The sequence below is a fragment of the Temnothorax nylanderi genome, unplaced genomic scaffold (genome assembly GCF_030848795.1).
Source record: "Temnothorax nylanderi isolate EJ_2023f unplaced genomic scaffold, tnyl_v1.0 TNYL_tig0294_pilon, whole genome shotgun sequence".
Lineage (NCBI taxonomy): Eukaryota > Metazoa > Arthropoda > Insecta > Hymenoptera > Formicidae > Temnothorax > Temnothorax nylanderi.
In genome coordinates, this window is record NW_027249356.1 from 163,292 (window position 1) to 235,380 (window position 72,089).

The following is a 72,089-nucleotide window of genomic DNA, read 5'->3' on the forward strand; positions in this document are numbered from 1 at the left end:
TGGCAAGCCTGCGGACTCCCCGTCCGCATATAGGCCCGTGTGCCTGCTGGACGAGGCGGGCAAGATTTTCGAACGAATCATCGCCGAGCGCCTCGTCCAGCACCTCGAGGGGAGGGAGGGGGTGGTCTTTCGGACGACCAATTTGGCTTCCGTGCGGGCAGATCGACGGTCGACGCCATCAAACGCGTCCTTGCCCGCACGGGGGCCGAGATTGAGGGGGGGAGGGTAGCGATGGGCGTATCCTTCGATGTAAGGAACGCCTTCAACTCCCTCCCCTGGCCGGTGTTGGAGAGGGCGCTCCTAGATTGGGGCGTTCCTCCCTACCTGATGGAGGTCGTCCGGGACTATCTCCTAGAACGAGGTTTGTTGTACACGGACCAGGACGGGATCCTGAGGGTCAGGATCGTGGGCTGTGGGGTCCCCCAGGGGTCAATCCTGGGGCCCCTACTGTGGATTATAGCCTACGACCTGGTCCTCAGGATAGCTCTCCCCGACGGATGCTGGCTCTCAGGGTATGCGGATGACATCTACCTGGGTGTCAGCGGGGAGAGCTGGCGGGAGCTAGTGAGGCTGGCCAACGTGGCAGCAGCATGCGTGGTGCGTTCTATAGAGAGACTGGGCCTAGGGGTGGCCCCACAAAAGACGCAAGCGACATTCTTTTATGATCGCAAGGCGTCGGGGCCACCGCCGGTGGGGCTCAGTCTCCGAATAAGTGGGGTGAAGGTCCCGATCACCCCTCATATGAGGTACCTTGGGATGTGGTTGGACGGCCCAAGGAGCTTCGGCGAACACGTCGCTCGGGTGGCTCCGAGGGCGGAGGCGGTGGCCAACAATTTGGCCCGGCTACTGCCAAATATCGGCGGGGCCGGCGGCGGCGTGCGTCGCCTCTACGTCGCGACGGTCCACTCGGTGCTGCTCTATGCAGCACCGGTATGGTGGGAGAGGGTGGCACGTAGCGCCACCCTCAGCAGACGGATGGCGGCGGCCCAGCGAATTATCGCTAACAGGGCCGCCAGAGCCTACAGGACCGTCTCGCACGTGGGGGCGACCATCCTCGCCGGGATTCCCCCGGTCAACCTGATCGCCGAGTCGTACGCCAAGACGTACGACGACGTTAAAGCGATCAAGGCAAGGCTGGGGGTGCATAAGATCCCGGCGACAATAAGAGGGAAGCTGAGGCTCCAAGCCGCCGAGACCCTCCTCCGGAAGTGGAAGGTTTTCCTTGAGAACCCAACGCTGATGGGGAGGAGGGTTAGAGAGGCCGTCCGGCCGGTACTCGAGGGGTGGGTGGAACGTAAGAAAGGAAGAGGTCTTACGTTCCACGCGTCACAGGTGATAAGCGGTCACGGCTGCTTCGGCCAATACCTGTGGCGCATCGGGAAGGAGCGCACCACGCGCTGCCACTATTGCCCGGAGGAGGCGGACACGGCGCAGCACACGCTGGAGTTTTGCCCAGCGTGGGAAGACGAGCGCCGTGTCCTCCGGGAAACAATGGGAAAGGACCTCTCCCTCCCGGCGATAATCGCGAATTCGGTAGGGGAGGGAGAGGGAGATGCGGAAGCAAGCTGGAGGGCGTTCGTCTCCTTCTGCGACACCGTTATGTCGCGGAAGAAGGCGGACGAGAGAATAAGAAGGGGGGAGATTTCCCCACCTTCAAGCGAGGAAAGCGGGGATGAAACGCCCCGGCCGAGGCCACCGCCTCCGCCGCGGAGGCGATGGCGTGCCATCAGGCCGCGGGACGCCCCAAATGTGGGAAGGGACTAAGGCAACGGCGGGGGATGAGAGCGGCGCCCTCCGACGGGGGTGTCTTCCCTCCATCCCTTCCGTCGGTCCGTCGAGAAGGAGACGGGTGCCAGCAGAGAGAGAGGGAGGCGGGGGAGACGAGGGTCTTCGCTGTGGGCGAGGATTCCTCTTCCCCCTCTGCTCGCGCATTCTGCGCAAAGAAGGAGGCGGGACGAGCCGGGGTCTTTTCTCGGTTCCCCGGCCCCTTGGCCCGCGGGCGGGGAATGGTGGGGGAGGCTAAGCCTCTTCCCGTGCCCTGTCCGCCCGCGGGGGCGGGGGCTTTTGGGGGATCGGGGGGCATGGCCTCGGCTCGAGGCCAGCCAGGTCGACATGTCGGCACGAGACGCGGCACGGTGGGGGGGCTGGGGCGGGATCCCCACGGGGTTCCTGCCACGAGCGCCCCTCCCGGGCCGTGGTGGATGCCGTGGTGCCAAGGCGGCGGTCACTCTTCCCCTCACTCGCCCGAGGGGGCGGGCAAGTGGTCTGGGTCACCGCTCGTCCGCTGCGAAAGCAACCCTCGGAGGGGGGGGTGGTGGATGGGGTTAGCGACCTCCATCCGCCACAAATTAGTGCAGCCCGGTCAGGGCTGGGCGTGGGGAGGCTCACGGAAGGTATGCGCTTGTGATTCCCGGGGCCTTTTCAACAACGCCGAGAGGGTCGCTCGAGGGAGTTTTTAGTGGGTTAAAGTCCCACATAACCGCCCTCCCCGCCCAGGGGGAGAGGGTATCCGTGCGGATTTTCTCCCCCGTGATAAAAAAAAGGCCGTACGCTCTCGGTAAAATTCCGTCACTACAGTACAAACGCTTGTATTCCGAACTCGTTATAAATTCAGACCTCTTCCATCTCGACAACAATTCACGAACACGCGATGTTAGTTTTTTCGTGGGATCTTTCGCAACAATTTTGTATGTTTCGGTATCTTTCAGTAGGTCTTCGATGCTGTCGATGTATTTGTTCCTATCAAGCGCTACCGTAACGTTGCCCTTGTCTGCCCTCGTTAACAAACAAATAAACGAACGGCATAAATTTGCAAACGGACACGGAGAATTTACCAGATTTGTATTTAAATGTTATTGAAAATCTTGCAAAAATATAAACACATTGTCGTTCTCGTTTGTCATATTTTTTCCCCCTCCGTGCACAGCGATGACATTGTAAGAACTGATGTGTCAGTATCGTCTAAACGTCGACGAGACACAGTCCGTTCTTTTGCTTGCACGGACAGCCGTATAAGGAAAATATTTGCGATGTAACTAATGACTGCACTATTGTAAGTAGCGTTACGTTTCTCATAACGAGTCATATATTCATTATATTCAATCCTGGGGTAGTTGTCGCTCTGAGTATCTATACAGGTGTCTTTTCAATAGAACCATGACGAAATATTCTGCAAACGAGTTTCCTGGCGCTCAAACCAGGAAATTACACACTACCCTGGTGGAAATAATTTTACAAATCACGCAAAAATTATGCGAAAACTACAATTTTTTATAATATAATTACAACTTTTCACGCTATTTTCACGTAATTTTTACGTCAAAAGTACGCGATTTGGGCCATGTTTGTAATTCTTCATAAATTTACGTAGAAATTTTTATAAATAACTACAACTTTTTGGATATACGACAAAATAAAATATAAAATTTACTTAAATTCTCTCGTTGAACATTATGTTATTGCTGAAAATCTTGATTACGTGCAAGCTTAATTAAATAAATTTATATTGTACTTAGAAAATTTGCTTACCACCGCTGGATTTGAACCTGAAACCCCTGGTTCTTGAGTCAGTCACCTTCCGCACTGTGCTACAACATTGATTGATGAAGACGTTTCGTATTGTCTATATATGTTACACTTATTGTTAGCAGACGTACGGAAGGTGTCAGCTCTTAATAGGGTCGGCTCATTATATATATATATGGGTGTTTCTACGTAAATAGCGTTTTTTCAGATTGCAAATATCTCAATTTCAAACATACCTAAAAAAAATTTTTTTTTCCTGTTTTTGAGCGAATATAGAAGCAGAAACATACCCTGAAAGCCAGCGTACTACAACATCAAAAACCTGAAAGTAATGGCTTATTCATCAGTGATCTGGTAAAGTGCGGTAATGAGTCGACTTTGCATGTCTAGTAAAATATTGAATTACCTCAACAATGAGTAATTTTGAGAGGAAATGTCAAAAAAATTCCGTTTTTGGGGCCAAAACGGGGCCAAAACGTTTTGGGGCCCTTGGGGCCAAAAAAATATTTTACCGTATTTGATTTTATTTCGCCGTATTTTACCGTATTTGATTTTATTTCGCCGTATTTTACCGTGTTTGATTTTATTTCAACGTCAAACCCATGAATGGCCAGGTGAATGACATGCCAGTAGACTGACATTTCATGGTTGAATTAATCTCACTTTCTCCTGAATTGACGTAAACCAATTTCCATTAAAAATCAAGTTTAGCCTACCGAATATCATCAGAATTTTACCACTAGAAAGAAAAATTTACTGCGATATAATAAAAAAAGATGTGCCAGGCAAATGACGCGTAATTTTATGACATACCTTTTCCCAAGTGAAATACACGATTACGATTGTATCACGCTCAAAACAACCAACCACCAACAATGTAAACAACACACCTGATGTCCAATTCTTGAAATCTCCACACCAGACTCCCATTGAATCGATGCAACATGGCGGAACCGCGGTAAAATTCAAAATGTGCAATTTTACTCCATATGTCCGGACCAAGTTTGAAGTCGGTTTTTTCGGTTCCAAAGGGAGATTTATGTTTAATAATGATGTTAAAATCTTAGTTCTATATTATGATTGAATGAACATGGGGAATTTTCAATTGAGTTTGCAATTGGAGGGAGTAAGTGTAACTGGAATAGAGAATTTTCGACAATAGACAGGCCAGGTAACTGACATTTTTAGGAGTTTCTGCATGTTTCCATTGGATAAGCCACTCCCCAATTAACAGATTATTGTGCGATATTTCAAATACGATGCAGTAGTGAACTTTCACAACGCTTGCTTACCCTCCTCTCAATCCCTTACGGAAAGAAACTACAGCCAGTAAATATTACACTTGTGTAGTTACTACAGGACCACCTGTAGTTATCACAGAAAGGAACACAATAATCTGTAGTTATTACACGCTGTAATTACTTAGTGCGTGAAATCCCTGTAATATGGAATACACGTCTAATCATGAAGAGTGAAATCCACTACACGTGTAATCCACTATATATGTAATATACTACACGTGTGGTAAGTGACTTGTGTAGTAGACTACACGTGTAATCCATTATATGTGTAATATACTACACGTGTGGTAAGTGACTTGTGTAGTAGACTACACATGTAATCTACAAAATGTGTAATACACTACTACACATGTGTATTAAACGTAATGCTACCAGTAATCCATAAAATTTGAAATAGCGAGTCTTATCATATATGGAGGGGTAAAAACCACAGTGGTGTAAGTCAAATTTTTAAAAATATTTTCTCGTGTGCATAGATGCAATTTATATATTGTACAGATTGCATCTATGCACACGAGAAAATATTTTTAAAAATTTGAGTTACACGACTGTGGTTTTTACCCCTCCACCTCCATATATAGTATACTTTTACTTCAATGCAGCTGTATATATATAAATTATTTCTATAAATATTGTTTGAAATTTATTAGATTTAATGTATCACTTTTTAACCACATTTTATTATTTTTTAATTTCATATTTTATAAGTAATTTCATAATGAGCCGGCACTGGTTTCTGATATTCACCCGACTTTAAGAAATATTATATCATATATCCAATTAAAAATTTTATTACTCTTTTTAAACTGAATTTGTTTCTTAAGATGATTTTTGAAAAATTATATATTTGTGCTGGTTATGACATATGTAGACTATATATAACACTTACATCAAATTAAGAAGTAGTCTACCACGTAAGGCAGTTGGCTCACGATCCAGAGGTCCCGAGGTCCCGAGTTCGAATCCCACCAAGGTAAGTGTGTTTTTCAAATACAAGAAAATATTTATAATCATAGACTGCATCTTAAGAAACAAATTTAGTTATAAAAAAGTAATAAAACTAAGAAAAAAATAATTTTTTTTTATGCCGGGTGAATATCGGAAATCAGTGTCCTCTAGTATTAAGAGGACTGCAATCTTGTAGTCCTGTAATCCTGTAATATTTTCCTGTAATCCGAGCGTATAGTACGAAAATATTACAGTATATTACAATACTTCAGTCTGTAATTTTGTGTAATACTTTTATGTAGTTCCTGTAATATAATTTTCTGTAATCCGCTGTAGTTTCTTTCCGTAAGGGATCATGAACATATAACAAGCTTGGACAGTAAAAAACGCTATTTACGTAGAAACACCCATATATATATATATATATATATATTTCTTACAAAATTGATGTCGGTCATCTATTCGATATCGAATCGATGACTTATCGACATCGAATTTGACATTGAAAATCAGCCGATTTCAATCAAATTGTTTTGGCATTAAGTTGCTTCTTTCTAAGTTACTTGTGTTCAAAACTCTAAAAATTTTGTCTAAAATTAAGAGACTATCACCATATAGTATGCAGATAGTCATCGATTCGATGTCGATCGATATCGAACCGATGACTATTGCATACTCTCATATGGTGACAGGCCGATATTCATAGTCGGTTCTTATATTCAAGTCCGTCTTAAGTTGAATCTTAAAATGTCATGAACCAATCGCATAGCCGTATTAAGCCTCTTGCACAATGCCAGGCAACAGGCAATAGGAACAGGAAATAACAAAAAAATCGTTAATTACAACCTAAAAAATTCGAATACTATGATTGGTTGGCAACAGGCAATAGGCACAGAATTTCCAACGTGACGAAAACTCTGTGTCTATTGCCTGTGTCACTGTTTATTCTGTATTTATACATGTATTTATACATGATTTCTGATTTCTATTCCCTGTTCCTATTGCCTGTTGCCTGGCATTGTGCAAGGGGCTTTAGCGTCTTAAGACATAACTTAAGACGGTCTTGAAATAAGATCCGACTATGAATACCGGCCATTAGTCTCTTAATTTTAGACAAAATTTTTAGAGTTTTGAACACAGGTAACTTAGAAAGAAGCAACTCTTGATGCCAAAACAATTTGATTGAAATCAGCTGATTTTTTATGTTAATTTCGATGTCGATGAGTTTCCGGTAAATCGACGTTGAATTGACGTCGATTCGACATCAATCTTCTCACTGGATAAACATACTAAATATGCGACATGTTCGACATTTTTACATCAGGCTATGCTGAAATCTACAACTTTCAATAAGATCTGTTTCTATTCCTGCACTGCTAAACTAGTGCACACTGATGCAGTATAAGTTAGAGTGGGACAAGTATACTTTGTTTATATCTTACATTTAATCATAAAAATATTTTTAGAATATTGTAGAAAGTTGTAAATAGTTGTAATTTTTACAATAATTTGCAACTTCTACAAATTACTAAAATTTTTATAAAAAATTTTGTTAGAACGTTGTAGAAAGTTGTAAATAGTTGTGATTTTTACAATAATCTACAACTTCTACAATTTACTACGTTCTCATAAAAAATATTCGCAGAATGTTGTAGATAGTTATAAATAGTTATGATTTTTACAATAATCTACAACTTCTACGATTTACTACGTCTCATAAAAATGTTCGTAAAAAAGTTGTTACAATTTTCTATTACTTTTTACAACTTACTACAATTTACTACAATTTACTACAATTCACCATGAATTTCTACAATTTTCACAAATTTGTAGAAATTTGTGATTTGTTGTAGAAGATTGTAATTTTTCATAGAAATACGTAAATTGTTGTAAAATTATTTCCACCAGGGTATGATACCTGGGGAGGCTTCGGAGTGTGCATCTGCCTTAACGACTGTTAGGAGTAACTAATCCGCAAAGAGGCTTACGGAAAAGGAAGGTCCCGTGTTTTGACCAAATGAACTTAGTTTTTATGTAATTAATCGTGATGTACTTGTAGACAACGCGCTGAGGATGACTCAAAAAAATGGTCGAAACGTACGTAATATTGTAGTTGACAATTGACATGTAATAATTTTAGCGATTGTAACCACGCTTGGCTCTTACTGCCTAATTAATCGAAATATTTTATATACTGAGCCTCTATACAGTTATTAATATATAACGCTTTGAAAATATAATATTTCTGAAGCAATAATTATTCTATAAAACGGAGAATGTGTAAATGAATTGGACAAACTAAAGAGCCAAATATAACTCTACAAACATATTTTTCATCTTTATAAAATCTGTTATTACATACCTTGAAACCTTCACTCTCTGGCAGTGAAAAGTACCTCACATTCCGTCCTAATATTCGGAACATTGTACGCCATTGCACATAATCTCTCTCTTGTCCTAGGTAACTTATAAGATTCTTGAATACGGAGTATCTAGTTGATCTTCCAGCAAAAAGGCAAATGCATCATCGATAATTTGAGCACGATTGAGAACGTGTATGTTCCTGTATTTCTCAGACTTCAAGTAACGTATGATTCTTTGCAGATTTGTGGTATCGTAATAGACACGACAGTATGCTGTCGAATTATCCATTAAATTTATTATTAGACCTTCTTGTTTGAAATTATCAAGATATATTTCCAAATACTGACATTTTCTTTATTGTAATAAACAAATTTTATGTAATTTACAACTTATAATTGTTACAAAAAATGTATATTAATAATTTACCAATGTTTCGAAGAATATTATAATTATATAAATCTTGAAGCTTCTTTTTAATAAAAAAAAATATATAAGAACTTGAATAATGTAAAACTTTCGTGTTGATAAAGCAAATAAGATAGATATAAAAGAGCGTAAAATTTATTGATTTATACCAGTTTGTTGTAGATTGACGACAATCCAACCTCCTGTATTAATTTGCACTCTAAGAGTTTTATCTGGTTTTAACCAATTATTGGGCATAGTATTGGAAAAATCCGGAAAGCTCTGGTCAGTGTAGGATATGGGTATCCACCATTTATTATTGGCAGGTATAGTTCCGTGAAAACATTTTTGTGTTATTGCCACTTCACCAGTTTCGTAATTTATCGTTACATTCAGCACAGGATAACGATTTTGGATTATCCACGTATCCATCACTTCTTTTATTCTGAATCTTTGATCTCGCATATGAGAGACCCAAGAGGCTTCGTCTTTAGCACTTTGTATGGCGCTCCACAAATCATCGGGAGTGACCGCCATATATTGCCTAAATTTAAAAAATGACATTGTCATTAGCTATAACACATACGCCGTATGTATTTAAATTTACTATTACATAATCAAACGTGAGAATTAATGTACAATTTAATTAATATATAAGTAGAAGAATATGATTTAAAACTAGCTTATTTGTTAGTCAAATTATAATTAAGGAATAAAGTACGGTTTCATCTAATCGAATAGCATTGGATATTGAACGCACAAGTTTATGTTTCTGATGTGACGTTTTATATTTTCCAACGTAAACGCAAGAAACATTATACTTATGATATATAATGTTGCGATATGTGATAACTATAATAGATTACATTATATACATACTACATATAGGGCATTATTTATGAAGTGATCCACCCCAAATTTTCAAAGTTTTCCGATCATGCTGAAATTTGGACAAATTGTAGTCCTATCAGAACTAAAATCATTGCCCAAATTTTTTTATTCCTGTCCAATGGGTTGTCTACTTACAAGGGCTTGGATTTTTATCATTTGGGCCGTCGCGTCGAACTTCAAACGCCGATAAATGCCAGTAAACTACTCCGATTTTAAAAAACAAAGGTGTGATTTTGAAAGGTCTTTTTATGCCCTTTAATGCTATAAAATCAATTTTTTTCTTAAGTCAAAATTTACTTAAGATTTTTGAAGGTAAAGATAAAAAATCGTTTTTTCTCAAATTTAGGCACTTTCGATTTTCTTCTAAAAAATCTCAAAAAAAGTAGGATTCTTCCCCTTTAAAATGATTCCAGACTCAAGATGGGACGATTTTTAGTTTTCGAGATATGGTCCGTTTTAGGACCGAGCGCATCACCCACGGTGCAGTGTGGGCGCTATTACAAGTGCCGCAGATGAATATAGCATTAAATCTATTGAAAATCGTGTGATTCTTGGTAACTTAGTGACTTTTGTAAGAGACCGGCATAGCAATAGTTTATCTTGTCTGTCGCGGAAAGTTCGATTAATATTGATTAACCTACGTTTGCTTTTCAGTTGGTTTTACATTGTTTTTTTTTCGCTTTAATTTTAGGAAAAACCGAGGGGCTATTCATTCTCGAGTCAGTGAAACAACATAGGACGTTATCGACCGATTGCATACGATTAGTGTCCTTAAATTTAGTTAAATAAGGAAAGCGCTCGGCTCGAGCGTTTACGACTAAGATTCGACAGTAGTGCGCGCGTTATTCCTAACGCCAACGTTATTCCCTAACGACTGCAGTCGATTCGCACCGACTCGCTCCTTGTGGACTCTGACTCGCGCCTTATGAGTTCTGCCTCGCTCCTTATTTTCCCGACGACACCGATTCTCTACGCTATCTGATATCCTCCTTCCTTATATTCGCTATTTGTAGCAATATTCTATATACCCAATTGTGTATTTCTAATTATTTATAAAGAAATAAAGTTGAAAAAAGCGACTTTTACAAAAAGAAAAAAATATATATGAGGACAAAAAGATATTTTTTATGATAACTTTATTTTTAAAATGTGTAGGAGCATATAGAGAACAGATAAAGAAATTTTTTAATTTTTTAGAAAATGTAATAAAAAATGTGACAAAATAATTTGATTTATTATGTCAGTGAAAAAAATATTTATGAAAAAATTTTTTAATTTTATAAAAAATGTGATAAAAAATGTTAAAAAAATATAATATTTTTTTAAAGTAGCCTATATTTTTCACAGCATTCTAGGGAGTAACTATACAAAGTCATATACTATGTCAAAGTATGTAGGAATGTATAGAGAACAGACACAGACAGACATTCTATTATATATATATATATATTTAAATATTTATTCCCTACTTGTACATATATGAACTGTTCAGGATATTCTATCCTGCAATAAATATAAACATCACATGTTATAAAAATAATCGTAAAACAATAAGATTTATACCTTTACAAAATTGTAAAACATAAACAATAAATTTGAATTTATATATTTATTCCCTACTTGTACATATATGAACTGTGGACGTTGCACATCAATAGTTATATTTATAATACACCGATATCATCCAGAAATTGAATGTTGGTCCCATTTATCTTTCTACGAAGAATGTGTTCTGTTCGGTGGTGGTGTATCTTTAAAGTTTATCTTTGATTGCATTGTTAATATCGCTACTTAAGCTAAGACCGACTTCGGTAAGTACTGGGGGCGGAACTGTATGTCTGTATTGGTCTATTGAAATATATCCGTGCACAGCCAGTTCTAGTAACATTAAATTGCCGCTGCCGTCCACATTAAACCAGTGACACAATACACCAATAGGCTTCTTGTTTCCGCTGACATTTGCAAAAGTGTTAGAGTATTCGATACTTCTCCAAGTTTTCCCACTCATGTATGCAAAACTAAGTACAAGGCCTATTATATATTTCTCATTATTGTTCTGTTGGAACAAACACCAGTCCCCGACATGTATTTCTGTAGATGTAATTATAGAATTGACTTGCTGGCTTACTGAACAGCGTTTTTTATTTTCGTATTCGCCAGTTCTGACTCTTTGCAAGCGATCACTACTGAGTTTCGAAGACTTCGAATTAAGCAGCCAACAAATTGAAGACTTACGTACAACATGCTCTTTTCCTTGAGAATCTTTAACGACTGTAAAATGACTGTTAGGCTGAATGTCTATTTTATTTTCTGAATAATCTTGTAACTCTAATGTTCCTGTAACATTAGATAGGACGTTTAAATCTTGAAGTATTTCTTCGGATTCAGCAGATGTAACTGCATATTCAGTAGTATTTGTTGTGACTGTAGAGGAGTCTTCACTATCCGAGTCAACTTCATCATAGAAAACGCCGTCATTGTTTGTGTCAAGTGTGGGTAGATTTCGAATTTGTACGTCATCTGCTGTTGTTATGTCTACTTTCATACCTAACATTGATATCATCGCAAAGGCATCTTCTTTCGCACAATGAAGTATATCTTTAATGACGGAGCAATTTGGAAGCGAAGAATTTCTGCCAACTACAACTGTGGGAGTGGATATTATTTTGTCTTGTGCTTCATAGGAAGAATTTAAATGTCTCGTTCTGGGAAATATAAGGTTTTCTCCTTGGCTTTCAAAATCTGTAACGGAAATATCTGCTTGCAACTGTATTCGTTGTATTCGATGGATTGAATCTAGAAGACTGCAATTTACAACAGTAGAGCATGTTGTACTTGTCGACCTCAAATTGCGAAAAAAACTTTCACATTGCTGGCTGCCATATTGCCAAGGTAAGAAGTGTTCGATTGAATTAATTGTCATGCATCTAAAAATCGCGTTCAGTAAGCCATGCGCGTTGAATTCAATACATAAATATGAATTGGCTGTTATGCTATTATTTGTCAATGAGTACTGTGGTTGCGATTTGATCCAGGCTCGCCGCATACGCAAGAAAAAAACGCTATACCATATGTAATAAATTCTGTTTTCGATAGTTTCTGATATTGATAAAAAAGAATGGAGAACGTAATATACTATTTTCAAATAAGCTCTTGTACCTTCGCTGCCCGGGACATAATTTTGCAACAAACGCCAAATTGTAAAATCACACATTCTCAGGACCGAATTGAAATTCATTTTGTCTTTCGACGACAAATCGCTTTGGGTTAAGAGGTGTTTATCCTTTGATACGGTATCTATAAGAATCTGCAAATGTCCAGCGGAAATGAAGAAGTTTCCTAATGGCATTACTATAAAAGCATCTACCAACAATACTATAGCCATCTATAGCTACTGTAGTGACAATACTATACCAACAATTACTATAGAGGCATCAATATTCTAGATTTAAGTTTGGTACCAATGTGTACAGTGTCCTGCGTGCATATAAACGTGGGCAATACATCTGCATGAAATTCTGGGATATGGAAATTGAGACTTATTGGTTCGAAGTTAGGAGTTTCAACACCAAGGTTTGATTTTATTCGCATGGCCTTCATAAGACGCGAATCTCCATCAGAAGAAATACCAACAACTGTTATGCCATGATCCTTAAGATTTTTACTGATATAGTCCCAACGTTTAATGACATGCTCGGTGCGAAACTTATTGTCAGTACCAAATACACAGAGAGAAAAACAAGGGGCGTCACTTTGTAGCGGTTGAACCATTATTGTGTATAAGTAATTAGCTACTGTATTATTTTCAAAATGGTCTTGAATGGCTTTAGCAAAAGTCGCTTTGAAAGAAAATGCAACTGGCATTCCGTGGTCATCGTGCGGTAAAACGAATCCCACCAATTGATTAGTATGTGAATCATATTGAATTCGACCAGTAATGCGCGTTGCATCTTCACTGAGCCAAACTAATGACGTTAAATTCCGGGCGCTCAAAAAATATTGTAATTCTGAAATGCGACAGATACCTTCAATTAACGGAACATAGGATGAATGTATATAGCGACAAACAGTGCTAACAGAAGGCAAAGGTAAATTTGCTGCTAAAGTTTCATAGAGAATGCGACCACCAACTATAAAAATATAAGCTGAAAATTGTTTCAAAACATTCTCATACGAAAATCGGCCCTTCTTATAATCTGTCTTTGCTTCTGCACACCGAACTAACATAGATAGAAATGTCGATTTTGCACCTTCATAAATTTGTTTAGACTTAACAAGATTATCATCACAGTTGCTTAAAATACTGCTTACATTTTCATTCACTTTTATTCGGACATTATCATCTTTTTCGTTTTCATTGTCGAGGCAAGCAGTCCGCAAGCTGCCCCGACATTCTATTACCCCATATACTTGTCTAAGCTAGTGAGGACATTGACAGCCTGACCCAAAATCGTGGTTGGATCTGTTGCGTTTAAAATTTGCATTGTGCCTCCTGCTTGTGGTGCAGTCGAATTGGCGCTGTTGACATTCTCCATCACACCTCCGTGCTCTGTATTATATTACTATTATTACTATATTACTATTATATTTCAATATTCTGTAGTCTTCATTTTTTATGGACCTAACTTAAGATTTACATACCTGAGTTCATAGTAAAATCCTGCCCACTAACACATGACACATGCGGAGGATCAGCTGATGTTTTTATTGTCTCAGCCGATTTTTTTGAATTATTTTTATTTTCAAAATGAAGTGTAAGATGTCTCTTAAAATTTGATAATATCCATCTTGATTTCGCGTTGGGATCTTTCGTCGTTGATACCCTGGCGGAAATATTTCTACAAAATTTAAAAAAAAATAAAAGTGTGCTACAAAAAACTATAAAATATAATTGCCAGAATCTATTAAAATCTACATAAATTTAAGAAGTGTTACAGAATTCTACATAAAAATGCTAGAATTGGAACACTTTTGTAAATTTATGTATTTTTTTATTGGATCTTGATCTATAAATTTTTCGGTGAAACTACGTCAAACTACAACTAATACTGATATTCTACACATTTCTATGTCTATTTGAGTACAGTAGACTACAAGGAAATACTACCCTGGTGGAAATAATTTTACAAATTTTTTATGAATAACTACAACTTTTTGGATATACTACAAACAAAATAAAAAATAAAATTTACTTCTCTCGTTGAACATTATTTTATTGCTGAAAATCTTGATTACGTGCAAGCTTAATTAAATAAATTTATATTGTACTTAGAAAATTTGTTTACCACCGCTGGATTTGAACCTGAAACCCCTGGCTCTTGAGTCAGTCACCTTCCGCACTGTGCTACAACATTGATTGATGAAGACGTTTCGTATTGTCTATATATGTTACACTTATTGTTAGCAGACGTACGGAAGGTGTTAGTTCTTAATAAAGTCGGTTTATTATATATATATTTCTTACAAAATTGATGTCGGTCATCGATTCGATATCGAATCGATGACTTATCGACATCGAATTTGACATAAAAAATCAGCCGATTTCAATCAAATTGTTTTGGCATCAAGTTGCTTCTTTCTAAGTTACTTGTGTTCAAAACTCTAAAAATTTTGTCTAAAATTAAGAGACTATCACCATATAGTATGCAGATAGTCATGTTCAATTTTAAAATGTCATGAACCAATCGCATAGCCGTATTAGCGTCTTAAGATATAACTTAAGACGGTCTTGAAATAAGATCCGACTATGAATAACGGCCATAGTCTTTTAATTTTAGACAAAATTTTTAGAGTTATATTGCTACAACTTGATCTATAAATTACGGGACAAAACTATGTCAAACTACTACTATTAAAAATTTGAGAATCAATAAAATCTTAAAAAATTAAAACATCTGCTTACTCTTGTAGAATACTACAATTATTTATAAATGACTATAGAAATCTACCACAATTTACATATCGTAAAACTATGCAAATTAGAATCTAATCCAGTTTTTAGTTTCTCATAAAATACTACAATTTTGTACGAATAGTAACAAATACCGATTTGTTTGTACAGCTCAAAAATCTATTACAATTATGGCTAATTAAAATTTGTAATTTTTAGTTAAATGTTACAAGTTTTTACACAAATCGTCCAAAATTCATCTATTATATATTAATAACTTCTTAATTCGCAGAAGTCAAAATACTTATGTTTTTATTTTTGTGTAGTCTGTTGAAAGTCCAATAGAAAAATACATAAATGTACAATTTTTTACCTATATATATTTCTGATTCGTGAATGGTTGTAATTTTGCATACAATACTACAAGATCCTACAGAAAACGACAAAATCCTTAAGCCTTTTACAACTCGTGAATTCATAAAAATCTACATAAATTTGCTTTTTGTAGATGTTTATAAGATACTACAAGTTTACATGGAAATTAACAGACCTTCAACCAAACTTTCAACCTTTCCGTGGAAAATTGTAGTATCTTATAAAAATCTAAAAAAGCGAATACATGTAGATTTTCATGGATTCACGATTCGTAAAAGGCTAAGAATTTTGTTGTTTTTTATAGGACCTTGTAGTATTATATGCGAAATTACAATCATTCACGAGTCAGAAATTTAATAAGGTAAAAAATTGTACATTTGTGTATTTTTCTATTGGGTCTTACAGCAAACTATACGAAAATAAAAACATAAGTATTTTAATTTCTGCAAATTAAGGAGTTATTAATAATACATAAATTTTGGAAGATTTGTGTAAAAACATGTAACATTTAACTAAAAAGTACAAATTTTAATTAGCCATAATTGTAATACATTTTTGAGCTGTACAAACAAATCGGTATTTGTTACTATTCGTACAAAATTGTAGTATTTTATGAGAAACTAAAAACTGAATTGGATTCTAAGTTGCACAGTTTTACGATACGTAAATTGTGGTAGATTTCTATAGTCATTTATAAATAATTGTAGTATTCTACAAGTAAACAGATGTTTTAATTTTTTAAGATTTTGTTTCTTCTTAAATTTTTAAAATTTGTAGATCTCTGTACTATTTTTTATTAAATTATAGTTTTTCATGAAATACTACTTGCAATAATTTCTTGATTTGAGAACATTGTAATTTATGGTACTATTTCGTAGATATTTCTACAAAAAAATAATTATTTCTACAAAAAATTAAATATTTCAACAGAAATGTACAAATTTCTATTTTTAGTCAAATTTTGTAGTTATTCATAGAAATTTTTCCGCCAGGGTATAATACTCGAACACACAGGACATTTCATTTTTGCCTCGTATTTTACAGCATTGTCTTTATTTTTAATAATTACGACATCAACTTGTACGTCTTCTTTGATCAATGAAAGATCAGCAGATCCCTTGTTTTCTTTTCCTTTCGCCATGCGAGCTATTTGTTTTTGCAACTTCTTGATCTCAGCTTTTGGATCGAAATGTCTGGAAGAGTCACTTGATGTTGCTGTTTGATTGGTCGACTTACTGATGCCCCAATAGTCCAGAGGTTTACTTTGAACGAATTGTACCAATTGCTTAATTAAAAGTTTGTCGCCAATTACGAATCGGAAGTCTTCAGGATTACGGTCATATATTCCGAAATAATTATTTAAGTCTGTTGTGCTTATGTCAAGGAATTTGATCATAGATGTTCTGGCAAATACTTCCAGTTCTGAGATTATGTCGTCAGTGATTTGTCGAAAAGAAAATGGATTGTTCAAATTATTAAATTGCATAATATTCTTAATGTGATTTGGAACACCCAGGCCCAACTCTGTGTGTATTTTATTCCAGAAGTGCGATCAATAATCCACTTCGTCAGTCTTTTCTTTTGCACTGTTATCACCCATAGCTGTGACCTAAATTTCAGAACAATACTGTACGGGGTCTGAAACAAACAAGTTTAAATGTTTCTACTGTTAATACCAAATAATATGTGTTGAACTGTTGATATTCCAAGTACAAGCTTGAGTCTAGTTGATTTAATTTTTATTTATTTATTTATCAGCTCCACGATTTATAGTCCCCTTATAGAAGCTTGAGTCTCGTTTGTTTAGTTTTTATTTATTTATTTATCTGCTCCTTTATAGAATTCATTTCATGTTTTGATTCTATTCATTTGCGGCTTTTTCCCAGTCGTTCTTTTTTTTATTTTTTATTATTCAGGATTTCTTTTTATTTTCTGCCTTTTTTATTTCCTATTTTCCATTTATTTAGGGTTTCTTCCCATTCGTTTGAGTTTTTCGTTTTTCATTTAAAGGGCTACATACACCTGCAGGCACCGAAAATAGCCCGATATTCAAGACGTTGTTTCTCAAAAAGTATTACAAATATCGCAGCGCGGTTTTTAGCATTATATAATATGTACTTTGAGTAAAAAAAGTGTTGCAAGCGCATTAAAACATATTAAAAATTGCAGAAGATATTCCCGTTGCTTGGCGTCAGAGGTGTTTTCAAAGTCAGTATCAACGATATGTAACAGTTGCAAACACATGTAAAAAAGCACATGTGCTTTGATTGAGCTGACATAGCAACATTGATGTTATGTTACTGATACGTAAATATGGTGCTGGTTTGCTGGGGTGGGCTCATCCTAAAGTTTAGTTTGTAATAACAACACGCCATAGAATTTTCAATCAAGTGAAATTGACAATCACATGCTCGATCAAATGTCTCATATCCCCTTTATGAAGAGTGCGCGTTATCGTGAATCTGTTTTGTATCGAAGCGTTGAGGCCTCTTTTCCGCTATGCTCATTGGTCATCTCGATTCTCGTGTCGCTTGAACGTCGTCTGTTTCGTGTATGTACAGCGTACATACACGTGTCATTACGCGAGGTTATATGTTTTGTTTATTGACAGTTTGAGATTTTATTTTTATGTCATGTAATGTTCATTTTAAATATAAAAAATGCCAAATGACGCGCGCAAAGCGCGCGCTATGTATTGTACTAGTAACTTATAAGGCTGAGTTTCACTAAACTAAGTATTTAATAAATTAAGCATAATCTTATTTATGATATATTTTACGTACGTCAATTATGTAAGAAAATTTAACTTACCTTTTCAAAATAATCAACCACATCCGATCACTGAACACATTACGTTTTTCACGAGGTTTTTCACAACCTCGGAAAACTTTCGAATAACGATATTTTGTGTATTTGCGTTGTCTGTTATGAAAACTATACAGTGGTGCACAATCGTGCCCCGCGCATGCGCGACCATGCGAGGAGAGGTACCCCCTCTACGCGGCTTCTCCTAGCGCTGTTGGCCTGTTTAGTGATTCGACTTTACTGCGTTATGATTCACGTTTAGACGCGCTGACTCGCGCCTTGTGCGGCCTTATGCATTTAGACACGCTGAGACTCGCAAAGATTCGGGCGTGACTGCGTCGTTATGTTACATTATCCTAACGACTTCAACCGATTTTTATCTTATTCGCCTGATTCGTGAAATAGGAATGTTATCTATACAACGTAGCCCTTCCCTTAGGAAAATTTACTTAAAGTTTTTTAAAGTTACTTAAAGTATTTTAAAGTATTATAAAGTATACTAGCCGTAATAATAGTATACTAATAGTATAATAGTAGACTAATAGTATACTGACAGCCGAGCGTAAAGTTTTCTTTAAGTTATTAACCTCAATAAAAACTTTATAAGCAAGTCGCAAATATACTTTAAATTTACTTTTAACAAACGTAATACTTATAAATATACTTTAAATTTACTTTTTATAAAGGTAATACTTAAAGCTGATTTTAACTTATGCGTGTTGTTTCAACAGTATACTTAAAAAGACAAGTTCCCTTTTTCACCACACTTGCACTACACGAGACATTAAGAAATATTATATCATATATCCAATTCAAAATTTTATTACTCTTTTTAAACTGAATTTGTTTCTTAAGATGATTTTTGGAAAATTATATATTTGCGCTGGTTATGACATATGTAGACTATATATAACACTTACATCAAATTAAGAAGTAGTCTACCACGTAAGGCAGTTGGCTCACGATCCAGAGGTCCCGAGTTCGAATCCCACCAAGGTAAAGTGTGTTTTTCAAATACGAGAAAATACTTATAATCATAGACTGCATCTTAAGCAACAAATTTAGTTATAAAATAGTAATAAAATTTCAAAATAAATAATTTTTTTTTATTCCGGGTGAATATCGGAAATCAGTGTCCTCTAGTATTAAGAGGACTGCAATCTTAAGTCTAGTGTCTCATGGTTAGAGGATATTCCTCTAGATTTTAAAATATCTTCTTGAGACCGTATTTCAGAGGAAAATCCTCTAAAATCAAGCGGGAGCCACTAAATGACAGAATATTTTTTTGGGGGTGATTAATAGTAATTGCATGAGTTAACTTAAAGTAACCTTTAAAGTATATTATAGAAATACTTAAAGTTTGGTTCGAAATCACTTCTAGTTTATCAATAGTTTATCAATAGTAATTTCTTTAGTAAACTTTCTAGTTTATTTTAAGTTTTTTTAAGTAAATTTTCCTAAGGGTTATTTGACGCGATTTTATATCGATTGCAAACGTTACAGAACGATTAAAAATCATGACTCGAGAATGAATTGCCCCTCGGGAAAAACGTCATACTCTACAGCTAAAATGCAGATTCCATCTTTCTATTTAATCGAAACAATTTTCCATATAGGAGAATTCAACTTACGGATTTTAATTTTCTAGCGGAGAATAAAAGTTTTTATCATTTTTTATCTCAAAATAATATCACGCATGCGCGTATATGTATATCGTACGAATAAATCGTCAAAAGCAATTAATCAAGATTAATTATATTGATTTGATTATATTGATATCAAGAAAAATAAAAAAAATGTGTAACCAAAAGCTGGCTTATCGGATCTCTTTTGGATCATCGGGCCCCTACCGTAATATATGTTTCTTCTTCCGTCTCGTCTATTTTCACGGAGAAACGAACAAAGTTGAAAGATCGAATCGTACTTATTGCTAGCCGCAGGTAATCTTATCTACACGTAATAGTCCAAAGGTATAAAGATTGAATCAATGTGCAACGTGCGATAACAATTAATTACTCTTAATATATTTCATTTCTCGATGTTTAATGCAGAAGAACGACGTATTATTCATGATAATTGATTAATTAAATTAGCTGGAATCTCATTACCGCGATTTTTTAATCTAACATCAGCGCATGCCGCTCGAAAGTGCATTGTCCGATTTCAGAGAGTCAAACGCATCTTATACGACTTAATAATATAATAAATATATTCTGTCTCATATAACTTATATAATCGTCACTTATTAACCCTTAAATGCCACACCTCTCAAGAATCTCGTAAATGACACATGGGGTCTAAAAGACCCCAGCATGAAAAATGTCTCCTTAATTATTGATTTTTTGATATTTAGTTATGAAAATTATTTTCAATGTTGTTCAAAGCTTAGAAAAGAGAATAAAATGCTTATATTGTTAAAATTTCAATTTCAACATAGTATAAAAAATTAAGATCGCAACAGTTAAAATGTTGGCTCCAAAATCCAAAAAATAAAAAATAATAAATAAATAAATATGAGCTCCATATTTGGCGGGAACATTTGAAAATATATCATTCTAAAGGGTCTGCCCATACAGCACAGGAACCTTTCAGAAATATCTAAGAAATGTTTCATTCGATAGGTTGAAACATCTCATAAATATTTCAAAATGTTTCTGCAACAGCTCTGAGACATCTCTGGAATAGCAAAATGTCCGCGATTCTTGCACTTGAAACCTTTCTGAAACCGTGCTGAAAGGTTACTAAAATATGTCTGAAACTTTTCAGAGATACTTAAAAAAAATGTTTCTGCAACATCTCTGAGACAGCTCTGGAATAGCAAAATGTCCGCGATTTTCGCACTTGAAAACTTTCTGAAAGGTTTCCGAAATATATTGCCGTATTTTTTTTATTCGGGCGGTCACCCATCCGAGTAGTAACCGCACTCAACGTTGCTTGACTTCCATGATCGAACGGGCTAGTGACGATCCTCTGGTTCTGATGCTTCCTTTTAGTTTAGCTTATGCTCGTATCGTATATAGGCATCTTTAGTGTTCAAAAATTTGAAATTATTTATTAACTGGTAAATATTAAAAACAACGCAACAACAATTGATATATTATAAATATTAATCTAAAAGATACGTATATCATTACATAATATAATATAATATTAATAATTAATATCTGAGAAAAGCAAGAAGCCCTACATATATGGAGGGTGTGGTTACATCTCTTAGAACCGTTTTAGGGCTGCAATTAAAAATTTCTAAATTCGTCTATTTACTTCTCCTATATGTGTATAAAGTTTCATTAAAAACTCAACTGAAAAATTTGCAAAATTATATTTATGAAATGTTTCCGAAATAACTTAATTAAAAGTTTTCAAATTTATTGCGTGAGAAAGGTTTCAGAAACAGCTCAACTGAAAGGTTTACAAAATCATTTTATATGAAACGATTCAGAAATAACTTAATTGAAAGTTTTCAAATTTATTGCGTGAGAAAGGTTTCAGAAACAGCTCAACTGAAAGGTTTACAAAATCATTTCATATGAAACGATTCAGAAATAACTTAATTGAAAGTTTTCAAATTTATTGCGTGAGAAAGGTTTCAGAAACAGCTCAACTGAAAGGTTTACAAAATCATTTCATATGAAACGATTCAGAAATAAATCAACTGAAAGTTTTCAAATTTATTGCGTGAGAAAGGTTTTAGAAACAGCTCAACTGAAAGATTTGTAAAATTATTTCATGTGAAACGATTCAGAGATAACTCAACTGAAAGTTTTGAAAAATTATCTTCATGTGAAAGGTTTCAAAAACATTTCCATTGCAACATTTTATATGACATATTGCAAAATTCTTTCAGAGATGTTGCACATGAAATGTGAAAGGTTGAAATGTTTTTGAAACCTTTCTGGAAGCTTTCTGCAACAATCTGTGCTGTATGGGTGGGGTCCGCTGGACCCCGGGTGGCATTTAAGGGTTAATATTATAATATATTCATGGCAATGCATATATTTATTTTTACGATACTCATTCGCAGTTCATAGATAAAATATGTTACAACATAATTTCTCTCCGTCAATCCATAGTTTTTCCTTTTTTAATTAATTGAAGATAATGCGAATTGAACGAAGCGATGAGCAAATTCTGATATCGTATTGCAGCTTATATAATTAATTCTTGATGTATTCTGCTCCCGCTTCGTGTGGATCTAATCTTTTCTGATTTTATTTTCAACTGTGGTATATCATGTACATCTCACAGTTAGCCTAGTAATTCTGGTATGTTTTTTTTTTGCATTGCTATTATCTGCACGCCTCGTTCCTTTCGACGCCTTCGGCGCTTCGGCATACTTACTTCGCCGTTCGTTCCCCGGACAAGTTACTCTTATACGCACTATAGTAAAACGCTAGCTTTTACTTCCTTTCCTTACGGACTCTGTCTTTTAACTGTCGACTTTTCGTTTTATCTTAGCTTATATTTTGTTTTATTCATTTATTTTATTAATTCATTCTAGGATATATATGTGCGTGCTACATATTGTGCTGAAATTTGTTATATTTATCAGAAAAATGAGACTGAGGAGGATTATGCAACTCTGACTTACAACAGTGACTTTTACTCCTGTTGAAATACGCATTGTTTTTTTTCTTCTCTATTCAAATCGCTTTTCGTGACGAATCAAGACATATCTGCAATCAGTCTGCGTGTGAATTAGGATTTATTATTGTGACACCATCTAATTTGCAATTATAGGATCGTATATAGCTCGTAGAAATGTGGATCAATTTCTTCGCAAGCAACGTATACCGCGCGATTATACGTTTGAGTTACAATACGTGAAATAAAAATTTTTTAAAGCTTCTAAAACGCACGGCACAATTACAAACATAAATTAGATTTCATAAATTATGTTGCGAATGGATAACTATCATTTTTTTTTTCGTTCGCGCTTCTTGTCAACGTTAATATGTTCCGTTTCCGTAAACATATATCATGTTGGAATAATTCACGAAAAAGTTCAATAATTCAAATAATGTTCTCAGAGGCTGCGTTCGGAGAGCGCGCTATTAGCGCTATATTGCATCATTCTATCTTTATCGCTCATCAAGTGTAGAACAAGGATAGAATAATTCTATCCTTGTTCTACACTTGATGAGCGATAAAGATAGAATGATGCAATATAGCGCTAATAGCGCGCTCTCCGAACGCAGCCTGAATCTTCGTATTGTGCGAGCTTTTCAATCTGAAGAAAACAATTATGAAAATGTAGGCTTGTTAGACTTCTTTAGAATCATTATATAAAACAGAGGGAAATATGCAATGTGTAAGATAATGGAAATAAGGATTACCTATAAATAATATTAAATTTTGGAGAATCAACAGACATTTTTATTCCATAGAGTAGTAAATACTGTTTCAATAAAGCTTTTTGTTACAATGCGACATTATTATTTTCTATTTTCTATTCAAAGTCAAGCAACGATTTATAATAATTTATGTATTGTTATTAGCAAATAATGTATTACATATAATGTATCTATTACATAATATATATATATATACGGGGTGGGAGAAAAGTATGGAAACCCTGAAAAATCTCGAAAACTATAAGTTTTACAGAAAAATGTTTCAGACAAAAGTTGTTTGGTTTCGAGGGGGCCATAAGATGGTATCATTGGTTTGACCTTGGATGGTTGTTTAAAGCTCACGTAAACGACACCTTTAATTTCTTAAATGGAAACCCCTATTTTTCAATGCATATTCTTGTAGCTAATCTCGAGAGCTTTTCAAAACACTATAATAAAGTATTTTTTCATTAAGAACTTTCGGAATTATGAGGCTTGAAAGTTCTAGTATTTTGACATAAAATACAAAATATCTTGTAAAACATTAAGTTTTCGGTAATGTTACCTTAATACTTTTATGCACATAATAATGAGACGAATCAATTGGTATGAAAAAAAGGCACAGTTCCTTTAAGAAAAAATATGTAATTTGCAACACGCATCTGCATACTTTTTCTTAAAAGCAACTATGTCTTTTTTTCATACCAATTGATTCGTCTCATTATTCTGTGCATAAAAGTATTAAGGTAACATTACCGAAAACTTAATGTTTTACAAGATATTTTGTATTTTATGTCAAAATACTAGAACTTTCAAGCCTCATAATTCCAAAAGTTCTTAATGAAAAAATACTTTATTATAGTGTTTTAAAAAGCTCTCGAGATTAGCTACAAGAATATGCATTGAAAAATAGGGGTTTCCATTTAAGAAATTAAAGGTGTCTTTTACGTGAGCTTTAAACGACCATCCAAGGTCAAACCAATGGTACCATCTTATGGCCCGCTCGAAACCAAACAACTATTGTCTGAAACATTTTTCTGTAAAACTTATAGTTTTCGAGATTTTTCAGGGTTTCCATACTTTTCTCCCACCCTGTATATACAATATATTCACAAATACATAAAAGGTATATGTTTTACGCTGTTATATATTATTTATCATATAGGAGAGACCGGGGCTATGTGTCCACACTTTACACTTTTTTCGAGTTCACTAAAAAACTAATAAAGATATTTGACTAAAATATTAATGGTATAACCTTTCAACCTTGCTATTAAAAAAAAAACATAATTAGAATCATTGATTGTTTAACATTTTAAAGAGGCGAATTTTTTAAGTGGACAAGTCAAGCGTAGACAGATAGCCCCATATGCGGGGCTATCTGTCCACATAATAAAAAACGCATTATTTATATTAATTGTTATACTTATTTATAATATTATTTATTATTAATATATAATACTGAAAAAACTGCCTACTCGTTGGAGTCAGAGAAGTAGCAGGCACTTTGTGTAGATTTTTTGACAAGTTTCTTGCGTAGAGCTGACTTTTCTTTATATACGGTGGCATCAAACTGATTTTGAGTCCGTTGCAAAATCAATGTGATGAGTTTCTTTTGTCCCCTCAATTCTTTAATCTTTTTTTTTATTTGGAGCCTTTACTTTATCTTCGGCAGCGTTTGAAATAGAAAATACTCAATAATTTAAGACAAACTCATATATTTAACTTGACGTGTATTTTTATAATAAAAATTTGGTGACAATTCTTGAATCGCAGAATCAAGACTTGCTCGTAGGTCATTTTTTTACAGTAGCGAGTGAGAGCCCGAACATTTATTCCAAAGTCTAACGCTGTTTTTATGAAAAGATTCTCGCTCAATTTTTATTCTTTTAATCGCTCTAAATATAATTTTATTGGATATGTCTACCTTATCCGTCTTAAGGAAAGTCTTTCTTTTGTAGTTATGCACCATTATCTATTTATAAAAGAACAATTCGTCATTGAAGTGTGGACACATTGCCCCATCAAAAATAGGACAGATAGCCCCGACCACGTTTTTCAGTTTTTAACATGTTGCCAATTTTAGATAATGCGGAATTAAGATTTGACGTTTCTCACACCTGATAACTATTATATATATTAATTGATAATTTTATGAATTGCTTACTTTAATTTGAGTTAAACTACTGTCCCGGGAAAAAATATTCATATCTGATCATAAATGATCATATTAATTTGGACATGTATGGTCAGCTATGGAAATTGGCCAGATCTGAGGATATATGATCTGGTATTATTGATATATGTTAATATCTGATCAGGTATGATCAGGTGCGAACTGACACATCCGTATTTCATCATATATAATCATAGATGATAATATTCGTCCGTACATATAATCCAATCTGGACATATATATTTAAGTAAGTTTCAGAAAATTGTTATATATTTTTAAAAGTTATTTTTTAAGAATGTGCCACTTTATTATAAAAGTAGACTCCACGATACAACTAATACAAAAATTGTGCCGCTTAATAGCGCGAGACAGTGTCGTGTCTTTTGATACCGTTCTTATAACACTGTTTGTCAAATTTTAAATACGAGAAACAGATCCCATCGAATGCCATCTATCGAATACTTTGAGATGCAATATTTGATCTGATCATATATAATCTTATATGACTATATAGGTTCATATTGATTATATGATTTTCAGTTTAAATTATAAGATATGTTTGCAAAATAATACGATTAATATATTTATTTATAAGAACTATAATATATATTATATAATAGTTTTTTTCACGAATTATTACAGGTAAAATTTCACTGTTTACGAAAATATTCAATAAAAATTTAGAAGTTGAACGAACTTACCTTAAGTGAAGTTCGACTATAATTATGCTGTCTCGTCCGGATGGATATATGTGTAGTGCGCCCCCTGCGCAGTTACCAACAGGCGATTTTAAAGACTCTAAAACGCGCGTTTTTCTCGGTCCGCGCGCGAGTCGAGCGTCCCTTCCCCGCCGTAGCGCTTCATACTTTTAAAGCTGCAAATCTGAAATTGGGGATTGGGAGGGTGGGACTATCCATCCGGACGAGACAGCATAATTATAGTCGAACTTCACTTAAGGTAAGTTCGTTCAACTTCTAAATTATGCAACGTCTCGTCCGGATGGATATATGTGTAGATATTTAAAGCCCAGATTTGCACCCGAGATCCTGTTTGCGATACAGAATCCCAATCATGCACTGTGCAATACAGAGAAGATCAATATGTTAACCGGTATTAAGAATGGTTTGGTCTGCAAAAGGTTTAAAGATGAGCAAGGATTGCGGTCTTCCAATCTTCGAAGTCTTGAGACTGGCTGGAATTTTGATGACCAAGGTTTCGGTAATTGTGATGTTTGAAAGTTATATAGCTGCTAGCGTTTGCAACCCTTGAGCAATTGTGAGCGCGAGAAGCGTCACCAACTTTCTAGAGAGGACTTCCAGCGAGAGATCCTCGTGGGGGTATAAAGTAGATCAATAGGTGATTACCTGCGCCGGAATCCCAAATAAAAATGTATCTAGGACGCTGTGGTTTCAGCGCCGCTACCTCTTAAAAAATTCTTCTCACCAACGGGTGTGAGCCTATTTCTTCTGCAGAAAGCAGAAAAAAGGCTTGGCGATACGTTCAGAGTTAATCTCGTCAATTTTTCCCTTTTCCCTGGAGGAATAGAAACTGAAAAATAAATAGAGCCAAATATGAACCCTAAGAAATGATAGGGTGTGTAAGAAGAAAACACACTTTTCCGTTCGTTAAGGTGATTTGACGTCTAGTTATTGAGATATTAAATCTCAAAGTTGGCATTTTTAACATAGATTTTATGGGAAATTGTACCGAAACATACAATTTTCGAGAATTTCACTCACTATTTGTAAAGAAACAAGTTCAAAAAACTGAAAATAACATTATTTGATTGTCTTCTCTAGATAGTTAAATATTTTGATTGTCTTCTCTAGATGGTTAAATATATCGATAACTGTCTTGTTGTTGTCAAAATTTTGTTAAAAATATTAGTCATAATAAAGTTACTTTATATTTCTCCCTCTCTATTTCTCTTTTTGCACGTAATTTCATCAATTTATTGGCCTTTTAAAGATATCAAATTTAAACGACTTCCTTTTAAATTTCGATATCTTTGTCGTCGTAAATAATTACGTTTTTTTTTTTTTTTTTTTTTTTGGACGTATTACAAAATGACTGGTCTCTAATCCGTGAATAAAAAATACGTCGCAGAATTAATCTTTTCTGTTTTTCACTTTACTTTTACACTCCACGTCCAACATACGCAATACTAAATCTTGATAAAATACAAGCAAAAGAGTCTTATTGTTGCTCCACGTTTCCTAATAACGGATCAAATAGGAACTTGCTTGAAAACGTAGTAACGTTTACTGGCACATCTTCTTTTTACGCTAGAAAACGAAAATTACAAATATGTGCATACAATAATACGTAACGAAATATCGCAAGGATATTTATAAATATGCATGGTATGACTTGCATTATATACAGTTGCATTATATAATTGCTATGAACCGTATTAGTCATTGTGTAAAGGTTTTTGGAAAACAAGTATTTTTGGTTCCATGTAGAAAAAATAAAAAAAAATATCTCTGCGTACATATGAAATCTAAACAAAAATAGAATAAAATCTCCGTTTTACTCTTTCTAAATTTTCATTTATCGTTTACTTCGTTTAAATCATCGAACCATTGTTCGTTAATTGATCCATTTTCCGTTTTCCGTATGTTTTTTTTTTTTGTGATTAAACCAATATTAGTAACAGAAGACTGAACAGTGGTCCAAGCTCATCGAAAACATTCCTTTTTTACCTATATTTAGATATGATTATATCTGTATAAATTTGGCAGTGGTATAGGCACATATGTTATCCGCATTTCTGGTACTCTGCTTGATTCTTCTACAGTGTATAATGATAGCAAATCCCTAGATATGTTATAAAACTTTACCTTACTCATTTTTTACAAATATCTAATCACTTCAAAGTGTCTCGCGAATTCATCAGGTATTCAACATATACCATTCGTCAGGATGATCGAACGTGAGCGTTCTCTCTTCACTTCTTTGTCCTATTTTCGACGTTTATAGTTGAAGTCACTCCATTGAGTTCATCTTGGATTTGCTGAAGAGTCTTGCCTTTTGTTTCGGGCAACAGTAATACCGTGAAAAAGATACTAATGATGCAGAAATCTTCGGATATCCAGAAGATCACGTACTTGCCATTGAACGCTTCTTCAAGATTGATGGAGAACTTGGCTATGATAAAGTTCAAAACTTTGCTAAAGAAAACAGTTATAGTAGAAGTTCTAGCCTTGATGTTCGAAGCGAACATCTCACCCATCAATGCCCACGGAATCGGATTCCAGCCTACGCTGTACGTGGCAATGTAGACGATAAGCGTGAACATCGGCAACCAGGATATCTGCTCTATCATTCTAGCACTTGTTAGGTATAAGACAAAACGACGTTGACGTGTAATAAGGCCAAAAATTCAATCAAAGTTGATGAATTGTCGCGTTTCTTGACGGCCTTTCGATCAGCTGTACGCGACGTGAATATGTGGCAGCGCCGTGCCGTTGGCACTGGCATGATAGCTGTTTACAGCAAAGAGATGCAATGTCACGACATTTCTCTTGTACGAATGTCAACTAAAGTCAAATCTTGAACTGTTTACATTTATCAGTGGATAAATTAATACATAATCAAATGAAAAGTTACATTATATAACCAGTAATTATACAAATGTCTAAATTATATCCATAAAAAATTGTTTTCCTTAAAATCAAATTTAGGCCTTATATTGACTCATATAGTACTTTGCATCTCCTTGTCTGATAAATGAATGGAGGGTTCAAACTCCTAATGAGGTGGATGGTGCTTAAAGGGTAGCTTATAATCTGTAACCGCTTGAAGATTCACTGGATCGGATGTATTTTCCGTCCATTTGGATCAATAAACCGGATAGTCTGCCGGCTCTGGTTACCTGATTTTATTCTAACACCTTCTGGAGCGGGACCTGTAGCGGTGTGACGACTGGCTACTGCTGCTCGTGGGTACTTAATTCGCTGCTGAGTCTCCTTCGAGAGCGTCAAGGAAGCATTGACAATGTCCTTGGAGGACTTTCCCTCGAGACTGTTCTTAATTTGCTTACTGAAAGAATTACTAATTAATAAATTATCTGCCGAAACGGTATCGGTTGTGGTCTTGGCCAAAGTATTAAAGTCCGGCTTGATATGAGCCCGTCTAGACAAGGGACGGCGATAGTATAAATCTGCTATATTCTTTACTCCATTGTTGAGTTTACCGACTGCAGCACAAACCTCGACGATGAGGGACCTTTGCGTCTCTCGTCTGAGAAGGTCCGACAATGCCTCTCCGAAAGCAAGGAGGGCGAAGCCGACCTGATCCTGGTTGATACAACAGTACTCGTCTCTCTTGCCTATAGCCCTATTTTTTAAAGCCGATTTGCACTCTGGGTTTAGCTTAGGAGCCTTGATGAAGGCTAATTCCTCCGAGGAAGAGTGCTTCTTTAAGTAGAGCTTCTCGCTAATCCGCGGGAAGGCTCTTCCAAACCAGCTCACGCCACTGCTGAACGACAAGGTCGTTCCAGGAATATCTGCTGTTTGACATACGGCAGCGAAAAACTCTCTAGTTAGGGTATCCGCCGAATTCTCAGCTGCAGCGGGCTCCGCCAAAACTATTGTCTAGCTCGGGGAGGGAACGTGGGCAAGCCATCATCTGAATGGTTATTTACCCCGCTACAGCCGAAGAAAAGGTATTCCGATTAATCGGAAAAGGTTGTGTCGACTCCTCTGTCTGTGCCACAGAACTGGGATGAGCGTACACACCTGTAACGTGCGGATCCCTTGGCCTAACCTGTCTAGCAGGACTTGCCATTTCTGCCACCTGAGAGGCAGATCTCGCAGTTCCGTGAAGTTGGCACCCGACTTTAACAAAATGAATATTTAAAAAAAGGAAATTGTAGCATTTTCTTTGTAGTTGTTTGTAGTAACAATAATTTCGTTTGTAGTTTTATCGATTTTGCAAAAACAAAGATTTTTAAAAATCACTCTTGCCTAAAATTGAGATATTTGAAATTCGCTCGCGCCATGTGTTTTAGAATCGTTTGTAGTTGTTTGTAGTAACAATAATATCGTTTGTAGATTTATCCATTTGGAAATAACAAAAAATTTTAAAAATCACTCTTACTCAAAATTGAGATATTTGAAATTCGCTCGCGCCATGTGTTTTAGAATCGTTTGTAGTTGTTTGTAGTAACAATAATTTCGTTTGTAGTTTTATCCATTTGGAAATAACGAAAAATTAAAAAAATCACTCTTACTCAAAATTGAGATATTTGAAATTCGTTCGCGCCATGTGTTTTAGAATCGTTTGTAGTTGTTTGTAGTAACAATAATTTCGTTTGTAGTTGAATAATATAAAAGTTACAACGTATTTGCAATATACAAATAACGTATCTTTCTCAATTTTAAAGATATCTCGAATCCGCTTGCGCTATGTGTTTTAGAATCCTTTGTAGTTGTTTGTAGTAACAATAATATCGTTTGTAGTTTTATCCATAAAAAAAAAACAAATATTTAAAAAAATTACTCTTACCCTAAATTGAGATATCTCACATCAAAATATTTTTCGTGTACTTCTTAATGTATCCGAACGTTTTCCGAAGAGTTCTGTTCATAAACATTTGTCTATTTTTCAAATAATTATCGGAAATCGGCTAGCGTGTCTCACTCATGTAGTCGTAATTGCGGCAATAAAAATTATTTAAAAATTAAATAATTCTAATCAGCAGAACTATTTGGAAAACGTTAGGACACATTCAGAACTACACGAGAAATATTTTAGAACACCCAGAATTTCAGAAATCGGCCAGCGTCTCATTTGTTCTTCGAAAAACGTTTGTTCGGATACATTCAGAACTATACGAGAATTATTTTAGAACTCAGAATGTAGAATATAGAGTCTAGTGCTCTGATTTTATTCCGTTTTTCGAATAAACGTTTAAACGCGAAACGTTTATCCATTTACATTTTCTTCCAGAAGAACGTTTACTTGTAAAAAACGTCTACACGTTTAAACGTTTAGTAAACGTTTACTAAACGTTTAACCGTTTATCTTAACATTTAAATGTATATTAGAGTCTGGTAAACGTTTAAACGTTTATCAGAGAGAGGCCCTAGATTTAAAACATGTGTATTCGGAAAAACGTTTCTAATAAACGGATATGTTAATTAAACGTTTAATAGCGAGCTCAAATATAGACCAGCGTCCCCGTAAAGATTTTTTTAGGGGATAAAAATTATTTGTTTCGTTGTATTTCGTTTGTAGTTGAATAATTTAAAAGTTGCAATGTATTTGTAATAAACAAATTACGTATCTTTGTCAATTTTAAAGATATCTCGAATCCGCTTGCGCCATGTGTTTTAGAATCGTTTGTAGTTGTTTGTAGTAACAACAAATTCGTTTGTAGTGGAATAATTTAAAAGTTACAATGTATTTGTAATAAACAAATAACGTATCTCTGTCAATTTTAAAGATATCTTGAATCCGCTTGCGCCATGTTTTTTAGAATCTTTTGTAGTTGTTTGTAGTAACAATAATTTCGTTTGTAGTTTTATCCATTTTGCAAAAACAAAAATTTTTAAAAATCACTCTTCCCCAAAATTTAGATATTTGAAATTCGTTCGCGCCATGTGTTTTACAATCGTTTGTAGTTGTTTGTAGTAACAATAATTTCGTTTGTAGTTTTATCCATTTCGAAATAACGAAAAATTTTAAAAATCACTTACTCAAAATTGAGATATTTGATATTCGCTCGCGCCATGTGTTTTAGAATCGTTTGTAGTTGTTTGTAGTAACAACAATATCGTTTGTAGTTGAATAATTTAAAAGTTGCAATGTATTTGTAATAAACAAATTACGTATCTTTGTCAATTTTAAAGATATCTCGAATCCGCTTGCGCCATGTGTTTTAGAATCGTTTGTAGTTGTCTGACAAGTTTGTAGTTGTTTAACAACTACAAACGATTCTAAAACACATGGCGCAAGCGGATTCGAGATATCTTTAAAATTGACAAAGATACGTAATTTGTTTATTACAAATACGTTGCAACTTTTAAATTATTCAACTACAAACGATATTGTTGTTACTACAAACAACTACAAACGATTCTAAAACACATGGCGCAAGCGGATTTCAGATATCTCAATTTTGGGTAAAAGTGATTTAAAAATTTTTTGTTATTTCGAAATGGATAAAACCTACAAACGAAATTATTGTTACTACAAACAACTACAAACGATTCTAAAACACATGGCGCGAGCGAATTTCAAATATCTCAATTTTGAGTAAGAGTGATTTTTAAATTTTTCGTTATTTCGAAATGGATAAAACTACAAACGAAATTATTGTTACTACAAACAACTACAAACGATTCTAAAACACATGGCGCAAGCGGATTTCAGATATCTCAATTTTGGGTAAAAGTGATTAAAAAAATTTTTTTGTTATTTCGAAATGGATAAAACTACAAACGAAATTATTGTTACTACAAACAACTACAAACAATTCTAAAACACACGGCGCAAGCGGATTTCAGATATCTCAATTTTGGGTAAGTGATTTTTTAAATTTTTCATTATTTCCAAATGGATAAAACTACAAACGGAATTATTGTTACTACAAACAACTACAAACGATTCTAAAAAACATGGCGCAAGCGGATTCGAGATATCTTTAAAATTGACAGAGATACGTTATTTGTTTATTACAAATACATTGTAACTTTTAAATTATTCCATTACAAACGAAATTGTTGTTACTACAAACAACTACAAACAATTCTAAAACACATGGCGCAAGCGGATTCGAGATATCTTTAAAATTGACAAAGATACGTAATTTGTTTATTACAAATACATTGCAACTTTTAAATTATTCAACTACAAACGATATTGTTGTTACTACAAACAACTACAAACGATTCTAAAACACATGGCGCGAGCGAATATCAAATATCTCAATTTTGAGTAAGTGATTTTTAAAATTTTTCGTTATTTCGAAATGGATAAAACTACAAACGAAATTATTGTTACTACAAACAACTACAAACGATTGTAAAACACATGGCGCGAACGAATTTCAAATATCTAAATTTTGGGGAAGAGTGATTTTTAAAAATTTTTGTTTTTGCAAAATGGATAAAACTGCAAACGAAATTATTGTTACTACAAACAACTACAAACGATTCTAAAAAACATGGCGCAAGCGGATTCGAGATATCTTTAAAATTGACAGAGATACGTTATTTGTTTATTACAAATACATTGTAACTTTTAAATTATTCCACTACAAACGAATTTGTTGTTACTACAAACAACTACAAACGATTCTAAAACACATGGCGCAAGCGGATTCGAGATATCTTTAAAATTGACAAAGATACGTAATTTGTTTATTACAAATACATTGCAACTTTTAAATTATTCAACTACAAACGAAATACAACGAAACAAATAATTTTTATCCCCTAAAAAAATCTTTACGGGGACGCTGGTCTATATTTGAGCTCGCTATTAAACGTTTAATTAACATATCCGTTTATTAGAAACGTTTTTCCGAATACACATGTTTTAAATCTAGGGCCTCTCTCTGATAAACGTTTAAACGTTTACCAGACTCTAATATACATTTAAATGTTAAGATAAACGGTTAAACGTTTAGTAAACGTTTACTAAACGTTTAAACGTGTAGACGTTTTTTACAAGTAAACGTTCTTCTGGAAGAAAATGTAAATGGATAAACGTTTCGCGTTTAAACGTTTATTCGAAAAACGGAATAAAATCAGAGCACTAGACTCTATATTCTACAGTCTGAGTTCTAAAATAATTCTCGTATAGTTCTGAATGTATCCGAACAAACGTTTTTCGAAGAACAAATGAGACGCTGGCCGATTTCTGAAATTCTGGGTGTTCTAAAATATTTCTCGTGTAGTTCTGAATGTGTCCTAACGTTTTCCAAATAGTTCTGCTGATTAGAATTATTTAATTTTTAAATAATTTTTATTGCCGCAATTACGACTACATGAGTGAGACACGCTAGCCGATTTCCGATAATTATTTGAAAAATAGACAAATGTTTATGAACAGAACTCTTCGGAAAACGTTCGGATACATTAAGAAGTACACGAAAAATATTTTGATGTGAGATATCTCAATTTAGGGTAAGAGTAATTTTTTTAAATATTTGTTTTTTTTTATGGATAAAACTACAAACGATATTATTGTTACTACAAACAACTACAAAGGATTCTAAAACACATAGCGCAAGCGGATTCGAGATATCTTTAAAATTGAGAAAGATACGTTATTTGTATATTGCAAATACGTTGTAACTTTTATATTATTCAACTACAAACGAAATTATTGTTACTACAAACAACTACAAACGATTCTAAAACACATGGCGCGAACGAATTTCAAATATCTCAATTTTGAGTAAGAGTGATTTTTTTAATTTTTCGTTATTTCCAAATGGATAAAACTACAAACGAAATTATTGTTACTACAAACAACTACAAACGATTCTAAAACACATGGCGCGAGCGAATTTCAAATATCTCAATTTTGAGTAAGAGTGATTTTTAAAATTTTTTGTTATTTCCAAATGGATAAATCTACAAACGATATTATTGTTACTACAAACAACTACAAACGATTCTAAAACACATGGCGCGAGCGAATTTCAAATATCTCAATTTTAGGCAAGAGTGATTTTTAAAAATCTTTGTTTTTGCAAAATCGATAAAACTACAAACGAAATTATTGTTACTACAAACAACTACAAAGAAAATGCTACAATTTCCTTTTTTTAAATATTCATTTTGTTAAAGTCGGGTGCCAACTTCACGGAACTAGATCTCGCTCGACCAGGGCTGTCCTCTCTAATGATGTCGTCAGAATTTTTCTCTCCCATCCGACTCTCGGTCAGTGTGACATGCGAGAGCAGAGGACACGGTCGGCGATAAAGAGGCGACATGTGGATATCTAACCTCTCTCCTCGATAATACCTCGATCAGCTGCGATAACTAGTTTTCCAGATCCTCGATGCGATCACGATGACTGGACGACGATGACTTCTTCCTCTTCCTTGATTTATGTGTAGATTTGTCCATTTATACTCGATAAATGACGGAAATCTAGCAAGGATAATAATCACGCTGTTGATAATCGCAAAACAGGAAAAACAATGCAGCGCTACGGCGGGGAAGGGACGCTCGACTCGCGCGCGGACCGAGAAAAACGCGCGTTTTAGAGTCTTTAAAATCGCCTGTTGGTAACTGCGCAGGGGGCGCATTACACATATATCCATTCGGACGAGACGTTGCATAATTAATATGTATACAGTATATCGCGTCTTTTATACAGTGCCATATCGGTTATATATGGTCACATATAATTATATCTGATAATACATGGTCGAACATACTTTATATATGACCATGTGAGGCCAGATACGATTATGTATAGTGTCATATCTGGCTACACATAATAATATGTCTGACCATATATGAACTTATATGATCAGATCTTGTGTCATACACATAATAATATGTCTGACCATATATGAACTTATATGATCATATCTTGTGTCATGTATAATGTACGATCTGATCATATATGGTGATAGATAACCATATATGATTATATATGCTCTATATATGCGGGCATGTAAAACTTATATCTGTTCGTATCTCATTTACCCACTCGGCATGTAATATTTCAGAAACATTTCTGCAAAATTCCATTTGAAATATTACACCTTTCATCAATATTTCAGAAATATTTCACGACCGTTTCTGCAACATTTCTGCAATGTTTCAATCGGCACAATTATTTCAAATGCAACTTTGCTGAAAGATTTCGGCAATATTTCTGAAATATTTCTGAAATATATCTACGAAATATTGCAGAAACACTTCAGAGATATTTCAAATACATTTTACACTGAGAAAAATGTTTTGTATTAGCAAACAAAATTTTGTTATTGACGCAAAAACTATTTGTTGATATGTGAAAAATGAAATATTTTGTTACCGGAACAAAAAAAATATATTAAGCCATGTGCGTATAGCCGCCGCGCATTTGTCCGAAGAAATCCGCTCTCTCAGCCGGTCACCCATCCAAGTACACGGAAAAAAAGGCTTTGTTGAATTTACCAAGTTTTTCTTGGTTACATATATATTGGTAACTACAACCTTTGACTTGGTTGCCGTAACCATGTACACTTAATTTCTTTCACGATTCAAATTTAGTAGGAACTATTGGTGCTTATAATCAACACAATTAGTTTAGGTAACCAAGAAATTGTATTCTGATTGGTCACCCAGAAATTAGTTCTCACAAACCAGCTACCGTAGCTGACCGTAGCTAGTTTAACCAAGTTCTTGGTGAATTAAGCCATGGCAGCATGGCTGCACTGCAGTCGAAGACTGAACGTGCTGACATTACGCGGATGTCGTTCGACCTGTCGTTGCGTCGTCGTTGACGATTTTTCTCATCGGCGTCGTGTGCGGGTATAGGTCGCGGTGAAACGCGAACGGTATCTTGGAGAACGGAAGCGCGGCGGGAATCGCCGGCGGACCCGCGAAGTCCTTCACCAACCTAATCTAACCTTCAACGCGCGGCGGCCAGCGGAGAATCTACGTCCCGGATTCCCGGCGACGCTCGCGAGCCCCGAGGGGCTCGTCGACGTTTTCCAGCGCGCCGTCATCGTTACCGTCATCATCATTGTCGTGGTTACCGTCCCGCGATCGCCGGTTGCATCGCCGCAATCGAAGACTTTTGACACGAGTGCTTCCCTTTCTTCCGTTCGTCTGCGACGACGGCGGCGATGGTGACGATGACGATGACGACGACGACGACGAAGATTCGCGCGGTCGGCACCGACCGCGCGAATCTTCGTCGTCGTCGTCGTCATCGTCATCGTCACCATCGCCGCCGTCGTCGCAGACGAACGGAAGAAAGGGAAATCACCGATGTGTGTTACCAATTTCTTTTGGATGGTCCAACCAAGTACTATGGTTGCTCCAACTACGGCAGTATAACCAAGTACTATGGTTGCTCCAACTATGGCAGTATAAACAAGTGCCGTTGGTATATGTGACCAAGATATCAGCTGGCGCATATATAATCAAGGCACTTGGTCGAGGCGACCATTTTTTTTATTATCTCAACCAAGCCTTTTTTTCCGTGTAGTATACCGGCGCCTTGTTGCTTGACATCGATGATCGAACAGGGTAGTGGTGATCCTCTGACTCTGACGCTTCTCTCTTTCTTATACTTGCTTATTTTGGTGAGCATAAAGCTATCGCATAACAATATTAACAATACAGATATACAAATAAATTTTTTTGCCAGTCAGCGTCGAATATTATTTTATATTAAATATTATTAAATATTTATATTTTATATTAAAAATGCCATATGACAAAATTTGGAATATCAGAAAATTCTTAATAAAAGAAACAAAATGCAATAAAATGCAATAATTATATAATAATAAATTTAATTTTTTATAAGTTCTAAAGTCTGTCAGCAACTTTTCGGAATATTATATACAAATCCACTGTTGTATGTGAAACATTCAAAAATATAACGCGTGCAATGTAAACGTAATAATAGTTTATCATTTATTAGAGAAATGTTTCTGAACCATTACATCTGCAATATTTCTTCTGCAATATTGTAGAAATTCACTGCCTGCAATTCAATTTTTCATTACCTACGCAATTTTTCAGAAATTTTTCAGAAATATTTTAAATGCAATGTTGCGTTTGATATGTTACAGAAATATTATTCGTACAATGCAAACGTAATATTACTTTTATAATGTTTCAGAAATATTTCTGAAATATTGCATCTGCTACATTTTTTTGCAATATTACAGAAACTTACAAATATTGTAAACAACTTTCTGAAAGATTTCAGAAATATTGTTAATGCAATATTATAAAAAACATGATGCAGGTACATTTCTGAAATATTTCAGATGCATAGTTACAAATGAAATGTTAACGAAATATTTCTGCACCATTTCCGAATATTTCAATATTTCAGCAACATAACATGCCGAGTGGGTATATATGTTAATATACTGTCAGATATGAATATTTTTTCCCGGGATCATGTATAATGTACGATCTGATCATATATGGCGATAGATAACCATATATGATTATATATGCTCTATTGGGATTTTCACTCGTGACGTAGCCGTGACGTCACAAGGCCAAGATGGCTGGCCCATTCCTGAAAATTGTACACAAACATACGGTCTGAGGTGGTTTATCGTGCCTTTTAAACGCGTGTGATAAAAATATGTACTTAAATATAAAAGAAATATGTGCATTTGCACAGTGCACCCCTTCCTCAAGGAATTTCATGGAAGGAGAAAATTTTGTTGTGCTGTGGACTTTTATTAACATGCGGGATAACCTCTCAAGATGATGACAAATGGCATTTAACTGCATATTGCCTTCAAATGTCAGATGTTAAAGGTGCACCTCACGAAATAAACATAGTGATATTGAAATCAGGGAAAATATCATCCGCAAAATGTAGTTGCAAAGCAGGGATGAGTGCAAAATGCAAACACACGGTTGCAATTTTGCTATATTGTAATCGGTAAGTACATATAAAAGTTATTAATGTATATTAATTGTGACGTCACGGCTACGTCACGAGTGAAAATCCCAATATATGGGCATGTAAAACTTATATCTGTTCATATCTCATTTATATATGTTAATATACTGTCAGATATGAATATTTTTCCCGGGATCATGTATAATGTACGATCTGATCATATATGGCGATAGATAACCATATATGATTATATATGCTCTATTGGGATTTTCACTCGTGACGTAGCCGTGACGTCACAAGGCCAAGATGGCTGGCCCATTCCTGAAAATTGTACACAAACATACGGTCTGAGGTGGTTTATCGTGCTTTTAAACGCGTGTGATAAAAATATGTACTTAAATATAAAAGAAATATGTGCATTTGCACAGTGCACCCCTTCCTCAAGGAATTTCATGGAAGGAGAAAATTTTGTTGTGCTGTGGACTTTTATTAACATGCGGGATAACCTCTCAAGATGATGACAAATGGCATTTAACTGCATATTGCCTTCAAATGTCAGATGTTAAAGGTGCACCTCACGAAATAAACATAGTGATATTGAAATCAGGGAAAATATCATCCGCAAAATGTAGTTGCAAAGCAGGGATGAGTGCAAAATGCAAACACACGGTTGCAATTTTGCTATATTGTAATCGGTAAGTACATATAAAAGTTATTAATGTATATTAATTGTGACGTCACGGCTACGTCACGAGTGAAAATCCCAATATATGGGCATGTAAAACTTATATCTGTTCATATCTCATTTATATATGTTAATATACTGTCAGATATGAATATTTTTTCCCGGTATCTCATGTATAATATGTACGGATCTGATCATATATGGCGATAGATAACCATATGATTATATATATGGGGATGTAAAACTTATATCTGTTCAATCTCATTTATATATGTTCATATACTGTCAGATATAAATATTTTTTCCCGGAAATTTTATATCATTATATCCCAAAATCTGGTCATATATAGACAGATCTGATCATGTTTCATATCATTTCCGGCCTTAATGAACATATACAATCATTATTCAGCATCGCGTCTTGTCATATATGATCATATACAGTGCCGTATACAGTTATGTATGGCCACATATAAATAGATATGCTTTATATATGGGCATGTAAAACTTATATCTGTTCATATCTCATTTATATATGTTAATATACTGTCAGATATGAATATTTTTTCCCGGGACAGCAAATTTTTCGAACGTCGAAAAATGTTAATAATTCTTTTCGCTTTTTAGGCCAGTCATATTAGACATCGAATCGTCCAATTAATCTTCCCAGATTGCAACCACCATGAATCGCTTTGATTTGAGGTGTTATAGTGGGATTTATTTTGCTTCGCAAAATTAACGTGGAATAAAAAGTTATTAACAATATTATCAACAAAAAACGCGATTTTTTAAATTTTTTCTCAAATATCTCGAAAACTAAGCAAAATAGGGTAACTAACTATACGTACCTTTTTTGTATAGAGCGTAAAATTATCTGCAATAATGATCTGAACAACATTGATCGTCAAGTCAGTCGTTTAGCTTGCACGCGCCGTCAAAGTCCGAGACTCGGATCCCAAAAACCCTCAATTTCATCGTTTTCTTGATGTTGCGCCGGTGATTTTTTTCCGTCATTTAAAATAGAATAAAAAATCACACATTATCTGAGAACTACAAAGAATACTTTTCATGGTGCAACCAATTTTTTAAAACCTTTTTCTTTAGTTTGTAGCTCTATGTAAGCAAAAAATTTTGATTTTTTTGGATTAGTCTTAGTTTTTCGCTATTTTCAGGCCTTAGAATTCATTTGAGACGAATTTTATCATATGCATCTTGTCGTGGACAAAATTTGCAACAAAAAAGGACCCTTGTATTTTTTTCGTACGACGAACGTTGATTTTTTTATTGACGCGCAAAGTTAAGCGTTATCTGACTGCGCAATATTGGATAACTTTGCGCGCCAATAAAAAAATCAGCGTTCATCGTACGAAAAAAAAACAAGGGTCCTTTTTTGTTGCAAATTTCGTCCACAACAAGATGCATACGATAAAATTCGTCTCAAATAAATTCTAAGGCCTGAAAACAGCGAAAAACTAAAACTATTCAAAAAAATCAAAATTTTTTGCTTACATAGCTACAAACTAAAGAAAAAGGGTCTAAAAAATTGGTTGCACCATGAAAAGTATTCTTTGTAGTTCTCAGATGATGTGTGATTTTTTATTCTATTTTAAATGACGGAAAAAAATCACCGGCGCAACATCAAGAAAACGATAAAATTGAGGGTTTTTGGGATCCGAGTCTCGGACTTTGACGGCGCGTGCAAGCTAAACGACTGACTTGACGATCAATGTTGTTCAGATCATTATTGTAGATAATTTTACGCTCTATACAAAAAAGTATAGTTATATAGTTACCCTATTTTGCTTAGTTTTCGAGATATTTGAGAAAAAATTTAAAAAATCGCGTTTTTTGTTGATAATATTGTTAATAACTTTTTATTCCGTGACAATTTTGCGAAGCAAAATAAATCCCACTTATAGCACCTCAAATCAAAGCGATTCATGGTGGTTGCAACCTGGGAAGATTAATTAGACAATTCGATGTGTAATATGACTGACCTATTTCATTTAACGTATATAGCGTCAGCAAAAGGCATCGCAAGAAAACAAACAACATTTAAATATCTTACGTAGGGCATTTTTCAATTACTTTGTTACAATGGTAGAGACATCTGTCTCTTAAAACTTGAGATAGCAGTGCTGTGGACATGCACATAGCCCCCGTAGACAGATAGCCCCGGTCTCCCCTATATAGAATATTTAAGAAATATTAAAAAATGTACAGAAGTAAATACGGAACGCATATCTTTATTTTATTTTAAAAATTTATTGAAGCTAAAACATTTTAGTAAACAGTTTATACGAATTATTTATTTAAATTGTTTGTTATTATATAATAATTTTTTATAGTAATGAACTTGTCAATGACAAAAAATCTTCTATAGAGAGGCCATCGTCTAATCTGTCCCACGCGTTCAGAAGAGCACGATTTTTTATAATCCAACTATAATCTTGTTAAAGGCTTTCTATTCCTGCCTTTAAAGTCGTTAGATCTCGACGAGTTGTCACCTGCAATTCTCCTAATTTTTCTGTAAATAAGAAATTAAAGCAAATGGTATATATAATAATATTTTACGTAATAATTATTATATAATATGTAGAGAAAAGTCCCCTATTATGAGATAGAATCCTAATATAAGATGGCGGAGTTTTTTCATGGTGGGATCAACAGATGAAGCCTATATAGGGCCTTTTAGCTTAACATATCTCATATTAGGATCCTGTCTCATAATAGGGGACTTTCCTCTATACATATTAGTTATTCCTCACAATTTATATTAATGTACAAAACTTACTTATAAACATCCATGGGTTATGGTTATCTGTAAATTTATGATTTAATGTCCTGTGGTATCATTCTATTTAATTATTTGTCCGTTTAAGCTTCCGATACATTGAAAATCGGGTTGGTGCTACTCGTTTTATCCAAAAACGGTCGTAATAGCGAAAATAACGTTAAAATCGACGTCTCATACATACCGACATGTCTAATTTAATATTATGAAAAGCTGTCACAATATCTTTTTCACATCAGGTAATAACGCCAAAGCCATTAGCTTTGTAAGTATTTCCTCTGATTGCTTCGAATTTGCTTTTTTTTTCCTATGAACTTTCTAATATTTTTACATAACGTCTATAAAATATTATAAAGATTTAAATAAATAATTAAAAATATTTAATATATGAATTGTTATTGTATGCATAATATTTTTAATATATACGTTAAAATTAATCTATAAATTATATATACGTAAAAGGGAGGGAGGGACGGGAGGGAGGGAGGAGGGAGGGAGGGAAGGGAGGGAGGGAGGGAGGGAGGAGGGAGGAGGGAGGAGGGAGGGAGGGAGGGAGGGAGGAGGGAGGGAGGAAGGGAGGGAGGGAGGGAGGGAGTGAGGGAGGGAGGGAGGGAGGGAGGGAGGGAGGGAGGGAGGGAGGGAGGAGGAGAGGAGGGAGGAGGAGGAGAGGAGAGGAGAGGAGAGAGAGATGAGAGAGAGAGAGAGAGGGAGAGGAGAGAGGGAGAGAGAGGAGAGAGAGAGAGAGAGAGAGAGGAGAGAGAGAGAGAGAGAGAGAGAGAGAGAGGAGAGAGAGAGAGACGAGAGAGAGAGAGAGAGGAGAGAGAGAGAGAGAGAGAGAGAGAGAGAGAGAGAGAGAGAGAGAGAGAGAGAGAGATAGTATCGCTATTTATTACGCGCTCCAGGATAGGATCCTCTCAAGCGCAGAAATTAAAATGAAAATATAAAACTACGAAAATACAAAAATACAAAAATACAAAAATAACACTGTTACGTCCTGCGAACTAAACGATTTCCCTTTTTCGCGGAAACTCCTATGCGCCTAGGATAGGCCTTAAGATTACGATAAGTAAACTGAGCACGAACGGTTATCGATTGGCGAGTGAGCCTTGATCCCCTCACATTCCTTTTTTTTTACGATCAAACTGCCTGTTTGCTTGAGGAACTAAAAGCGACCTCCCAGACGGATTCTATCAGTTGTCTGGCCCACCCGGCGACATGACGCGCGAAAGGGGCCTTAGTCGCAGATAAAATTGGTAAAGATCTTTATTGCATCGAGCGAGGTTTGCTCGTACGATGTTTCCGACAAACAGAAACAAAGCCTAACACGTGTTCTAAAATACACATGGTGGAAGTTTCTGTTTGCACTTAAGATCGAGAGGTATGGATCGTCTGCTAACATAAAAACAGGGTCGCGAGATAAATAAGGACCCCTAATAAAAGGAAAATCGGGAATAGTCGAAAACAAATGCGTCATGCGACACTGGGAGAAGCGATGAGTTGCACCCCCGATAAGACAGTGGGGCCTTACGAGGGGACTCACCAATAGAAAACCGGAAAAATCGATAACCGTCTCTAGCTTTCTAGGATAGGCGAAAACTTAAGATCTGGCTCTTGGGTGAGAAACGTCTCGCCCAATAGAAAACCCTCTAGATAAAAATTAGAAGAATCCCACCAACCAAAAGTCCCAAAAATAAAAACCAGACACACCCCACATAAAATCCACCCCTTCTATTCCTTACATTTTCCTATATAAACCCTGACATTGCGGCACTCCCTCTCCAAAGCTTCCGAGTCTCTTCAAGCCTCCCAAGCTTAGTCTCGTATTTTTCCTCAGCTTTACAATCGTGATCTCTTCCGCTTTTGAGTCGCGATTCAACACTTATCGTTAGAGTCAGTGCAACACACCTGACCTCACCCAACTGATTCCGTCTCTTCCCTCAACCAAGGGTCATTTCGACGCGCAGTCATCAAATTGTCAAACGGTGTCATCAAACTCATCAAGTAGTAAGTCCTGTACACACACACGTATATATCAACTCCCCTTTTTCTTTATATATGCACCCGTTAGGGAAGTCTCTCAGTACAACCCTTCCATCCCTCTTACTACCCCTGTTCCGAATTAGCCGATTTATCGGTCGATTCCGAATAATCTCCATTGCTTTGAGTTAACTGGCTCGGTGGATTCGGGGTATGTTGCTTTGGGTTAGCTGGCTCGGTGGACGCGGGGTATGTTGCTCTGAGTTAACTGACTCGTCGGTGGACTCGGGGTACACTGCTTTGGGTTAGCTGGGTCGGTGGATCCGAGGTATATTGCTTTGAGTTAGCTGACTCGTTGGCGGACTCGAACTACTCCTTAGATTAATCTCCAAAACCTGAGGTGACTTCCCCGCACTTGACGGATTTAAATATTAACAATCCGCTAATTTGTAGTGGATTCGCCCGGTCCCACTCATAAAAAGTCGCGAAACGCCGCCAAACACGAGAGACGTCGCCAAACCAAACGGGCGCGAAAGGAAGTCGAAAATCAAGGGTCAGGATTCCCTCGGGAACAGGATAACACAGATCCTCCGCGTCTCGCCACTCCACCCCCCCTACCAAGCTTCTCAGAGGAACTCTGTTCCTCACAGCAGTGTCCCCCCGTCATACCATCTCGCCCTATTATCCTACCGTCTCGCCTCGTTCCCGCACCTTATCGCCCCGTTTGCCGCGTCCCCCCTTTCCGCATACTCCCCGTTAGACCCAATCCCCCTCCTCCGGTCGAACACAGGGTACCATCCCCGACCCCCTCGACCGCCTCCACCATCGACATCGATGAACCCTCCCGAAATAGTCACCTTAGATTAACCCTTACCTATTTCTTTTTATGTTAATTTAGTCTAAATACACTCACACACACACACACACACACACACACACACACACACAAATGACATACACTCCGTTTGCGTTTATCTCAACTGTTTGATTCTCTACTCAATGTCAGTAACAAGTATTTGTAATAAATGTTTAATTTGTTTTTAAGTTTTAATTAAATGTTCCTTTATTTTAAATAAGACCTAACCCAGTACCATCATCCTCTCGAAATCGCACGAGGTCCGATCCTGAGTTAAAGGGATTAAATTCCCTGACTCGAAAGAGGACCGACGATCGCACCGCTCACGGAAGACGTCCTAGCGTCCTTACGGACGTTGACTCTTCCTGAGCCATAAAAGTGCGTTCGGGCTTGCGCCACGCGCCTCAGAGCATGTACCTGCGAGCGATATTCTTAAGCTTCTAGTTGCGTCCTTCCTTACCCCGACCCCTCTGCCTTCGCTTCCCAGTTTTTTTTTCTTATTAATCCCGGGGTTGGACGTAACAACACAAAGTAATTTTAAAAAACAAAAAATCGATGCCCCCATGTATTATGCAGTATCCATGTGTAAGCCAGTATACGTGTGTTAGTGCCCGTGTACGCGCGTGTGTGAGAGTGTGTGTATGTACGGACTCATGTATTCCCTCTTAGCAAATAGTTGTATAGCATTCTCTTGAAAGCATTTAGTGACTCAGAATTACGGATGTTACACGGAAGGCTATTCCAAAGTTTGGCCGAATAATACCTAAATGACCTTTTATAAAATTCAGTTCGACACAGAGGCAAAGATAAGGTGTCGTTTTGTGCCCTGGTATCTCGCTGAGTCCTGTCACCTCTAAATTCGAATCTGTTGTATAAGACGCCAGGGACCCTAGAGCGCAGAAGGGTAAAGGTCAAATTGCCAATGAAATAATCTCGTCGTAAATTCAGCTTAAGCCACCCAAGCTTGCTGAAATAGTATTGGGGGTGATATGCTCATCCCATCTCGCCTGATATATAAACCGGACGCAGGCATTGAAAACCCGTTGAAGCCTCAAATTTTGCTCACCCGAGATATCCGTGAAAACAGAGCAGCAATAATCAAAGAAAGGAACTATTAAAGCAGAGACTAACCGCACTCGCAGTGGAAACGGCAGTAGGTGCTTGCACTGTTTAATTTGATGCAATGAGGCATTTACTCTTGAGATCGTCCTGGACACTTGTTTCTCCCATGAGAGTGTGCTGGCAATTGTAAGACCAAGGCAGACCACAGAATCACTGTACGGTATCACAGTGTTGCTGACCAGGATGTTTGGAAGTTCGCCACTGTAGGCCATGTTAACGTATCTTGCTGTTCCCATAATCATTGCTGTAGTCTTTTTAGGATTCAGAGCCAATTTATTCTTGGTGGCCCATTCTACAATCCTCAAAATGTCCTGATTAATCTGATGAATAGCTGTCCTCAAGTGCCCAGGTTCCACATGCAAGTATATAAGAAGATCATCCGCATAAAAATTGTAGGAACAAAAACTCAAGACCGATTTAAAATCCAGCAAATAAAGGATGAATAAGAGAGGCCCCAGTACAGATCCTTGAGGCACACCGGCAGATATTGTTTTCGCAGATGATTTGTTCCGCGAGACCGAATCGCGGACTGCCTGTTTCCTGCCATCCAAGTATGCACAAATCCAACGAAGAGCAGAGCAGGAAAAGCCCGCATTTCTTAGTTTGTCTATCAAAATCCTATGACAAACATTGTCAAAAGCCTTGGTAAAATCGAAAAATACGGCTATGGTGACCCTTCTTGAATCCGCTGCCTGTCTCACATCATCCAGGAATCTAATTAAAGCTGTAAAGAGAGCTGTAAAGAGAGAGAGAGAGAGAGAGAGAGAGAGAGAGAGAGAGAGAGAGAGAGAGAGAGAGAGAGAGAGAGAGAGAGAGAGAGAGAGAGAGAGAGAGAGAGAGAGAGAGAGAGAGAGAGAGAGAGAGAGAGAGAGAGAGAGAGAGAATTGATACCTGTGAATAATGAAAATAACATCCTTTCACTTCAGCGGATATGATAAGACCGTTAAAAAAGCTTTTTGAAGAGCAAATTTAAAATCGGTCATTACTGTTCGTGGACGCAATGACGTGCTAATTTATTGAATACATATTCTAATATTGGTTTATAATCTGTATATTTCCTTCGTTCCATGATAACCCACGCAAAAGGTATTTCCTAGAATAGAAAAATATGTTAAAAAAATAATAATTTCTATGTTTATAATCATTGTTACAACTTTTTAAATAGATATTATATTAATAAATTTTAAATAACTTACATGATTAAATTTTCGAGCCATTATAATGTAAAAAATTGTCGTGTTTTATTAACAGTTGTATTTTTATTTTTATTTTCTAATAAAATAGAAGCAGTTTTAAACGTAGCGTCTGCAGCAAATATTTCTTCAGTAGTGCCCGTTTTGCATAAAGTCCGAATAAAAGCTCGATCAAATATTACCAAATGCGTTTTGCTACGATCTTCGAATTTTACAGTTTTAATACTTAGAAAATATTTTTTGTTATTTATTAAGTGTTTCCATTCTTTACTTTTTAACGTTTGCGAAATCTTGCAATGATACAGGACATACAAGTCTTACATGTTTTCTCCATCGTACTATTGATCTTTTTACGCTTTGAAACAGTACTAAAGGAGATACAATTTTCTATCTAAAAATATGGTTGTATTAGAAAAGAGCGTTTAATAAGAAAAAATAATTTAATTATATTAAAAGATGTTAAAAAACTTGGGTGTGTGTGTGTGTGTGTGTGTGTGTGTGTGTGTGTGTGTGTGTGTGTGTGTGTGTGTGTGTGTGTGCGCGCGTGTGTGTGTGTGTGTGTGTGTGTGTGTGTGTGTGTGTGCGCGCGCGTGTGTGTGTGTGCGCTATGCACTTACTCCTTGCTCACATCTTCATATATATCTTTTATATTTCGGAAATCGTTCTGAACGTTGTGTTTTAAAGTTTTTTTGAATAACCGTATATCTTTTGCATGGTTATCAGCTGGATGATCGTGTCTCTTTGTTTGTCGAAATCTATTATTTTTTAACTTTCTTCGTCCACCACATCTTTTCCTTTTCTCTTTACATGACAGATATCTATATTTAATTATTAAAAAACGAATTACACATTTTAAATTTTTTTTAAAGGTCGAATAATGCAATATTAAAGTAAAACGAAATGTTATACATACATGGTGGTTGCTCGTTTTCCATGATAAATTTTTTCGCAAGACGAATATTCATTAAATTCATGTCCACTCACAAGGAAACCTCGCAAACTCGAAAATCCTGATTTTAATAAAACTTCCCACACATGTAGGAGGGATAAAATGATGAATTTAGAAATTTTTTGCCCAAAAACGGTTTTAAGGGGTGAAACCACCCCTCATATGTAGAGCGGCTTTTACTTTTCTCGATATATTTAAAAAAATATTTAAGATTTCAAAAAATGTTTCTTATAACAGTTGTATGGTAAAAACATATCTTTATTTAATCACATTAATAAAATTTAAAAAAAAATGTTTTTTCTAATTTTTAGTCAAAATTTTGTTTAAAAAATAATTTTTAAAAAATATTATATTAATGTTGTTGAATAGAGATTTTATTATTAAACTGTTATAAGAAACATTTTTTGAAAGCTTAAATATTTTTTTTAGAATTTAATGAATTTAATGAATTTAATGAATATTCGTTCGTTTGCGAAAAAATTTATCATGGAAAACGAGCAACCACCATGTATGTATAACATTTCGTTTTACTTTAATATTGCATTATTTGATCTTCAAAAAAAATTTAAAATGTGTAATTCGTTTTTTAATCATTAAATAAAGATATCTGTCATGTAAAGAGAAAAGGAAAAGATGTGGTGGACGAAGAAAGTTAAAAAATAATAGATTTCGACAAACAAAGAGACACGATCATCCAGCTGATAACCATGCAAAAGATATACGGTTATTCAAAAAAACTTTAAAACACAACGTTCAGAACGATTTCCGAAATATAAAAGATGTAAACGCGCGCGCGCGCGTTTTTTTACATCTTTTAATATAATTAAATTATTTTTTCTTATTAAACGCTCTTTTCTAATACAACCATATTTTCAATGTATCGGAAGCTTAAACGGACAAACATTAAATAATTTAATAAAACGATACCACAGGACATTAAATCATAAATTTACAGATAACCATGACCTATGGATGTTTGTAAGCCAGTTTTGTATATTAATATAAATTATTATATATACCACACATTTGCTTTAATGTTTTATTTACAGAAAAATTAGAAGAATTGCAGGCGACAACTTGTCGAGATCTGACGACTTTAAAAACAGGAAAGCCTTAACAAGATTATATAGTTGGATTATAAAAAATCATGCTCTTGTGAACGCGTGGGACAGATTAGACGATGGCCTCTCTATAGAAGATTTTTTGTCATTGACAAGTTCATTACTATCAAAAATTATTTGATAATAACAAACAATTTGAATAAATAATTCGTATAAACTGTTTGCTAAAATGTTTTTGCTTCAATAAATTTTTAAAATAAAATAAAGATATGCGTTCCGTATTTACTTCTGTACATTTTTTAATATTTCTTAAATATTCTATATATATGATAAATAATATATAACAGCGTAAAACATATACCCTTTATGTATATGTATATATACAAAATAAATTCATATAGATAACAATCTAAGATCTAAGACATATGTTACGCTGTAACGCTGCACACACATACACACACACACACACACACACACACACACACACACACACACACATTTCCTTTTCTTTTTCTTTTTGTCTTGTTTTATCGCGATGCGAGGGAGAGGTAGAGGCCGAGGAAGAGGCAGAGGCAGAGGCAGAGGCAGAAGAAGAGGAAGAGGCGGAGCTGGTGAAGAAAAAAATATATCGGGCATCAACATATACATATATTATTACCAAAAATAATCTTCAATAAATAATAAAGTAATTTTATTTATGCATAGCTCTCTCTACTCCTAAATCTAACTCCTAAATCCTTTCCTTCCTGAATTAGTGTTTATAAATATTTATTTCATTTTATTTATAATTTTTACATTTATAAATAAATAAATATATATATATATATTTTTAAATATGCATATATATATATATATATATATATATATGCATATTTAAAAGTTATAAATATAAAAATTGTAAATATGATTAAATAAATATTTATAAATATGACGTAGCGCATGGTCGACTTGGCAGTTGGTGAGGCACGAGACACGATACCCGAAATGAGTGGCATCGTGGCAACGTCGCATAGCCGGCGCGTGCCGCCGCGGCGGCAGCATATCCGCTCCAGCTGGGTAGTTCGAACACGAACCACCAAAGACCGACAATATCGAAAAGTGGATGTATACATAGCACGGACATGAACCAAATTCATCGACAGTATCGAAAAGTGGATGTGACTCGTAGTTCCAATTCCTGAAAGTGGATGTGTGGCGCTACTGTACGGCCTAGCAAAAGCGTCCCAAGAAAATCGCCGTCATTGCGCCTCTCATCCTTCTCTCTGCCTTTACGAAACATTGTGCAATCTCGCCGATTGGAACATAGAGATTACGAGCGATAATCAGTCAAGTGCGTGCGGGTGACGTTTGCGATTAGTTACGTGCGGACAGTATCGAAATGCGCACCGTATTTTTCGGCTGACGGCAAAACTGCCTTCGTGAAGCTGGCGAAAAGCGGCCTTCCGTTTTCTGTTCCGTTCACGCACTTCGCCTTAATTGTTCCTGTTTCGCGCATCGTGTATTCGGGAATGGCGAATATTTCGAATTCGAGTCATTCGCGGTAACTGTGTTGCGTTCTCCACAGGAAAATTCTTTGAGGAGTTCGACTGAACATTGATCTCACATCACTTTTGACTTTCGGCTGATTGAACGAGATAAACAAGATCGTTGCTTGAATTCGCTCGAGTGACGGTACGGTGACAATTTCACCGGATAACGCAAGAGGAAAAAAGTGAAGATTTTCGTTTTGTTCGCCCGTTTATCTTAAACGTCACGATGGACTACGAGATACCTCGCGACTTACAGATGCCTTATCTACGGGCGATTCAAAAGATACCGGGTGATACCGCTGGTGAGAAATGGAGTTGGATGGGAAGATTGACTTTACATCAGACCAGCAAAGATCTTGAGCAACTTCCACCGGAATTGCTACCTATACTGGGTGTGGAAACTGCTGTCAGAAAGAAGAGGCACGAGGATATAACGTCGGCGCTCAAGTGTGAAGATTGGACGATAATAAATCGGGCTTTCAAGGCCTCCTGGTTCTTCGACAGCAGCTACAAGGAGATCGTCGATGTCTCGTATTTCTGCGAACGTCTGTTCCCTTACATTTCCGTGAACACGAGAACGCGTATTGTGCTTACGCTTGCGCGTCGATTAACCGGTAAGGATCCGATTTTCGCGCAACAAATGTTCACAGCAGTGTCATCTATTTACGATCTTCAAACCGCTTGCCCGTTGATCGTGGCTTGCGACGAGGCTTTCGCTTATAAAACGATCGTAGAAAAGGAACTCGTGCTGCCCGTAGACATTGTTAAAAAGATATTCCGCAATAATCCGGATTTGATAGTGCGTTTTCTCAAATTATTGAAACCCCGCGAACTAAACGCGACTAAGCGCACTCCTTTCGCGATCGGCATCGATAGATACAAGTCTTTCCTGCCTAAATTAATAAAGAAGCGACTGGACGCTTTCGTGGAACTGTGCGAGATACACGAGACCGATCTGCCGAATATTGTTTTGAGTAAGACGTGTGCCGAGATATTTCTGAAAAAAGCTCAGCAACATCTGATAAAGAAACCGCTTTTGTACATCCAAATCTTACCACCCAAGAAGATCAAGGAGGATTTAATGGAAAACATATTTCCAGGTCTGTTGCCCGCAGAAATTTCTTCCTTTGATACGGATAACGTTCTCGATTACTTGAAGCATTATCCATGTGATAAGAAATACGATTTACTCAGTAAATCCTACAAAAGTAAATATCACGCTGATCTTCTCGACGAGAGGAAAAACGTGACGCCCGACTTATTACAATTATTACCTGCAGAGGAACGGATCAAACAGGCTAGGATCAACATCGAGAAACAGAAGTTATTATTAGAGGAGAATGATGAAGATACGATGGATTACAAAAGAGCTTGGATTTGTTATTTATCTGTTAACGAAGCTATACCGGTTCTTAAGGAGAGAATAAATAAAACTCCAAATGAATCACACAGACTTGGTTTGATTTTACAAATGATTTACGTTTGTAAGATTAACGAGGATGACGATGCGTTGTGCAATACCTTGACGTATTTCTTGAATAGACATAAAAACGAAAAATCTTGGCTATTCGAACGAGTGTTCGATGAGCTCTTGCAAATATACGATGTACCTCATTTAAGCGAGAAGCAGATCTCTCTTGTACTTGACATTGTCCGATTGTTTTATGTAAAAAATGAATTTGGACCGGACGATTTACTCGCAGCTATAATACATTTCAAACTTATACACAATATGCCAATTAAGGAGTCGATTAACATGCTTGTAGGAGAAAATCAATGGAACGTAAACTTCAACATATTAAAAGAATATCCACATTATGAGAGACAATGCCTCGTAACTTTTGCAAATGTCCTTCAAAAAAAATCTATCAAAGATCTTGATGAAAAAATATACAACTTTTGCTGCTACGTTGGATCGATATATGATTTCAACGATAGATGTAAAAAATCGCGCATCAAGATAGAAGAAATGACAATTAGAGATTATCCTTGGCTTAGGGATGCTATTTTCGAAGCGATACGTTCCGATGACGATTGTGGAGATGTAAAAGGCACATTGCAGAAGAAAGAACCGGAACTGTACCGTAGTTGGTTCCCTGAAGATATTGCGAATGTAACGTCAGGCGCGGCGCTCGCTTTATTGAATCGAGATTTACAAAATATACTGGACAATTGGGAAAAATACTTAGCCGAATGCATGAAGAAATGCCATATCAAAAGTGTACAACACTTTGTCAGGGCCACGCGTTGGTACAAAGACTTACCTATTAAATTTGCCGATCAGTGCATGAATTATATCTACGATAAAAATACAGATGAAATATCGTCCAGCGTAGTTATTCTGGCCATTCTACTTCACGGTGATGTGGTGACAAAAATAATCGATTCTCTCATACCTACGGAAACAACGGTGGATACTAGTCACCCGAACGCCAAGGATAATTACAAGATCGTGCGAAATTTACCATTGAGCGTGAGACTTTCTAATCCGCCAGTACCTCTCGATCTTGTAGTTAGATTGTGTGAAGGGGATTACTTATCAATAGCTCTGATGACACTAACGAACGTATGTAAACGGACTGCTTTGCCAAAAGTGATGTCAATCGTGCAAAAGTTAATGAGTATGCGCGTGAGCACACGAAAACATGGGGTCAGGCTGATGTGCTTAGTAGCTTCCGTGAGTGAACTCGCAGATTTTCTCCAGAATACATGGGCGATTGAGAACCATCATTCAGTACGACAAGTTCTGTTCAAAGCGCTCCAGAATTTCTTCCTTACGAAGCCAAGTCCCGAAACTTGGTCCCTATATTGTCAAGCTATGTCGACGTTGAGTCTCCAGGACGAACTTTTGCTTTCGGAAATAAAGTTATTTCCTGAGATTTCCAATGAATACATCTTGAAATACCTCGAGCTGTGGCTCAAAACGATAGGTGATCTTGAAGGACTGGGACTGGACGACCAAAAGACAAACAAATACATCGCCAATTGCTTGGCGACGCTCACCGCATCCGTTTTAAACCTGCTACCCGAAGAATTTGCCGAGAATATACTTCGAAGATTTTTATTCCACATCAATACTAATGTATCCGAGGCAGCGAGACACTTCACAATATCGTACATTTTACCAGACGATGGGGATAAAAATACCGCACGTATCAAAGTATTTGCCGATGTCTTCAACAAAGCAGTGACAACTTATTGGAACGTGCCGCATCCTAATAAATTACGCTTCTATCCGATCAACAACGCTCTGCGTTTATTTATAGACGATTTCATTGTCAGCTATGTTGATAAGTCTTGTTTCAATAAGCCTGTTAACCCAGAGATCATCGATAATATGCAAACGATATTTTTATCTGTCTTATCACCTAGACAGGACGCGAGGTCTTATTTGCTGTTGGTGTACGCGAAGAAGTTGCAAGAATGCACATCAACCAAGACTTCCCTTGGCCTGAGACTCGGTCAACAGTTGCACGAATTAAGTGATGTCTTCTCGTCACTATTAATTCCGTTTATGGCCAAGGTTCTCGAAGACTTCCTAATACGCGTATATAAACATTCCGACTTGGAAGAAGTCAAGTTTAGTGTCATAGAAGGCCTCATTGAAGCTGGTAATATGGATTCCTGTTTTATGGCTGTGACAATGTTACCGTCGACAATCCAAACGAAACACCTGGCAAGATATGATCGGCTCGTTGAAAAATTCCGAGAAATGGAGGAGCCTACTGTCACCATTTTATACGATCATTTAAACGAAACGGACTTAAAAACTGTTGATGATTAAATGAATTGAAGAAACGAACGAATAATTTAATTGTTTTTGTGTACGTATTTTTTGTGATAATATTTTACTATGATAATATTAACGCTTTATCATATAATTGATGATTGAATTATAAATGTACCTTTATATGTTAAAGTGAAATTATTTGTACTCGTTTTTTTTTTAAATAGAATAATGTTTGAATTCTTATTGAATTCTCATTGAAATATTGTTTTCTATTATTTTCGTGAGATATACGCCTAAAGTTTTTTCTTTCTCTTGACATACTATAATTTAAAATGTTTCTTGAGGTTATAGCGATTGTATGTGACTAAAAGCAATACGAGTTATATATTAAAGATCTTTTTAAACAGTTTAAATAAATATCGTGTTGCACAGCGTGTATCCACATTTGCCTCAATTATATTATATATATATATATATATATATATATATATATAATTATATATATATATATATAATTATATATTATTTAATATGTATCAATACATTATTTATTATTAGTACATTTTTAAAGCAATCAACAAATGATGGATGCATTCTTTGCAGAGTACGATGAGAGACCTTTTTTTTAACAAATAATCCTCTAATATCTTCCCTAAAAACATTTTTATGAAATATACGGTTTAAGGATTTCAAAGGCAGTAAAAAGTAATAGAAGTTTTTCTACTCTAAAATGTGAAACTAATTTCAAATAAATTTAGACAATATTTATGTGTACCTGTTAGCATCAACAAATAATATTTATCGTTAGGTAAGTATATTAATGTAAAGTATTTTATTTTTACTAAAAATAAAATTATCAAATAATTAAAAATCATATAAAAAATCATTTATATTATTATTATTAATGTAAGAGGAAAGAGGCAAAAGAGAAAAACGGAAAAATAATAATTTAAATATAAGATAAGAGATACTTGATATGCCGAGGTGTAATTTCGAATGTTTTCAAAAGTATTTAATAATTGTTGCTGCAGTTGCATACAACCATAAGACTTATTTCATTGACGCATGTAGAATTGCGCCAGTACAAAACAACAATCATTAATTTACGATATGTGTGTGTCATGTACAGGTCTAAATTATAAATATTAGTTGTTTTTATTATCTAATTATATTCCAAGATCCAGCAGCGCCAAACTCTTTTGCATTAAATATTTTTTTATTTTAATTAAAAAATTATTGCATTAAATATTATATGTATATATATGTAAATATCTTCTATTATATTGATGGGTTTAAAAATGTCTAATTTTTTTTAACGTTTATCATATTTCCTCTTTATATTTATATTTGGCGTAATTTTCTGATTTTAACACTTTTTTGAAAAACATTTTTAACATTTTTAAAATTATGAAATGTTGAACAGATTATTATTTGCCTAAACATTTTTCTTACGGAAATCAACATTATTTATGTTCACATGGTGACTTTCATGATATTCCATGGTATGGCGAATGCTTACATTTTAAACTAATAAGTAATCATATGACAACTTAATTACACATATGATATTACATTAATATCATCTATAATAGGGTGATATATATGTACATGTATTGTATTTAATTATTTTACAAATATTCGTATTATAATTTAAAATACTCTCTGTCATACTGAATATTCCGCACGGTTTTTATGAAAATTAGATTTCGGTGAAATTGGTTGATACTTCCGCAATAGTAGGGGAGACCGGGGCCTAACCGTCAGTTTTTTTTCGGTGCCGATTTTTAACAAGAAAATAAATAATTTTAGTTAAATGTGGTATACCACTGTAAAGAGTGAATCTTTAGCTACAAAGATTATATAGGAAATTTTTATCTACGTCGCTTTGTTTAACCGGTATAGAGCAAAAACGACAACGGTGGAAAAATTGAAATCTCAAAAATGCCGGGGTTTAACCGTTACACTGCATTTTCAATACATATACGTACATCTAATCCTGAAAAATGATAGAATACATCTTAATAATTGTTTTTTAAGAGAAAAATATAAAAATTTATTTAAAATTTTTATGCGAAACGTTATTAAAAAATAGTTACGAGGGTTCCTCTTTCCGCAGAAGTCACTCGCCCGACTTGTTTCACTCCTCGACGTCCGATGACTCTATTCGGTGTCTGAATGGTTGTAATTCCCGTCTCATCCATATTCCATATGCAGTGAGCCTGGAAATGCCCGGAAATGCCTTGGAAATGCACCCGGACTGCTTACTAACGGATTAACCCCAAACACAAGTTTCAGGTTTGATCGCCCACGAAATATTAGACATCAACGATAATGAAAAAACTACACTGGATTCGTGTTCAGCATGCATTACTCTTTATAATCACGTACCTCGAGATTTGGAGAGCAAATATTATAGCAGATATTACAAAATTTCCACGCGCAGAAAATGTAACTTTCACCTTCCGAAAACACGTTTGCCCTCGTAAAAATCATAACACGGCAGGTAACCTGCCGAAACTCCGTTGGTCACATGGGTACCATAAGCAGCGTTTACAATGTTAATAGCGAGTTCGCACAATATACAGGTTCCGAGATATTTGATTTGACGATTCAACCCCGGCGACGGTTAGGCCCCGGTCTCCCCTACTGAAATAACGCCTTATAATTATTTTAATTTTTGAACGCTGATGGCGGCTAAGTGGTCAATTATTGTGAATTTTGTCCAATGTGACTTTTGATTTTGTACGATAATGAAAACTGCGTGCAAATAGATCAATTAACACTGACAGATTATATATATGCCTATGGATAAAACACTTGTCGACATAAATATACAGAAGGTGCAGACTCATACATTTAGCAAAATATATAAATAGATAGCAAAAATTAATTAATTTTCTAATAGGAATTATATAATGCCTTATAGTACATTAGTCATCGCGTTAAATCTTTCTTTTTTTATGTAATTTCATTTTACGTGTTTTATTTTAGTATTATTTCGAATTATTTTTAACATAAAAACTTCTTATAAGAAACGGTGTTGAATATGTTGCCCAATATTTAAATTCTTTTACTTTTTGTCACTTTTTTAAGAAAAAATAATATCAATAAAAATAATAAAACAAAGGGCTTGCGAACCAGCAGGTTGTTTATGCTATCGTGTATATTTCAAACAAAATAAGGACAAACGTTTCGGCCATAACTGTGGCCTTCTTCAGTGTATCAACTAGTCGTTAAAATTTAAAACATCCCCCCTTTTTTACAATAATAAAAACGCCATTCGCTTACAAAAATCAGATTAACGCATCCTCTTCCACCAATTCAACCGCCATTCGCTTACATCGTCAATACAATCGTCGTCTCAAGTCCGATCACAGCTCGTCGACGTATCATCGTGTCTAGTACTTAATTTGAGCCTTCCCTGAGTCAATCGAGAACGAATCCGTCTCTACCTTGTCCCCACATTGCAGGTGACTTCAACCGTAGAACCGCTCCTCGAGAGACACATGTTCGGCTGTGTTCGGTCAGACGTCAAATGCCTTGACGCAAAAGCATTTGACGTCTGACCGAACACAGCCGAACATGTGTCTCTCGAGGAGCGGTTCTACGGTTGAAGTGACCTGCAATGTGGGGACAAGGTAGAGACGGATTCGTTCTCGATTGACTCAGGGAAGGCTCAAATTAAGTACTAGACACAATGATACGTCGACAAGCTGTGATCGGACTTGAGACGACGATTGTATTGACGATGTAAGCGAATGGCGGTTGAATTGGTGGAAGAGGATGCGTTAATCTGATTTTTGTAAGCGAATGGCGTTTTTATTATTGTAAAAAAGGGGGGATGTTTTAAATTTTAACGACTAGTTGATACACTGAAGAAGGCCACAGTTATGGCCGAAACGTTTGTCCTTATTTTGTTTGAAATATACACGATAGCATAAACAACCTGCTGGTTCGCAAGCCCTTTGTTTTATTATTGTTATTCCAAGCGAACACTATATACTAATTGTTTAATATCAATAAATATTATCCACATTTCCTTGTGTTATTAATCTATAGGGTAGACAGAGGTGAATCGGATCAATGTTTTGTTTCTCGGTAAAAAAGTAATGAAAAACAAATTTTATTACTTAATTTTATTATAGATTCTTAATCTTTATAACTTTAGCTTTGATTTCATGTATAATAAAATAATAATATAAACATGATATTTCTTATTGCACAACAAAAAAATGAAAAGAAGAGAATTATTCGATTCGTTCCGAAAAATTGGGGATGAAGCGAATAACTAGTTTAGGTCCAATAGAAATAAAAATAAACCAACAAATTCTTGGAAATAAATTACTTGCATTAAAAATACAAAAACTACTCTTTGAAAATTAACAAATTCTTTGAAATAAACTACTTACATTAGACAAAAATAATTTATTTAACACAGAATTTGGAAGTAAATGGTTCTTTTTTACCCTTTCTATTAGCACAGTTCTCGTGACATCATTCTTCACATTTGTTGCACTGAATCTAGTCTTTGGCCTGTATTCATAGTCAGATCTTATATTTAAAACCATCTTAAGCACAATCTTAAGATGTTATAAACCAATCACTGTGCCGTATTAGCATCTTAAGGCATTACTTAATTAAGATATTACTTAAGTTCTTGAAATAAAAACGGACTATGAATACAAGCCTTTGACAGGTGGATGGACGAATTTTTCATTGCAATAGATGTAATGCCAGTCCCTGAAACCTTATAGCAATCAACAACTCAATGCAAAGTCATTTTTCCAGACTTTACTTTCTGCATAGCCTCGTTCATTGTTTCTTGAGACCATGACTCATTAGTTAATTTATGATTGTACGTGCAAACTATCTAGGAATCGAAAAAGAACACACTTTTGTCGTAATAGCTATAAAATGTCGAAAAATTTCATGATCCGAATCACCCCGAAAAAGATAATCCGATTAATCCCGTATGTCGACTTCATAAAGTATATTCATTTTCTTCAAACTATCTTAACAATATTATTTAAACTACTTACTAGACTGATTCAGCTTACTATACACTGTAAAAATTTTTATAATTTGCATAAGTTTCAATATATCTTTTCGTTACAAAGTCACAAAATTGAGATTGTGATTTTATACATTAGCGCCAAAATTTCTTCGTTTACTTACGATCTCTACGCTTCTATCGTCGACTGACACTAATAGCGAATTCGGGCGCTTGCACTAGTGCACACTAAGGTTTGTTCTTAATCAATTTTTATATTTACAGATCATCTTAAATACTTCTTAGTGTATAAAATGATTTGTACAGCGCATCCATATATATAGATATTACAGATTGTTTTATTGGCTAAAAAGTTTTTAAATGTGTATTTAAGCGACTTTAAATATAAGAATAGATTATAAACAAGCCTTAGTGCGCACTCAGTGTGCACTAGTGCAAGCGCCCGAATGCGCTATAAATTACACGCAATACAGAACTGTTGTCTATTGTTTCCGGTGCGGGGAAAACGCACGGAAGTAATTGGTACGATAAAACAGCTTATTTGAAACATAACACTGACGAAAACTGTCTTAAAGCTTATATTGATCCGATTCGCCTCGGTCTACCCTATTATTATTTATTTTAAGATTTCAATTTTCAGACATTTTTTAGAATTAATTCTTGCATCAGTTAGTTAAAATGAACTAATAAAAAGTATTCTACTCTACGATTTCAACATTTAAAACGATCATGTTGCTAATACCAAGCGACACTAATTACCGCGTGAATCAGAACAAGATTGCATTGCAAGAAAATTGCAATGCAATCTTGTTCTGCTAAGTTTTCTAAAAGAAAGTATTCAACAATACTTCACATTATGATGCAATAACTATTAAGTATTATTTTCACAATGTTTCTTTCTTACTGAACAATTTATATTGTGTTATATAAAAAAATTAACGCTCGATCTTTTTGTTATTTCTTTAATCACATTTTGTTATTTTTTTAACTATGCATATAATATGGAAGTTTATATTTGCAACTTCAATGAGTATCTAATGAATAAAGATATAAAATTCAATGTATTGTAATATAAGATATATGATTGAAAAAAATAAAGAAACAGGCAACGTTGACTACCGGCTTGTGTAGGTAAACGGGGAATAGAAATATTCATTGCTCTTGAAAATGTGAAGAAAGTATACAAATAATTAAACATAATATATTTTTTATTTTTATTTTTAAAAGCATTGCGATACTGTAATCTGTCAGCTTTTAAAAGTAAAGAATTTCATATTTAAAAATTAATAGTCAATAGGACACAAGAATGATTAGTCCCAGTATATATGTATGTCTCTTGTGGATTAGACATTTATTTTTTATTTGGTCTTGTGTCGTATAAGGTCGAAGAACGTAGAGACATGCGGGTCTGTTTAATAAGATGAACAAATTGATATTATCATACTTCCAACTGATTTTTGTCAAATGCATCTGGTCAAAGTAATAATATATAATACTTCACCACATTAATTATTAAAATAAATTTCTTTAATACTTTGTCTTCGAAAATGCTATCATCTATAATCTTTGTCAAAATAAAGTTGTTAACATGTAGACATGTAGTCCAACACTGCATAACGCTACACGGAGAGAATTTTCTCTTAAAATTTACCCTGAAATCATGGTAGTTGTGGGACAACATGTACCACCAAGAATTTTATGCGAGCTATTATGATTAATATCCACCATAATAAAAAATATTAATATCTATTACATTAAAGTATAAAATATATTTGATTAATTTTACTAAAATATATCCAGGAAATTTCAATAATTTTTCAAAATTTACCAATCTGCTTGGTAATTTTTATCACGTTGTTTGTAAAATGTCTTTTGACTCTTTTGTATATTTTAAAAATTCCTTGGTTGCCAAGTTGTGCCAAGTTTGTAGTGAATTTAAGGGTAAAATATAACAAAAAATTCTCTCCGTGTATATTAGTTCAAATCAAATTGTAATCTTATTTCTCTCTTTATTGTGTTCCGTTATATCTTAATTACATATATATTACAATATATGTTTTAGTTATATCTGTAATGAATGATATGGTTTTCAATTTCTTTTTGTTTGATTTGTTTTCATTAAAATTTATCACTATAAACGGAAAGAATGGATTTGTGCTAAAGTATTTGAAAACTAAGCCAGATACAGTTCTAAAAATAATTATGTCCAATCATATGAATAATTATATTAGACGCTCAAGCAGATTGCTACAATATCAAAACTTTTTACAGAATTATCATCATATGTGTTTGAGCCTTCAATATATTTATTTATTTTAAGGTGATGCTGGAGTCGTCTGTTTTACCGACATTTCTTTGTCGTCACGTAGCGTCGTATTAATTTGACAGAATTAAAAATCCTTTTCCAGAATTGCAGTACATACATCAATGATTCAGGGAAACTCCGATTTAATATAGAAAACGAGAAAAAATTACGGAATTACAGATTTCCTTACTTATTTCTATCCTAATATGGCGTCTCAAGTTACAGCGATTGCTGTCAGCTCATCACAAGATGTGCTTTATATAAAAGATATACCATTGATACGAACGTGAAAACGAGTTTCCCTGAATTGCACAATAAGAAAAACATCGATAAACCCTCCAAATCGAGATTAGAAGTCTAATATAAGAGTATAGTGTATATGACGATTCGTGCGTATGTGTGCGTGCAATGTAGGTGCTATCCTTGTCTATATCCTTGTCTATACAAGGACAGATATAGGTCGATAACATAGAAAATGGTAATTTTGTCGGTTATACAGACGGCTCCAGCATCACCATGGTCAATATGATATAATTTTCAAATCTGTATAAGATCAAATTTTTGTATATTTCAAAAAGGTAAAAAAAAGTGCCAAGTACACGCAATGTATTTTGTAAATTCAATCGAAAAATTATCTCACAAAATTGTCTCACAAAAATTGTCTCACAAAATTGTCTCACAAAAATTGTCTCACAAAATTATTAAATTACAAAATTGTTATTTTATTCAATCCAAGTGATATCTACCTCGAAAAAACCTAAATAACAAGTGGTATCTATTAAAAAAAAAATACGTGAAATCATTTAATACTGCGCCAATTACAAAGAGAGAATATATATATATATATATATATATATACCTTAACAAAATTATTATTATATCACGAAATTGCGTTACCAAACTCCAAGTGATATATACCTTAACAAAATTATATCACAAAATTGTTTTACCTAACTCAACCTAAGTGATATGTTATTTCAAAAAAATATATGAAATCTTTAAATTACGCCAACTACAAAGAGAATATATATTGCTTTGAAAAATAATTGTAGTGCAACTACTCTTAAAAAATAAAACAAAATTGTGTTACCTAACTCAACCCAAGTGGTATGTATCTTTGTATTCCTGAGGATCTTTCTATCAACCCAAGTGGTAGTAGTTTTAATTCTCCTTGATAAAATTATAATATTACAAAGAATCATTTAATCATTTTAATCACAAAGAATTAAAGAGGTAACATTATAAAATAAAAATATTTAATTAAAATAAAATAAATAAATTTTTCTTGTAAAAAACTTGGCGCTGCTTTTTTAAAGTCTATCCAGACAAATTTGCATCGCGCATAAACATAAGCGTAAGAAATTGATTGGTTCATATATATGTGCAAAAGGAAATAGACCAATCCATCTCTTTATGCATATGCTTATGCACCTATGCAAGTTTGTCTAGATTAATCTTAAAAAAGCAGCGCCAAGTTTTTTACAAGAAAAATTTATTTATTTTATTTTAATTAAATATTTTATTTTATAATGTTACCTCTTTAATTCTTTGTGATTAAAATGATTAAATGATTCTTTGTAATATTATAATTTTATCAAGGAGAATTAAAACTACTACCACTTGGGTTGATAGAAAGATCCTCAGGAATACAAAGATACATACCACTTGGGTTGAGTTAGGTAACACAATTTTGTTTTATTTTTTAAGAGTAGTTGCACTACAATTATTTTTCAAAGCAATATATATATTCTCTTTGTAGTTGGCGTAATTTAAAGATTTCATATATTTTTTTGAAATAACATATCACTTAGGTTGAGTTAGGTAAAACAATTTTGTGATATAATTTTGTTAAGGTATATATCACTTGGATTGAGTTTGGTAACGCAATTTCGTGATATAATAATAATTTTGTTAAGGTATATATATATATATATATATATATTCTCTCTTTGTAATTGGCGCAGTATTAAATGATTTCACGTATTTTTTTTTTAATAGATACCACTTGTTATTTAGGTTTTTTCGAGGTAGATATCACTTGGATTGAATAAAATAACAATTTTGTAATTTAATAATTTTGTGAGACAATTTTTGTGAGACAATTTTGTGAGACAATTTTTGTGAGACAATTTTGTGAGATAATTTTTCGATTGAATTTACAAAATACATTGCGTGTACTTGGCACTTTTTTTTACCTTTTTTGAAAAAGGTAATTTTGTACTGATATCACCTATTTTGTAGTGTTAAGCAAGGATCTGCAAAACATTTTTATTTTTTATTTTTTAATTATTCACAAAATTAGCAATAACAACAAATACATAAAAATTAATAATATTTAAGTAAAAGTAAATTATACATTTCTCACAAAAATTGAAGGAACACTAAATTTATCTTAAAAAATAGGCAAAACTCGAGCAGCGGTAACTTTGTTAAAAATAAATAAAATTTAAATTTCAAGCTTAAAACCTCTACTTTCGAAAGGTTACTATTATTCGTCCAATTTTTATTATGTCTAGACATAATTTTAATTCAGCGGATTTTTATTATGTCATGACATAATTTTAATTCTGCCGCTAGGGAATTTTTAAGTCGATTCTTATGAATCAAGCTTGAATTTGATGTCTAGGTGTCCCAGGTTGCCGATAACGAGGTCCACATAGTGCGCTCCATAGTTTTCGGTGTCCAGGTGTATTAATACCTTGAATTCGATGTCCACGTGTTTCAGGTTGCCGATGACGGGTTCCAGATAGTGCGCTCCATAGTTTTCGGTGTCCAGGTGTAATAATACGTTGAATTCGATGTCTAGGTGCCCCACGTTGCCGATGACGAGGTCCACATAGTGCGCTTCGTAGTTTTCGGTGTCTACGTGTATTAATACCTTGAATTCGATATCTACGTGTCCTACATTCAGATTTAAAGTTATTAATACACCTAGACACCAAAAACTACAAAGCGCACTATGTGAACCTCGTCATCGGCAACCTGAGACACGTAGACATCGAATTCGAGGTATTATTACACCTAGACACCGAAAACTACGGAGCGCGCTATCTGGACCTCATCATCAGCAACCTGGGACACCTAGACATCAATTTCAAGGTATTAATACACGTAGACACCGAAAACTACGGAGCGCACTATGTGGACTTCGTCATCGGCAACCTGGGACACCTAGACATCGAATTCAAGGTATTAATACACGTAGACCCCGAAAACTACGGAGCGCACTATCTGGATCCCGTCATCGGCAACCTGGGACACGTGGACATCGAATTCAAGGTATTAATACACGTAGACACCGAAAACTACGGAGCGCACTATGTGGACCTCGTCATCGGCAACCTGGAACACCTAGACATCGCATTCAACGTATTATTACACCTGGACACCGAAAACTACGAAGCGCACTATGTGGACCTCGTCATCGGCAACCTGGGATACCTAGACATCGAATTCAACGTACGATTACACCTGGACACCGAAAACTATAAAGCGCACTATCTGGATCCCGTCATCGGCAACCTGGGACACGTGGACATCGAATTCAAGGTATTAATACACGTAGACACCGAAAACTACGGAGCGCACTATGTGGACCTCGTCATCGGCAACCTGGAACACCTAGACATCGAATTCAACGCACGATTACACCTGGACACCGAAAACTATGAAACGCACTATTTGGATCCCGCAATCGGCAACCTGGGACACGTGGACATCAAATTCAAAGTATTAATACACGTAAACACCGAATACTACGGAGCGCACTATGTGGACCTCGTCATCGGCAACCTGGGACACGTAGACATCGAATTCAACGTATTATTACACCTGGACACCGAAAACTATGAAGCGCACTATCTGGACCTCGTCATCGGCAACCTGGGATACCTAGACATCGAATTCAACGTACGATTACACCTGGACACCGAAAACTATGAAGCGCACTATCTGGATCCCGTCATCGGCAACCTGGGACACGTGGATATCAAATTCAAGGTATTAATACACGTAGACACCGAAAACTACGGAGCGCACTATGTGGACCTCGTCATCGGCAACCTGGAACACCTAGACATCGAATTCAACGTACGATTACACCTGGACACCGAAAACTATGAAACGCACTATCTGGATCCCGCAATCGGCAACCTGGGACACGTGGACATCAAATTCAAAGTATTAATACCAACGACATATATAATATAGACCAAGCATTCCGTCTACGACGTGAAGCCGGAAGTTGGCAGTTTGGGACAGAGTGAGAAAGCTGTTTTGTGTCTACTGCTTTCTCACTTCAACTTAGAGCGGTTGTCAAGAGTCGCCATATTCATTTTACCGCTGTTAAGTGTTATAGGTTAAGTGTATGTATACAGAAAAATATTTAAAAGAAAAACGTGAAATGTATGAGAAATATATAATAAATATATAAAATATATATGTGTGTGAGTATACAAGGTACAAAATATAAACAGAGACGTATATAAAATGTATGAAATAAATGTAAACATAGAGATAAAAAGGTCTTGCTATTAATATGTATTTTAGAAAATATATAGAATAAATATGTAAAATAAGTAAAAATAGATTAGAAAATAAAATATTAATAAATCAAATATTAATGGAGAATAGGTTATATAAAGACTGTAACACAAAATAAAAATATTTAAAGTTCTTTTATTTATTGATTGCTAAAGGTTATTAATTTTGTAAATTTACTTCTGATCCTTTGTATTTGATAGTTTTTTGATGTACATATATGCCGCAATCGTAACTGAAAATATGCATACAATATAAGTTTTATCAAATCTGTCCTGTGATCTTGGAGTGGAGCCTGTTCCAACATATGCAATACATTATCAAATATATTAGATGATACATGTGATAAAGCAATTATTATTAATCTTTCAGCAGGATGTTTTTTATTAATGACGTTTGAATTTCCTCTTATTACTTTCTCTGCAATGTAACATAATGTTATAACATCGTTTGATGCTTTTATTAATCCTCCTCTACATTTTCTTTCCTGTAATGCAGACATATTATCGGTTCCAATTAATAATTTTTTGCAAATAGCACAATCTATCTTTTTTATAACTTTTCTAGCAACAAAACCAGAAATGTAGGCTACAACATCTTTTATATAATTTGATGTGCACCAGTTTTCAGTAATAAATGCTTCATCTGAAAATTCGTCCTCATTTTCTTCCTCTAATTCCATAAATTCGTTGACAATATTATCTATTCCGTTATTGAGATGTGTAACATTTAATATAGCAGTATCATCTTGCGCAGTAGTATTACCATGTGGTAATATTGTTAGCTTTGTATGGTGCAAGAGTCGTCTGTAAGCATGACTAAATTGTTTAGCTGAAGGATTATTATTATGTCCACCTTTACTTCTTATAGCTGAGAAGAACATCTCGATATGATCTTGGGACATTTTATACGTAAGTAGAAATTTCATTTTCTTTGTTGCAATCAATTCATTTGATATATTTTGTATACATATTAAACATATTAACATACCTAAAAAGCCAGTCTTTTTCTTTGTATTCATAATATTCACTCCATCGATAAATAAGTTATTTAAATAATCTATATATTTCTGAATATCTTCTTTAATACGGTCGATATTGATCAATGATATTGGTTCTTGACTTCTATTTTTACATAGAAGATTTCGACTATTGAGTAAGTCAAATATGTTATTTATATTAAAAAGAAATAATGATGTTGCTGCTGAATTTTGAAACTGTGGTAGTTGCAAATCTATAGCACAGAAATCAATTGCATTGGCACCACTGGTACTTAAAGTTTGTACAGCCAGGCTTACATTCATTTTTTCTTGTTGCCAATTTAAATGACGCCTGGTTATTTTTGTTGCTGCGTGAAGACCTTCTTTTTCTTGCAGATATACTAAATTTATAATATATTGCCATTCTATTTTATTTCCATTGCCATCATGCATGTTTTTACAGGTAGCAAACGCATTTCGAATTAGTTTAATCATATGGCAAGCATCTAACATTACATAAACTTTTTCCTTACTTTGTGGATGCATAAAGTAGGGTCTTGGATTTTCTGCAGATATATGTGCACCTAGACATTGCATTGTTGTAATATTGCTTGGACAGCCATCCATAGTAATATTAATAATAATGGCACCTATTTCATGTAGCGATGAAAGTACTATTTTAATTATATTTGCTCTTTCTGCACCAGTCAAAGATTTTATTAAATAATATGCAATAGGGATTTTCCAACTGCCATTAATGCAAACTAGAACAAAGACGCATGCATGTCTTGCTTTTGGTAGATTCTCGTCAGATTCAGCTTCTTTTGTACTTGTCACACCACAATCAACATATCCATAATATGTATCATTTTCAATTTCTACGAATTCCCGTATTGACATATCATCAATAGTTAAACTAAAATATAATATTTTTCCTTCTGTTGTTGCTTCATCAATTTTTTTCTCTACTGTTTTTAAAGCCTCAGTTGTTATACCAGGTTTGCCTTCTACAGATGCATACCATCTTCTTATTGTTTGGGGATGTGGTAAAATATTAAGGAAAGTCTTACGAACATATTCATATGCTTTTGTTGAATAAAACTGTAATGTTGCTGCAAAAGTTTTAATATCATCCGAAAATACTCCTCTTTTCTTCTTTGAAAGATGTCTTTTTAATATTTGTCTTTCAGTTGATGAAACGCTAGACTGTACAACATGAATTACATATAATTCATATTACGTATATTTCATTATTAGTAAATTGCAATTCCTCCTGTGCTATATGCTTTTAATATTGTTATATTACTCGTACCACATATATGTAGTATTTCTTCTGTCAATCAGTACTTACTTGTAACAACTCAGCAGCGTCCTTAGATAATAATTCCTTATCTTTTAAATGCTTTACAAGCGACGTCAATGATATTACTCTTTGGTTCAATCTTCTGCATTTCTGCTGATATATTTTTAACTTAGCCTTCAACGCTTTTATTTCGTCCTCTTTTATTTTCAATTTATATAATGGATCTTTGCATGGATTGAACATATCCAAATTTGTACTATGTAACAAATATTCATGTATATATGCATATAATTTTTAAGTATACAATAAACATATCATCTAATTTTTCTTTTTATTATTTTACCTGTCAGCGAAACCAAACTTTGTTGTTCGTTGTACTTTCGAAATAGATACATGTGCTTCTTCTAAGTTAATATTCTCTGTAGTCTGTATATTTATCTCTGGTAAAGATTGTTCCTGAGGTTCCTGAGGTTCTGGACATTGTTCGTTAGTACTTGTTACATATAACTTCTCTGTACTGCTTGCATTTGTATCACATGTATGTTGCTGCTGCATCTGCTGATCCTTAATTGTGACATAAAGTTTGACTTTATTTCACAAATATGTACTTTTTTGTAATTACATGATCATTGCAACAGTTATTAAAAAATGTTAAAAATAAATATCAACTTTACATACCACCTGAGTGCTATTACATTCATTTCTTAACGCCATATCAAATACAGTTGGTACTGTATTTGTTTGTAAATATATTTTACCACAACCTGTTATAAGAAAACAATCTTTTGTAAAATGCTGACTACATATAACCGAATTTTCGGTATATGAAAAATTCTTTATTTTTTTTTCTATTGCTGCAAGCCATCGTTTTCTCCTTATTGTGTTTTTTGGCAACCTGAAAAAATATATATAGTCCTGTTGTAAACATATCAAACTTCCATAGAACTTTATATTTTTAAGCAATCATGTTGTACAAAAAAATATTATTGCTTCTTCATGGAGAAACCTTTATAAGTGAAATAAAATATTGCTTAAGCAACGTGCAAATTTATAATTTGCATACTTAAAAATTGTGAGGAAATAATGTTTAAATTTATAATTTGCACACTTAAAAACTATGAGGAAGCAATGTTCAAGTTTCTACTCGTATAGTAATAAGTTTAGTATGTAACTTTTTTGCTCGCATTACAAATTACAATAATAACTATATTATTACAATATATTAACTGTACGTTTCTGTACCTGTGAAATCGAATTTCGTCCGACTTATGTCTTAAATGTACTCCACAAATGCAACAAAAAACCATCTTAATCGTCTCCTTTTTTGTCCTTTGAAATATTTATAACGCGCTCCGTTAACCTCTACAGACCGCCAGTAAATCGTCTCCTTTCACGGTAAAGAGGTTAAGTAAATATGGCCGCTTGCCGCTTTTGCTGTCACATAGTCAAGAGTGAGAGGGCAGTAGACGCAAAACAGCTTTCTCACTCTGTCCTAAACTGCCAACTTCCGACTTCACCCCCTCCATAGCAAAAGCATAGGAATGCTTGGTCTATATTATATATGTCGTTGCATTAATACACGTAAACACCGAATACTACGGAGCGCACTATGTGGACCTCGTCATCGGCAACCTGGGACACGTAGACATCGAATTCAACGTATTATTACACCTGGACACCGAAAACTATGAAGCGCACTATCTGGACCTCGTCATCGGCAACCTAGGATACCTAGACATCGAATTCAAGCCTGATTCATAAGAATCGACTTAAAAATTCCCTAGCGGCACTTTCTGCCAAGCGTAGGGTTCCTTCTTTTCCGGCAGCGGTGGTAATACGATGTAAGGATACGAAATCTCTCCAGATAGGGCCGATATCACAGTCTCCGATTAACGTGATTCTCCGATTAATTTTGTTACCAGGCTTGCCAACAGCAAGAATACAAAAGGTGTCTCAAGTCACAGTATACTCAAGTCGTCAAGTTCATAACCTATTCACGGCAAAGAAAACGTTGTGTGTAGTTAGTGAAATGTAGGCACTCGGTGGAGATGCTGAAATACGGGGTGTGATCCAATACGAATATAGTCTTGTGGTTCGCGGGATACATCGTACGCTTCTCGCCCGCGAGGCCGCACACAAAATAATAAACGATATCCCACGATATCCTCGCCGAGCGTGTTCTCCTCGCGCTTTCGAGATTATTGTACAGCCGCTCGCCAATCGCGATACCTACGGAATTTACGACCACGTCGTGTCAGTCTCGCGCTTCGTCAGGTCGATCGCATTATTCTCGGAATTGTTCCTCCACGTCGACGATCAACAAAGTCGGAAAGGAGCGAGCGATAAGCGGCGTACGCGGTGTAGTGTGATGCTATTCTTCGCGAGTTTTCGTGATCTACCTAACCTAAGTACGTAAAATTATTGATTTTAATTAAAAATATTACTTAATTATTAACTATAAGAGTATTTTACATAAATCATTC

General features: G+C 35.1%; 3 protein-coding genes and 2 long non-coding RNA genes across 8 annotated transcripts in view; 2 read left to right on the top strand and 3 right to left on the bottom strand.

Annotated features, from left to right (window-relative positions):
• Nucleotides 1-26,745: 26,745 nt before the first annotated feature.
• LOC139780721 (uncharacterized) lies at nt 26,746-47,219 on the bottom strand. Its single transcript, XM_071719446.1, has 4 exons — nt 47,082-47,219; nt 30,756-30,854; nt 29,891-30,611; nt 26,746-27,561 (listed from the first exon to the last, which is right to left on the bottom strand). Exons 1-4 carry the CDS (start codon nt 47,217-47,219, stop codon nt 27,407-27,409), a joined length of 1,113 nt encoding a protein of 370 aa, XP_071575547.1. The 3' UTR covers nt 26,746-27,406.
• On the bottom strand, nt 28,652-29,572 carry LOC139780728 (uncharacterized). The gene is made up of 2 exons (XR_011720319.1): nt 29,124-29,572; nt 28,652-29,043 (listed from the first exon to the last, which is right to left on the bottom strand). It is a non-coding gene; the product is annotated as an uncharacterized lncRNA (long non-coding RNA).
• A 4,095-nt stretch (nt 47,220-51,314) lies between the features above and the next one.
• LOC139780724 (uncharacterized) lies at nt 51,315-55,541 on the top strand. Of its 2 annotated transcripts, XM_071719454.1 has the most exons (2): nt 51,315-52,353; nt 52,840-55,541. In XM_071719454.1, exons 1-2 carry the CDS (start codon nt 51,966-51,968, stop codon nt 55,521-55,523), a joined length of 3,072 nt encoding a protein of 1,023 aa, XP_071575555.1. In that variant the 5' UTR covers nt 51,315-51,965; the 3' UTR covers nt 55,524-55,541. The 2 variants fall into 2 exon arrangements, with proteins under 2 accessions (XP_071575555.1, XP_071575553.1); XM_071719452.1 differs by having other exon boundaries at nt 51,315-55,541.
• Nucleotides 55,542-57,585: 2,044 nt separating this feature from the next.
• LOC139780725 (uncharacterized) lies at nt 57,586-58,944 on the bottom strand. Its single transcript, XR_011720317.1, has 2 exons — nt 57,858-58,944; nt 57,586-57,733 (listed from the first exon to the last, which is right to left on the bottom strand). It is a non-coding gene; the product is annotated as an uncharacterized lncRNA (long non-coding RNA).
• A 12,405-nt stretch (nt 58,945-71,349) lies between these two features.
• LOC139780736 (uncharacterized) overlaps nt 71,350-72,089 on the top strand; it is a 3,082-nt gene continuing 2,342 nt past the window's right edge. Inside the window, exon 1 of one of the 3 annotated variants that reach the window (XM_071719461.1) lies at nt 71,350-72,014. The gene's annotated coding sequence lies outside the window, so the exon portion shown is untranslated. The remainder of the gene's footprint in view (nt 72,015-72,089) is intronic. The other 2 variants (XM_071719460.1, XM_071719459.1) reach the window with 2 other exon arrangements.

Excerpts from the sequence above, each read along its gene's own strand:
- LOC139780721 (XM_071719446.1), bottom strand. The coding sequence starts at position 47,219 with ATGGCCTACAGTGGCGAACTTCCAAACATCCTGGTCAGCAACACTGTG. Across the intron at positions 30,612-30,755 it reads AAGGGATCCGCACGTTACAG|ACAATAGTTTTGGCGGAGCC; the intron begins GTGTGTACGCTC and ends TCCCCGAGCTAG. Across the intron at positions 27,562-29,890 it reads AGGTGTTAGAATAAAATCAG|TTTCTATTCCTCCAGGGAAA; the intron begins GTAACCAGAGCC and ends TTTATTTTTCAG.
- LOC139780724 (XM_071719452.1), top strand. The coding sequence starts at position 51,966 with ATGGACTACGAGATACCTCGCGACTTACAGATGCCTTATCTACGGGCG.